The following is a 70,300-nucleotide window of genomic DNA, read 5'->3' as shown; positions in this document are numbered from 1 at the left end:
AGAAGTGGTCTTCCGGTCCAACTGCAACTCTTCTAAGGCTTTGATTTGAATTAACAGCTGCATTTTGGAGATCACATATCAAATCAGATATTTCACCAGGCATACCGCCCAAGTCGGTGCCAATTTGCTCTCCAAGTCTCTGGATTTTATGAAAGAATATTGAATTTGATCTCTCAAGCAACTCTGCTACAGCAGCTCTGTACTGAATTGGATAGCTACTGTAATGACCTGTAATGAGATTAACAAGGTCAGCACAGTTTAAATATACTACCATTAAAAGCGCTCAAATCTAGAGGTTAACTGGAACTAGGAGCAGGTAAAGAAACTCTACAAGGTAATATTTGCCAGCAAACACAGTGCATGTCAATGATAAGCAAAAATGTCAAACATGTGTAACTGCAAGACAGCATACAGCACATAAAATCTATACTTTTTATAGTAACAAGCTTGATGAAGGCAGGAAGCTAGTGCAAAACAATGGAAATAAACATATTAAGTGCTCTAGTCTGAAACTAAAAAATTACATCTCAGTAGATAGTTTAAGACCAACCAACATGAGGGGAATTTTTCCACTTCACGATTTCTACAGCACCTCCAGCATCTCGTAAACGCTGAGAGAAGTTGCATATAATGGGGTATGGAGCAAGATCATCACAGTCTGAGCATAGAACGAGAAAAGGGGCACCCAAGCTCTGTGAACAATAACCCATTAACAATGTCAAGTAAGTAAAAACCCATGAATTCACAACTTGCAGACATCAAAGTTAAACAAGAAACATACAACTGAGGAATAAAGACTCTGCCAGTAATCTGTCTGCTGGGATCCAAATTTTGTGATGAATAGAGCATCCAGTCCAGAAGTGACACCTTTTGCAACTAAGGACACAAGCTTAGCAGAACCAGGCATCTTCAGGACAGTGGGGTGTACAGAAAATCTTGCACCTAAGTCACTGGTAACATCAACAGGACCAGAGTCGTAGATTTGACCCGAGATGCAACTTCTAACCAATCTACTGTCATTCTTCAGATTATAAGCAATTACTCAGTAAGCCGAACAGACGCTGACCTTTCAAGATACACAAAATCCATGATGTACAGTATAAAGCAGATACAGATAAGAACTATACCAAATTGAGCTGGACTTCACATCCTCCATCAATAATCTGCGTTATGTTTAAATAAGTTATACAGAAGTGGCAAAAGTAGAGGAGAAAATCTTAGCACCAGGACCGCATTATACAGCAAAGTTAACCTCAGTATGTATACCTGAAAGACCTTATACAAGCAAGCTTGTGAACCACCAGAAAGAGAAGCAAGGACTATAGGACATGGCTTTGACCTTAGCTCCTACATTTGAGCAGAAATATATTCTCCCGGTGAACAAAGTATGCAGAAATGAAACAAGTTCACACTATCTTGCATTCAAAACAAACTTAAATTATCAGTTTCCATAATAGCACCATATATTGAGTTAGTAACAACAACAAGAAGAAAATAACGGGTTGAGCAAATACTTATGGAAAGCATCAAGTTTCACCTAAAAAAAAGAGTGCTCCACCAAATTCATACAAACTATTGAATTTAGATAACATGAAACCTTATTTTAAATGATTAAATAACAGCATGAATCTCATCTAATCATTCAGTACACACATGTTTCACACATTAAACAAACCACAAATAACCCAGTTGATGGCATACAATCCAAGTGGAGGAACAAAGATGAACTAAGTTAAAAGAAGGGACGAGAAGCTGACCTCAACAAGCTGACTAACAATACAAAATGCTAGCGATGTGGCCCTCTCAGGGGTGAATCTGTAAACCAGAGAGAGAAGAAAATACAATTAATAGAGATGACCCATAAAGTAATGATGATATAGTGGTAATATTGAAACTGCAGTAGTAACTTTTTCCTATAGATATATATAGTACGGTAGCAGTAACTAGTAATTCAAAACTAAATGGTAAAGTTGAAAGAGAGTTGAAAAAAAGGTTGAGCTTACGGATTAAGAAAATGGGCGAGGCAAACGAGAGAATTCCAACCCAGCGAGGAGTAGAGATCAGTGAAATCCTTCAATTGGGTTTCCTGAATTGAGCCCCACCACGCAAACACAACCACAATTCCTCTGCTCTTTTTAACACAGCCGGACTCTTGTTCACCTTTTACCCAGTAAAACCTTCCCCCTGCTCCTCCTTCTTCCCCCTGCTTGCTTAACATTTCTTTCGGAGCTTCCCAAACCCTAAGTCCCAGTCGAAATCCGAACCAGCAGAAAATCAACAAAATAAGATGATTAAGTTGATGAGAGAGAACAATAGAGTGTTGGGTGGATTTGTTGGCAGGCCAGGACGCGGCGCCTAAGGGCCTCTTCTCCTTCTCTGAGTTGGTGGTTGGTGGTGGCGGAGGATTGGATTGGCCGTGTGGGGCGGATGGCCATTTGCCAGCTCAGACCATATCCACCACGTGCTCCTTTTAAGCAAATCCTTTATCCTGCCTTCCACGCACTGGGAACCCCGGGCCCGCGGTGCCCAAAAAAGTAAAAAATAAAAAATAAATTTCAGAATTTTGACTCTCACAGCGTCGTAATCGTCATTACCGTCGCGTATTTAGTTTTATCCGATGATAAATTTCAGAATTTTGACTCTGATGGTGTCGTTTCGTCATTCCCGTCGCGTGTTTAGTCTTATCTGATGACTTGCCATCCTTGGCAGGAGGAATGCGGTCAATTGACGCTCCTTTAATCCAAGATGAAGGAAAGCAAAAAAAAAAAAAACACCAATATACGCTTGACCATTGAGTGTTTCTCAAAAAAAAAAAAAAAAAGAAAGAAAGAAAAATAGTATAAAAACTTGACTTATAATTAAGACCTATGGTGTATTCCATTCTCTTTTTTTATTAATTAGCAAGAAAATTCATGGAATGAGAAAATAAATGAATTATAATAGGCTATTTCTCCAAAAGTTCAGGCGTGTATAAGTACATGACTTATGTATGATACATTTTTTTTTTTAGTTTTTTTAAATGTAAATTGGAGGATTCCAACTCGATATCTTTCATTTACACTTTCTCTTCTGATCATCCAACCCATCCGTCTCCTATATATAATACACATCATTGTAACTAAAAGACTTGAAATACTTAAATAGTCCTATAAAAAAAAGTACTTAAATAATAAGGACTAGACGACTTTTGGCATTCTCTTTCTAACGAAAACAATAAACACTTACAATTGTGACACTCAAAGTTAAGATGCACAAAAGCACCAACAAAAAAAAAAAAAAAGAACTAGTAGGTAAGGCACACTCGATCTGTACGCATATTTTAGGAAAAAATAAAAATGCAAAAATATAAAATAACAAATTAGTTATAGCAAAGAAATTAATTATATGGTAATGGAATTTTCTATTTCTTTATTAAAATTGGTAGAGAGACTTGGAATGAATATAGTGATATGGATAAAAATAGTACTGTAACAGTAGCTGTGTAAAGGTGGGTAATGATATTTAAATATTATACCAGCAATCACGTAAACGTCGAAGTATGGAGCATGAGTAGCAAATAAGTATAAAACCACCAGCCCACCACCTAGCTTGGTGGGGTGGGAGGCAAGGGTTCAAAATGCCACATTTAAGTGGTTTGTTTCAAAAAATTCAGGCTGGTGTATTGTGCACCCGTTTGGTCCGGTGGTGGTTCAGTCCCTTTCGGATTATCCCTGGGCCTCCTTAGGTCCGCCCCCACCCCCTTAGTGTAGAATTGATTAGGTTATACAACAGTTGTCGTCTCCGAAAAAAAAAAAAAAAGAGTAGCAAATAAGTATAAAAGCAACACTTGTGTAAATATTAGAGCACGGAACATAAGATAGTTATATATTACTATTTCACTATGCAAGGATAAAATTAGAATAACAAATAATGACAAAATTTTTTTAAACACCAAATCCACTACTCGTGCATTATATATAGAAAGACGTATTACTCCATCATGCGAGGATAAAATGGAAATAGCAAATAATGATAGATTTTTTAACATCAAACCCTTTGCTTATGCTTGTGCGTTATATACAAAAGCACGTATACTCTTTTAACTTATTTACCACGTATTAACCTACAGAGAAATCATTCAGCTTGAGTAGTTTAAAAACGGGCTCAGCTAAGACATGGCTAGTGTACGGGAAGCTTTAAATGCTAGGCCTAAGCATTGGGTCTAGAGTCAGCCTTGACACTTTTTTGATACACGCGGCCCAGCAACAACTCGAATGTGTCAGACGAGCAGTGCTCAGCCTAGCTAAACCCATGATCGCAAGGACCGTGGATCAAATTGCCTGAAAGAACCATTATCTCGATTGGATAATTAAATTTAGGATGCGTTTGATATGAACTTCAAAAACTAAAATCTAAAGCCTGATATTTGAAATCTAAATTCATTTAAGTTAGTGAATTGCTAAGTACTAAATTTAATACATTTGAATGTACATCATATTAAGTGATAAGTGAATAACTTATCACTTATTTTTTTGAGTAGATTTTGTTTAGAAAATTCAGTATTACTTGTCTAAATATGTTAATATATAAATCCATTAAATTTACATATAAAATTAAATTATCAAACAGCGTCTTAGAAAACGAAAAGCCAAAAAGCTTCTCCTCAATCAAAATAAAAAATAGAAAAGCTGAAAATAGAAAAGAAAAACAAAAGGAGAAAAATAAGACCCACGGCTTCTCCTCAACCGAATAGCTATTGCTTAACTTTGAAGTAGATATTGCTGCTTAACTAATTAATTACCTTTTTAAAAAACAGCAAGAATCATTTCATTAATTTAAATAACAAGAATTATTTCATCGATTTCAAAAAAGATCTGCACTTATGTTAGCAATTACATACATTAAATTTAGTCAATGGGAGAAATCATCTCTTTTTATGCTAAAAAAATTAAGAAAAACGACATCTCCAAATTTCCCAAACTTCAATCCTCGTATAACCTTTGCAATTCCAAAACAGACTAATTCTTGCACTTTGTTTCTAATTTGAACACCATAGCATTCTTGTTTGTAGTGAATTGACCGTTTAGCTAGGTAGGGTCGGGTTAGAGAATAAAAATGCTCTCGGATCCCAAGTCTCAACCATCTATCTGTTGAGTTGAATAGAACTGCTGTGCTGGTAAAACCCAAAAACAAATAAACACAGAAGTCAATGCACAGAGCATAGCAGTACTGTAATTCTTCTTACCTTTCCATCACAATCGGTTTCGTGAAAAGAGCAAAGCAGAGGGCTTAGTGCAGCACACCAAAAAAAAAAAAAAAACTGTCAAAAGCGGACCAACATTCCTTACAACCACTGGCCAATGGCTAAGTGGCCATCAGGAGGGACTTCTTTGGACTGTAGGTAAGGGTTCGAATCTCATCTCCAGCGAAAAAAATCTAAGAATTGTGTCATAACATTTCCTTGGTCTAATTGAATTTGTATATCCACTAACCCCTTCTACAGTCTCCTTAGACTCCCCCTCCCTCTAGATTATGATAGAATAGGTTATACAAATTTATCGTTGCCAATAAAAAAAAAAATTACCAACCTTCCTTACGAGTTACGACTATAAACTGTCCGTCCCTAAATTATGATAGAATAATTTATACAAATGTATCGTTACCGATAAAAAAAAATATACCAACCTTCCTTACGAGTTAAGACTATAAACTGCCCGTACAATGAATGAATTAACTACTACCTCCATTACCAACATATTATTATTCTCTCTTCCTTTCCCCGCTTCCTTTCTCTTGTGCTTATAAAACTTTGGGCATCGGATCCAAAGCACATGGAAGTCAGGCGTATATTAGTAATAATTAGAGGGAGGGAATAAGTGCCTTCCCAAATTCCAACACGGCACGTGCACCATCTAACATGCCTCCTCCCACCTCTTGGCCTCCTGCCTCGGTCCATCCTCTAGCTTGGACCTAAATCTGTGCATTTTGAAACTAGCACTTGTAGTTGAACTGTAAAATAAATAAATAAATAATGGGAGCTTTTTATTTGGGGAGTACTAAAAAAGGAGGGACCCTGCAAGTAACCATCACATGCATTTCCATACAATGTAGTACTTAATATTGAAACTTTATATAACTTTCCCAGCATCAACCTTCATGGCCTATGCCACTCTTCGTGCTTTTGCATTGTTCATCCGCAGGTTGGCCTATCTATTATGCAGGGAGATGTTTATAGATAGTTAAAAGAAAAAGTGTGGATCTTTTCTTCAAATTGGGAATTTTGAGCGGAGACAAAGAGATTAGAGAATTGAAAATGTTGCAATATGTTTTATCTAATTGTGGACAAAGATAAAAAGTTATCAAATTAAAGGTTACTCCCTCCGTCCAATTTTGATAGTCCTAGTTTTTTTTCACACGATTTTAAAAAAAAAGTAGTTAACTTTGTTGGAAAAACAAATTTAAATTGCTATAATTCTAAAATACGCTTACATTAAATAGAGTACAACTTTATATTAATTATTCATGAAAACTTGAATTGATGGTTTTATGGGAACTTGAATTGATGATCAAGAAAGAAAGAATGGATAGTTTTTCAAAATTTCACTCAAGCTTTGTAGACAATGATGACATCGTTTGTTTCCCTACTGATATAAGCTTGAAAGAATAACAAAGTTGGCTTTTCATATATCAATATGTTTTGAAAAATCTAAATGTATTAAGTGGAGTAGGTTAAAAATCTATATTGAATAAGATAGTTTATACTAATAACAACCTACATTGAATAAGGGTAATTTAGATAAATTAAAAAATAACTACAATTTTCAATTGGAATGTGGGCTATAGTTTGGGACAGACGAAAAGGAAAATCGGACTATTAAAGTAGGACGGATGAAGTATTAAACTTCCAAAATGTAAGGAGGATTGGATTGAATGGTAAGGGAGAGAGGTTGCAACTTGTAAGCAAGAGGTTTTGGGTTCAAAACATCTCATTTATAAAAATAAAAAAAATCAAAATGCCAATTTGACCTATACATTAATGTTGAAGAGAAAGATGTCCACACAAATAATCCAAAACACACCATATTCCTTTGCCGAACTCTTCAATAAAAAGAGACAAACTACCATGGGTTTGTTTGGATAGAGTCTGAGTATTTGGATAGCACAAATATGTCAAATAATATTTCGCTTGCATCATAAACACATTTCCCAACTCACCTTTTTAGATTTCTAATTACCTTTTTATCTCACATACATCACATCACAAAAAGTGCTACAGTAATTATTCCAAATAATACAACTCAATCCAAACAAAATTAAATTGAAATATTATTTGGAATAATTACTGTAGCACTTTTTGTGATGTGATGTATATGAGATAAAAAGATAATTGGGAATATAAAAAGGTGAGTTGGGAAATGTGTTTATGAGGCAAGCGAAATATTATTTGATATATTTTGTGACCTTTCATATTTCCACATAACTTGCCTAAACTCTCAAGCTAGGAGGTATAGTTCTACTCCCACAGCAAACTCCTTGCCGCTGATTGTCCAGTTCAACTAAATCTACTTAGCTAAAACAGAAAAAAAAAAAAAAAAAAAAGAGGGGGGGGGGGGGTTTAATTGCATTTACCTTCCTTAAGGCTTGACCAAATTACATATTAAATCTCAAGGTTTGACCATATTACAGTAAGGTCCTTTATTTCGATTTCAAAAGCCTTATATTACCCGCAAGCCCAAATCGGCCTTCTTCATCTTATTCCTTCATTAGATAACATGTTCAACAATTTATGTCTTAGGCCCTGTTTGGGAAACATTAATGGTGGTTTAGTGGAAATTTTCTTTCCATTTTTCTGGCAAGACATGTTGTCTTTTGTTATTTTGGAAAATTTTCTTCAAAAATTATTGATTGGTTATTCTAGAGCCATCTTGTAGATTTAATTCTTTGGCTTGTAGTTGTTGATTTTGTTTCCTTATTTTTTTTTCTTATTCTTGTATAAGTTTTGCTAATCTCCCCTAAAATATTTGGATGATACCAATTGATTGCTTCTTTTTTGAATTTCAGTACTTAGGAATATTCCACTTGACTCTCATTTGCAATGCTAGTTTAGAATTTCATATATGGGTAGTTATGTTATTTTATTGATTCTGTTTCATACGCTTACGCAGTGTTAATGACAAGGGGGTGACTGTTATATGGTCAACCTCAAGGTTCTATTTGCATTTTGATCAAACTTTAGGGAAGATAAATGTAATGAATCCAAAAAGAAACAAGGGGTGTATTTGCTTTTATAAGCTACTTGTCACCTATTCCTAAGTATATGACGCTTAAAATTTGTGCATATTTAATATGCATGTCTTGTTTATGGTTTCCTAGACCATTTGAAGCGTACCAATGTGCTCATAAGACAGTAGTGTAAATTTATTTGTGCTAAGCGTAAGGGTTAATCATAAAAACTCCCGTTAAAGTTTAACTAGTTTTGCACTTTACTTCGTAACATTATTTTTTTTACTTTACCCCCTGAATCATCAGTCAACTCTAATATTGCATACAAAAATTGTCAAAAAAATATTGATACCCCTAAGGGTTAATTACAATAAATCCCTTTAAGGCATAGCCATTTTGTACTTTATCATCTAATATCATTTTTCCATTAATTTGTCTATTTATCCCTGAAACCATTAGTCAACTTTAATATTTTATACCACTCAATAAAAATAATGTTTAAACAAATTAATATCCCTAACATAATTATAAAAACTATTATATATATTTATGGATATAGGTCTTGTTAAATTTTATCCCCATAATTACAAGTTTTTTTAAATAAAGAAAAATATCTCGCTTATCTCACGTGCTAAGGGCAAAAATATTAGTGCAAAACTAAATTATGAAAATATTATTAAAGGTTTATAGATAGGTTTATTTGGCTTGGAGATTATTTGGAAATATTTTTAGAATAATAGCACTTTTTTCAATTTTGATATTTGTGAGATAAAAAGTAGTTGAAAAAAAATAAAAAAGATGATTGAAAAACGTGTTTAGATGCAGTAAAATTTTTTTAAAAAATTAACAATCCAAATAAATTTTAATAGCATCTAAGCATGGTATGTTAAAAGAACAACTCTAGAAACTTTGAACTCCAAATCAACCATATTTATCTTTTTTTAGTATCATCAACAAAAGAAAATGCATACTTTCATATAAAAAGAAAAATGTTATCTGCACTCCATTTTTTGTTATTTTCACTCTCACCATTTGTTTTATCATATAGTATAGTAAATGAAAACTATATGATTAAAATAATAGTGGGAGTATGAATGTATGATTAATAAAAATAGGAGTGCAAACACCATTTTTCTAGAAAAAACGTCTAGCTACTAAAAGAAAAGTTTAGCTGTAGGCACATTCACAAAGAGATACTGACAATATCTCGGTCATTTTTAGATTTTTAAAATATTTTCATGTTTTTAATTTTTTAATAACAATTTTTTAATTTTTTCCATTATTAGGTCAAATAAGCAAGATATTATTCTGTTAGGAATATTAGTTTTTTAGATATTAATTGTGCTGGATGTTATCAAATATTGAATTTCACTAATGATTTTAGTAACAAACAAATAAATTGAAAGAAAAAATGATGTTATGGGATAAAGTGTAAAATAAGCTATACTTTAAGGTGATTTACAGTAGTTAACTCTTAAGAGTATAAATGTCTTTTTGACGTCATCATCACACGATATTAGAATTGATTAACGATTTAGGGAAAAAGCTGAGAAAAAAAATTAAATAATGTAAGAGGACAAGGTGCAAAAGCGACTATGGCTTAGGAGAAAAAAAAAATGTAAGCAGAAACTTTCATCTGAGATCTGGTTATAACACCTCCATGATGAAGTTTGCGTCCACTATTATATATTGCATCCAGATGCACTTAAATAGTAGCAGGAATGCACGAGAATTTGTATTCGGCCCAAAAAGGTCTCCAAAAAGAAATAAAAAGAATAAATTGCAGTAACATTCATAAATGGGCAATATACCTGAAACCTGAGCCATTTACCAAATAGGAAAGCGCCGAACGCATGGCGCATGTTTGCTTTCACGATGACCGAGCGTATAAATATTCCGCCGGTTACACAGTAAAATCCTTAAGTTTCTCGTGGCCGTTTTCAGAATTTCCAAGAGAAAAGAACAAAATTTTCCCTTATTAAAGCTTCGAAACAGATCACATGGCCCCCACCAAATACTCATTGCCCCACAAACAGTCTCTCCCCTCCCCTCCGGGAGTGTATGACCAACATCTGCAGGGGAACTGTGGCCGGCCTTCCAAAGGCAGTACAGTACTTCCAATGCAATCATCTCATGATAATTGTTAAAAAGGAATACTGCAGAAAATGGTGGGATTCACTTTGCATGCGTGGTGACTGGTGATCAGTAAAGTTGTAAACAGCCAAAATAAGCCCCAACAATACGACTCTTTTTTTTTTTTTACTTCCACTACAAAAGATTTTTTTAAAAAACTTAGGAAACCCACCACCCATCCCTCATCCAATTTCCACTCCGATCCCTCTATGTCACACTCACACATACAAAGTAAGAAGAATAGCTATTAAATCATTATATACAAAATGATAAAAGCAACATTTAATTTGTAAACCTGTGATAGAGGTACCAGTCTCTCCCCTCCCTACCCCCCCCCCCCCAAAAAAAAAAAAAACTAGGCCATGGATGGGGATAAATTAAAGGTCATTCCTCAGATCAAATCATATGATCAGACAGAGCACGGACGGCTAAAAATTAAATGAATATCTCTAAAAAGAGAGTGGATTTATTACGGATGGTTCCTAGACAGGAGGAGGTTGGAAAAGAAGCTTCTTCAAAAGCGGCAGTAATAGTTTCAGTGGTAGCAGTCTGAGAGAGGAGGACCAGTACAATTCCAATAGGCAAAGGAAAGATCAAGGAGTCCAGCTTCTTTACATAAAGATAGAAACCTACTGTACACATATATGTCACCACTCTATGAACCCCAAATCCGGCCTACAATACAATAGCCAATTGATTAATCTACTAATTAGCTGATTAATTAAAAGACCAGTTATAAAAGTCCCAATAATAATACCAACCAAAGAACAAAAGGGAAGAAGAAAGAAGACAGACAATGGCCCTGTGCGTCCTCGTGTGATGTTAACATATATGATATATTACTCCCAGTAAGTAGTAACCCAGCGTCCTCTCGTTTTCGACCATTTCAGCTGGATCATGCAAGCTGATGATCAATTTAAGGCTTCAAACGTACCCACTCGTACCGGCCCTCCAATGGCACGTCCTTCACTATATCATAGTTGTACCTGATTCACAACAAACAACGACTCATGAGAGAGGCCGAGTACTACTAGGCTACTGTTAAAGCTGATCAATGATACATGACTGTCATTGTTCAGTGTTCATCACTGCGTAGTAAATTTAGAGTGTTGGGTTTCCTCTTTTGGGACTACACGTATTTAGCAGCAGCTCTTCTCTGGGAAAGGTTTTTATTAGAATTGGAAATTATTTCTGGCCTTGATCTCTGCTAGGATTCTAACCTATAACGTTGCCATTAATCACTACTTACTTTTCCGCGAATTGTTTCTGCTGTCGCTTTTCAGCCACGGCGAAGAACTCTTCGATCTCCGCTGCTGAAGGCATGCAAGTTTTGGTTTTCAACTCCTGACGATTTCTCCGAGAAGACTCCTCCTTCTTTGTTGTCGTTGACGATATAGACTCCATCAACTCTATCCCCGAGTCTCCTCCGCAAATCTCACTTGACGGACTCGTCTCTCTATTACCAAATTATATGCATGATCAAATCTGTGGAAAAAAGCTAGAATTTTTTTTTTTTTAAATGTGAAGCAGTGAATAGCGAAACGCTCATGCACATGGAGGATGATAACTAATAAGGTCAGATACAGATACAATTATAGCTCTACTTAAAATTTGAAATTAAAGTTACTTTTAAGCAGATGATCGCTGGTTTCAGTTTCGAAAATTTGAGATAGAAAGGAAGAGAAGAACTGTATTCAGTGCATACCTGAATTGGCGGATTATGAGCGTGGAAATTTCAGTTTCGGAATCCTGGTGCTGTAAATTCAACAATAAACACAAAAATTAACTTCATGTGGATAAGTAAATAAAAAATTCAGAACCTATAAAAAAAAAAAAAATTTATTACGTAGAGAAGTAGTAGTATTAGTAAATGCTTTCCGAGTTTGAATTTGAAGTTTAGCTTCACCTTCAGATCCGTGGATCTCATTTTCTCCTCATGGACGTTGGCCGCCGAGGACGTCGTCGTTGAATTTGCAGCAGAAGCCGAAAGTGTATAGGCTGGCAAATTTAGCTGCGGCTCAGGCGCCTCATCACAATCGTCAACTTTACGTCTCTTACTGGAGCTGGTAACCTCCTCCTCCTCCTCCTCCACGGCTCTCATTTTGATAATTTCTCCTCCGATTTCCGTAGCCGCTGCTGCTGCCATCTCTCCAATTGATCTCTCACATTTCCTCAGGTAATCTCCCATCTGTTTTTAATTAGTCTCTCTCTCCCTCTTTTTTTTTTCCCTTCCTCGAGTCTTTTACATATACATATATTTCCGTGTATATATAAATACGTATACCTCAATAAATATCTTTAAATTTGTACACCCGTCGGTATAATGATATTCCGTCCCAGCTTCCACAATCAAATTTACTTAAAAGCGACTTGAAACGCACGCACAACACGCACACACAAGCAGAGTTGCTCTCTCTCTCTCCACAGTCTCTCTCTCGCTCTCGGCCGAGGAAGGAAATGGAGCTGCTGGAACTTGGGTGGCCCGGGGGAAAGAAGGGGCGGGGGGGCGTGTTTAATTAGTTAGTAGTGGCTTGTTGGAGAGCAGGGGTATTATGGGGAAAGGGAGGGAGGAAACGTGGATTGTTATGTGATCGGACGGTGGAGATTGGATGAGACGGTTATGGAAGGCGTTGAACAGAACATGTGGTCCTGACTCCGTTACGGCGACAGGCACGTGGGGATGCCGTCAGGAGGCGATCTCTGGGCCGTTTCTTTTATAGCTTAGAAGAGGATAAATTGATCCATTTGGGCTAATGGCGGAGTGACACGTAATTCAAGGAGAGAGTGACCGGTTATAGCCCGTAAATGTAACCGGGAATCAAAATGACGTGGTTGAAGATGCCCAGGGCATCTTAATGATGATGATTTTCAAGTGGTAACTAACTCACTAACTACCAGTGGAACTAAGAGATTTTAGTAACAAAAAATAGAAAAAGAAAATAAATTTACTGCAATATTTTGAAGTTTAAATGAAGGCTCATACTATGCACTTTGACGAATTACATTGTATAGATACTACTGATTATAGATTTATAGTTCATCTTTCTCTAAATTAAGCCATTTTGTACCGTGTAGAACAGCATACATATATTGTAAATTGATCTTAGACTAATTACAATTCAAAATAAAGCAATCACCAATCGCAAAACATAATGCAGTTATTAGCTCCCAAAAAGTTGTCCGTCGCTAAAGAATTTAGTCGGTCAAATACGTTCTTCCATGAAGTATACGAAATGCGGGAGGGAGGCGGAGGACGGGAAATAATGAATTGGGTGGTACCAGGAAAGAATGCAAGTGAGAGCTCGGCTCGAGACTTGCGAATTTACTTTTTTTTTAAATATATATATAATAAAAAAGGCAATGCTGTTAATTGAAATCTACAATTGAAGTATATTGGATGATGATATGACCAATTGGACAGGGCATTTACCGTAATTTTTAATAAATGGCATTCTGACCAGACAAGACAAACATATTTTAGTTTTTTTTTTTTAAAAAAAAGAGGAACATGTACTTACTTATTTTTGTCTAACGGTGTGTTCTTTCAAAGTATGTTCCCATGTTCTATCAAATAGAGTAACAAATCCAGAGAAGGAAGAGACGTAATGCATCATTGACATAATAAAAAAAAAGTGAGACTAGCCTAAAAGTAGGGGTGAGCATTGAATTCGATTTCAATAAATCAGAACTTTGGATTCGAAATTTTCAAAAATTTGGATATTGGAAGTTTCGATCGATTTTAATTTCGAATTCATAAATTCCGATTTCAATTTTATTTCGGAATTAGGTAGTTTACCAAATTCGGTGAATTCGGCCTGTTTGACTTGTAATTCATTTGCTAAATTAGATGCTAATTTTTGTTTCTATACAGCAAACTTAATTAGACTCACTATTATTATATATAATATAATTAGTAATTAGAGCTTAGAGGTATTATTGTATCATATAAACATTTGATATTACATATATGTATTAATATATATATATATATGCATATGTATATTATATACACGAATTTGAATTCGAAATAGGTAGACGATCTACCATTTTTGAATTATGAATTCGAAATCAAAATTTTCAATTTGGGAAAACATAATCTTGAATTCAAACCTAATTCATACAATTCAAAAATGAAAACTCCGATTTCCTTTCCGCTTTTCATTTTTTCCAATTTCAAAGTTCCGATTTCAAATTGAAATAGTCGGTAAATCTATTTTTTTGGAAATTGCACACTCCTACCTAAAACCTATATAGAAGCCCAGGGCGTTAGGTTGTTCTCTATATATTCAGGCCATTGTGATTGCAGACGACCTTGTTTCGTTCTCTAAAACTGTTGAACCTGGAGAACAGCAAAGGGTCTATACAGAAGTAGAACTACTATGTTCCAGGAGGATTAATCTTGTGGACATGTAATTTTCAGTAGCAAATACATTTAGTTTTTGTTGTCTGTCTTATAGCAAAAAATCCATTCAACAGATGTATATATAAAAGTTATGTATCTGCAACTTAAAGCTGCAGTGAATCTTAAAAATTTGCAAATGGTAGAGTTCGCCGGCGTATAATATTTGACGCAATTCCAAATTCTTTTATAATCTAAATACAGTGAGGGATTTATTTCAAGTAATGGCGTTAATTATTTCAACCTACCTAGCAAGGCTTCTAATCTAAATGCCTAAAGTTATCCAGATGACCAAAATTTTCAGTCTTCATACATACATGATACATCCCTCCAGTTCAATCTTCATACGTTTCTTTCTAGTGATCTTTCTGCAGTCTGATCAATTCCCTCGAAGTTGTGCGTGTGTGTGTAAAAAAAAAATTTCTAGCAACCGTGATCCTGTTGACATCGTCTGCACAGCGTTAATTCTTATCTGCCTATTTTATATGTATGTTGAATCAAGCCGTCTTCAATGAAGAAATACAGCGTCACTGTCATCATATAACGCGACGGACATCTTCGGTTAATAAATTGAAGTCGTATTAACAATATTGAAGTCGTATCCATCACGGTAGTTGTATCCATGGTACGTACGTCCATTTTACACGCATGGATGTATATATATGTATGTATATCCGTGTTTCTGAGTAAGAGAGCTCAACAAATTAGGTTAGAGTTCTGTATTAAATTGTCATGAAGGTCCATAACAACTCAGCCACTGTCGACTGGAAACATTACCAATTTGGCATGCAGATGAATGACTTCTCAATTGTACTTTGAAGTTTGCCTCTCTCTCGAAAAAGTTTGCGTCGATAGAAATCAAGCTGGACCGCTTGTGGCAAAATTCAATGTTATGTTATGTTATGATGACTAAAGAGAGGGTAGATGAATATAACTCGGGACACTGCCTTGACGTCTTCGAATTCTGCTAGCATTGCGAATGAGATGGTTAACTCAAGCAATCTGCAGAATGATAAATGACACCATCCATGCTTCTCTTTCGTTTATAAGCTTTTAATGGGTACGAAGGTTGGGGCAAATTCCAACCTTAAAGCTTTTAATGCTATACTTAACCCCACCACCCTCAACCGGAGCAACCTGCAAAATGATAAATGACACCATGCCTTCTCTTTCGTTTTTTAAGCTTTTAATGGATACGAAGGTTGGGACAAATTCCGGGTAGACCTTAAATTCGAAATCGGACCACAGTGGTCCTGAGTTCCATTTTCATATTTTGTTTTGAATGCTCGGGGAGTCACGTGGTCCAATTTCCAACGTCTAGACAGTAATATGAAACCCAACATCAAACTCTTTTGCAATACAAGTTATATTTTTGGTTTCAATTTCATGTATACATGTGTTTAGAATCGGCAAAAGTCGGTATAGTTTTCCTCACAGAAAGAAGAGAAGGGGAGATTTTATAGCGATGAAGGGCGAGTCATACTCCGCAGAATCACTTAATTTAGGCGATGGCCAACTTCTTCTTGCACTAACCAAAAATCGGGGCTCTGTAGAAAAATTCTACCAACGCCCTTATTGGTTCTTATTCAGGCTATCCTGTATCATGGTCAATTGTTTATTATTAGGTATTCCATTTGAATGACAAAAATTTGACAGTAACCCCATATGTCTTTGCCTTGCTTTCTTTTTGAAACAGTAGCAGCCAAGCTCGTAGTTTACATGGTGGATGTTAATACTCTTTTAATGTAGTGGATGCGAAAAGCTGTTCCATTTTAATGCTTATGTTAGTGGATATTAAGACTCATTAATTTCAGCCAAATATTAGTGCTGCCATGTGCATCTCCATCCAGCAAACTGTAAAGATGTGTGTCCTTTTCCAAGGAGAGTGCCTACAGACAAAATAAAAATGAACCCATGAAAACTAGTAGTAGTAATATTTGTTGTAGAGCCACGAATTGAAAAATTAGCTCATCCTTTTTAAGCTAGAGCGCAGGGTGGTGCAAAGGAGAGTAACAGAATTTTCGTCATGTAAGACTTAACTCATCTCCATCATCAAGTTTAGAATCACAATCACCAGTTCTCGAAGATCAGGAAAGGAAGAACTCAGAACTCATCTCTACACCGATGAATAAAAAAGTACGCGAATTCTGTCCTCAGTCTCTCTCTCCCTCTCTCTCTCTCTCTCTCTCTATGAATTTTTTGTTTCAAAGCCAATTATTATAACCCTACAACGAGTTATTAGGACTTTATAGGTTTCTGCCGCATTATATGTTACAGTATTTAGTGGTCCTTTGTTTGTTCCAGTAGAAAACAAACATTGAGTTTCTTCAATATCGCACGCCCTTTCAACAAGTTAATATCAGCCAAAAGGTAAAATTCATGATACATGGAAGTTGTTTAGATCTTTATATGGTTGATAGATTTCAGATGCATCACTTCCCTCAACTGCAACAATTCGCGAAAAGGCAGGAGTAACGACTCTTACATGACAAAAAAGGTTTTTTTTTTATAAAAAAAAATTTGGTTTCCCGTTTTGGATAACTTAAAAAGTTTGAGGAGGAAAGGAAGATTACCCATTCTAAGGCGAGACAAAAAGGTTTTTTTTTTTCTTTCCGGACTTGCAAGAAAAGTGATGAAGAAACAAGAGATCGAGTATACAAATGGAGTCGTCTCTGATTTCTCAATCCCAAGGAGAATCTTCCGCACACAAACTGAGCAGAAAGGTGTAGAGGGGGGAGGGGGGGAGAAGGGTATGTATTAATGACATTGGATTCTCTCGGCAGTGTCTGGGGCTGAGAATGGAATGGCTTGGCAGCATTGGTACGTAGCGACCAAAGAGAGCATTATTTGGTGGGGTCTGGGATGGACGCAATGTACTTACAAAACTAGCAGTTACGTCTTTCAACTCCCTCAAAATGAGGGTACTGTCTATCTCCTGTTAGCACATGTCGAATCACAAGGAGCCAATTTCCCAATGTGACGACGCATCTATCTTATCCTGTTTGTAATTTGTATCACAATCTGTTGCTCGCTGTCTTCGTAGAAATACAGGAGAGAATGGATGACCAAACTACAATCTTCTACCCTACCCTTCATTATCCTCAAACCAACTCAGAAGCCAATGGCAAACCTGTGACTTTAGAATATGACCAAGACCTGAATACAGTTTAGCTATCCAGACTCTAAATCTGTGCCCAAATAACCAATGATAAAATTTCCTAACTTGTCATTTGAACCTCACAATTTTGGAAACGCGATGCTTCTTGTCTAGCTCTAAACTCCCCCTCCACCCAGCACCAGCAGGGCAAGATAGTAAGGTAATCCATTATAAAAATCATTAACCTTTTGTACAATTTGAGTTAACTTTCATGGGAGGTCAAGCCAAGCAGAAAAGTTCTCTCTGAATTGGCTGGTACGGCGTTTAGCATCTTTTCAAGCTTAATTTCTACAATGCAACCAAACTCAACAGAAGGATGGGGTTTTAAGGATGAATGACCTCTGACAATCGCGCTCCCATTTTACTTCCATAATTTTATCACCATCAAGACTAGAGTCCAAAAATGCATTCTGCCATCAAAACGTGAATTGCTCCACAAAGAGCACTGCCAATTACTACAGATCAGGGCTCTCCAACAATATTCCACCCGATATTTAACAGTTTTATACATGAGGCAAGCAAAATAAAGACAAACTTCTGTAGGCATTTTAATGTGTCGCCATCATGTATAATTGTTTCTTCATTTGTTCAGAGGTATGCATTTCAATTTTGTAATCTTTCAAATTACTGAAACCCCTAAACTAATTCCTTTTCTATGAAAAAATTGGTAAACAATATGGGAATTCTTACATTTTAGAGGGCTTTCTTGACTTCGAAGAAGGCAGGATGCTCCTTGTGTGCAGCTTCAACATCATCTGGAGATGCCACAGCAACCACCACCCCTTTATCTTTAACAGCCTCAATTACAGCAGCAAATTCTCTAAAATCACTCAACCTTTGCAAAAGGATACCATATTAGATGAATTAGCTAATGAGATGGAGCATACAGAAAAAATCTAAAGATGTAGCCCTTGGCTAAATTGCTACAGAAATCTATAGCTAGATGCTTCAAGTTCTTCTATGGTGGTGCATAAACAGACCTTCCCATTAATGTCTGTCTCAATTATGGAGACTTTACCTGGTAGATAGGATCTCTTCTCTTCTCCTTTGCCTTTCTTCTTCTGTTATTCCCAGTAGATGCCGTAGTAAACTAAAAGAAGCAAAATAGTTAACAATAATGCCAATCAATATGAGATTCAAAAGAAGGATAAGATAAAGTTAAAAGGAACAATGAGGCCTGCAGAAGAAAATTCAATTCTATTTATGAGGTCAAATATCATGTCACAACATTTCTCGCAAAGCTAGTAAACAAAGATGTGATCATAGTCCATTATGTCATTGAAAGACATGTATTTCCTGTATACTTTATTGCCTTGAGGAGAATATCTTGGACGAGATAGAAATTCTGCCCATCACTGGTGTTTTTACAACCACATAGAGAGTTGGCAAAGCACGTACCTACTATATCCTTTGGCATCAGGTAGCTGGTATGAATCTACATCTCCTATGGTCCCAATTATTGCCTTGGTCAAACTATCATCATCCATCTCTAATTGTCTTAAAAAATCACTTGTTCCATCATACACTTCAAGCGTCTTTAACAAATTAGGGTCGCGATAAGATAGAAATGAGAAGACTCCTGAATAAAGAATTTCATAGTTAAACATTAGATTTATGAAGCTAACAATAGGATGCAGCTACACATGAACGCCTATGTCTGTACCTGAGTGCGTGTCAAAATCACAAAATCCACCATAAGCTCCTCCACTAACTCGTACACGGTCCCACAACCATGTATTACTGATGTACCTAGATATCACGTATGAACTCCCTTTAAGCTGATATCCAGCATCGTACAGATTTGCTGCTTTTCCAACATAATTTACCTAGATACATAGTATCATAAAAGCTAAAAAATAAATATTCCAATAAAAGCATAAACCCAATAGCTGAATTTAACATGACTAGTACATCTAACCTGAGTAGGTATCACAATGGCTTCATTTGTTGAAGGAAGTCGTGCACTCCAAGCAAATGATTCAACTGAGGAAGAGCGAGGAAGCAAATCGAGGAAGTTGCTGATATATTTTTCTGCACTTGCAAGATTTTTTCCATCTGCAGTGAGATTTATTAGGCATCTGTCTTTTGAAAACAAGGAATTCCTGATCTCCTCAAGTGAGGAGGCAATTTCAGGCCATTCATTGTCAACCTTCTCTTCAAGACCTCGCACAAATTCAAGGTAGCTGCAATCATTACAGATAACAAACTCATTAAATCCATTTTTCATAGAGAACCACTTTTTCCCTTTACAAGTTAAAATTTAAAACCTCAACAAATCAAAAACCTACAATGCTCAATAAGATAAACAAAAGCATGTGACATTTCACCACATCCATACCAAAACAAGCTACAGGAATGAACTAATCCAGCAAAGAGTTGTTTAAAGTACTAAGTTCACAGAACTTAGAAATGCAGAACAGGAGGAGCAAAGCTTAAAAAGGGATGTAACATGCTACAAAAATTCTTAAATGAGTAATGGTACTAAATATTTACAAGGCACAAAGTTGACAATTATAGAAGTAGAAATGCAAAATAAATGAAGACATTCAATTGTATCACCTGACACCACCCATTTGTTCCGCGATCCATCCAGCAGCATTAAGCTTCGCATCCATCCTAGAAGCCGCAATACCATGACCACTTCCTCTCAACCGATTCTACAGCAAACAACTTGCAAGGTTAACAGGTAGAACAGAAATCATATATTGTGCAATGACTTTGATAGATACCTCCATTCTTGCTTTGCTTTGAGTGACAAATTGCTTAAAACGCTTTTGGTCTGTGAGTTGGACATCTTGAAGAAGGCGGTTCATCTACAAATAACCAATTCATGATCTTTGTCAGTTGATTGTCCAAAGGCCACTGGTTGCTCAAAAGTGAATTTGCTTTACAACAAGATTATGATTATTAAAAAGATTTTGGTTATGACATCTTGACCCCTTATGATTTCGAAATCACAAATAGACTCCTTTGTCTTCTCCCTCAAATTTCAAAAGCACCCGTGATGAAAAAAAGAATGTTAAATAAAAACCCCAATTAGCCATTGTCATATTTAGAAACTTAGTAGAAACAGGTCCATTGATCATTTTTTGTGAAAAGGAAGTGCCTGACAATGAAAGATGAATGAGCACTACCAAATGTTAGGCACTCTTTCATTCTCAGACAGTTTACAACAATGAACAGAAATTACTCTCCAGTTGCCAACATGAGAAAAGGATTTTACCAAGTTAAAAAGGTCCTCAGTTCGTGAGGACATGGCTTTCCCTCGAATTACCATGTGAGTACATGGATCCTCCTTGCCCTGCACTGATGATGTGAATGGGTAGATTGATATGCCTCCAGTTTTTCTTCCCATCAATTGGTTTAGTTGTACAAAGTCCATATCCTTTGTGCCCATCTCCTTTAGTGCCTGACTGTTTAACACATTACATGGAAGATTAGAGCAACCAGTACAGAGACTGAGAAATCCAGAAACCAGTTTCCAGATTACCTACCAAGTATAAATCCTAAAAAGTTGACCTTTCTGTTAAACTTAAATACCATTTTTGACCTGTAAGTTGCCTATTTCACGCTTAAAAATCTCACCAAGGTTTAGATCGCAAAGTCTAAATTGCCTCTTTCACTATGCTAGGGGATTAGTTGCCCTTAAACCCCAAAAAAAAGGGTTACCTGCAATTCACTCCAGCTATAAAAGAGACGCAAAAAACTGGCTGCTTGACACAGAAAAGTGCAGCCACAAGGGCAACCCAGTCAAGGCCAACGTGGAAAGTCTCAGAAAGCCTAGTTGTGCACAGCCTTTCTTTGACAAATAGAAGGCTTCATTCATTAACTCCATGACTTTTGTAGGTTACAATAAAGTGAAGCCTTGTTAAAATGGGAGAAAGTGTAAGTGTAGCCCAATAGACAAATCCTGTAAAGCTACATGATTTGCAAATGTATAGTTATGGACATTACTGACCCTGCATAAAGAGCATCTAATTGGTCTGCCATGCTAGTGATAAATAAGTCAAATTGAAGAGACCATACTTTAGCTTAAGGGTTTCCCTTACAACTCAACAGTGACATGTTACCAATATCATGATTATTGAAGCAGCATTAGATATTCAATATAACAAATAATGAGCAGTAAGTCCATGCACCATCTCCAGATGATTTTTCACAGCCTACATTGTTTCACTTCCTTTCTTGTACTTTCTTCTCTATCTATTTTGTTCTTCTCTTTTATTTATTTATTTATTTATTGAACTTTGTTTTTCTTCTTTCTTCTCTACTAAATTTAAATGGCCATCTCAAGACGTTCAGAAAGCCCAAAAAAATGGCAAAAACTTCGGGAAACTAGATTTTTTAACCTCAAAACCGGCGTAACCTACAATAGGATGATGGGTATCAAACGGACAAAAACAAATGGCATAGAAAAGTATCAATTAACCATCCAAACTGGCAACTAACCAGAAAAGTGGAACCAAAGGAAGCAGCTCTTGCTTCAATGAGCTCATGTTAAAGACAACTTCTGCATACAGAACATCATTTGTGAAGAGGTCATGCTGCAAAACTTTTACGCCATTAATATCCCCAACCTGCAATTTGTAAGTTTAGTAATGGGTTAAGAAAGTAATGCATATAAATATTATCAACTTCACCATCAACTGGGTTATCATCACCTCAGTGGGCACATGCGTAGGTTTTTTAGGGATATCTTCGAGGGATAGGCTTGGTACGCTTTTTAGAGCTTCTGGTGGATCAGGGGTTTCCTGCTTCAACCGCAACTCCTCTGTTGCACGTGCCAGCTCAGCAAGATCCTCCTGTGTCATGCTTGCTTTGACTTTGTTTAAGATCTGTTTCTCTGCTTCTTCATCATGAAAAGCTTTCTCAGGATCGGGCTGTCACAACCCAAATTGTTCTTTATTTCCGTAATACAAACTTTAAAAGTACATTATCCAAAGCCTATAACCTTTTTGTTAATGAGAGGTCACCTGCATTTCAACAGTTACCCGGTGTGGATTCTTCAACATAAACCTTTCTATTAGTGGAGAAAAAACAGCTTTGGAGCCTTCCTCTGCTAATCTTGCTTTCAAGTTCATTAGAGGCTTCTGATATTGTAATGGTTCAAAAGGATCCATATCATAAATCCATTTTCCCTGCAAAAAGGGGATCCCAAAACAGAAAATAAAAAATAAATTAGAGGAAAATACAATCAAGAAAAACACAGAATGGTAAAACCCAAGTTGGATTATTCAAGAAGTGCATCCTTACAATGGCACGAAGCATCAGGGCTAAGCCACGCGGGAATGAGCCAGTGTTATTTTCTCTAAGAGAGAACTCAATCGTGTTCAATGATGCTTCCACAGCATCTGAATCGAAACCATCCTCTTCTAATTGTTTTAAACACTTCATGATTAGTTCTTCTACCTTTTGAATGTTATCTTCCTGGACACCCTTCAGTCCAATACTAAACTGGGGCTGAAGGAGCTCATCTTCAATCCCACCCCCAACAAGAGCCTCCCCTAAACCACTTTCCAGCAGAATTTTTCTCAAAGGAGAAGCAGGGGTGCCAATTAGTAGATGGTCCAAAAAAGCCATGGCAAGCTCAGTTTCCAAGTCTAGTGGCTTCTCAGAGAGTAGCCAATTAAGGCAAACCATGTGCTTCTTCTTCAAATCATCGCCTTCTGCAACAGGATATTTCTCAACAATCCTAACTGGCTCTGAAAATAATTTCTGTGGTTGAATTATTGATTCATTAGGAGCTGAACTTGCATCAAACATGTCTAGGTATTCTGCATCCAGAAAATGGAACATCAGATATTTAAGTGTTACTGAAGAGAAGTGCTACTTTCAAAGAAGATTAAGCACATGATAACACCCCCTTAGCTAACTTGCAGAGAAATTTAGCATTACTATCTTGGTATATAAGGTGAATTTTCACCGTAAATTAAAATGGGATGTGCTAACAAGGAAGAATAACTTCATTGGAGGAATAAAATTTGAAGGTTGTAAGTTAAGGCATTTTAAGGAGATAAAGTCATATTCTCATGCACATCAAAACCATCAATTCAACTTGCCACCTCCCAAAAGGCCACAGTTAGACATATAATTAGCAAATTACCTGGTGTTAAATATGAAAAACAGGAAATGCATAACAAGGGCTCGCAAAAATAGGATACAGCGTCATCAAGACATCTTGGGTAATTAAATAAACAAAAATATGCACCACCATATTCATTCTGCATGAGTAAAAAAAGTATTTATATGCATATAATACCTCAAAACAGCGAGCTGAGCCCATTTTCGGATATTGGAGGGAGTTTATGTCAATTTTTTTGAGGAACATTATACATGATCCTACTGTAGATGGAGTAAATCTTTTAACAATAAAAGAAAATATCTCAAGGGCACCAACAAGTTCATTTTGTCCAATAGTTAGTCGTAGACTACCAAAGTTACGTTTATAAAATTGTAAAACTGATCCAATAAGGTGTCCAGTGCTTTTTTCCTTGAGGAAAAAATAAAAGATTACATGGTGAGAATTATAATCCCATTTGGCTCAAAAAGTGTCTGCTAAGTAATCAACAAATTTCCAAACATGTCAAAGAGTGACTTGATATTTCCTATTTGGAGCAAACACACCTCAAAATGTGGTCAGAGGCTTTTACATACAAACGGCTCAAAAGGATTGATAGCGTTAAACGAATCAAGATGTATTGTTCATCCAGGTACACCACAGCTAACTCTTTTCTCATGAATTTAAGAATTTAGATACTAAGTTTAATGAATCGAAGAAATTAGCATAACACAAATTCAAGTCCTTCTCTATAATATGTGTGCTTCCCAGGATGGGTATAAAGTACAAGGAAATTATCTTGTTATTTGACCAGCATAAACTAGGACCCATCAGATTTTCCTGTTGGTCCAAATTTGGCAAAAGCAACAAGAATATATTCTCTCAAGGTAGCTAGAAAATGAACACCACAAAAACAACATTTCACAAACCAGATCCAGAAAAACTAATGAATAAGAAGTAAAAACAGCACCACTTAAAATACGTAGGCGTTCGTTTGGGTCATCATCTCCATAGAACCATATCTTGGCATTGCTGGGATGGTAATATTTGCGATGAAACTCCTGCATAAGAAACTTATAGATCAATATGCAACAGACATGAAGTTATTGTTTTCACTACTCATCTTAACTCCATGCAGTAAATGCACAGGCATGAAAGTAACATAATAGGTATACACATGGACCAATTAGTATACATATTCACATCCAGCCAGGCATCTATGCAAAAAGGAAGTTTGAGACCTTAGACATTCCATCTACCAAAACCAACATGTTGATCACAAATGAGTCATTTATGGGGAATCTTCACCTGGCATGAGGCTGCTCATGTTTGTGTCCATGTGAATATGTACACATATATGGATAAGATACTAACTTTTTAAGCGCTAATTTTTCTGCCCTCAGTGTGAGCTTTGCAGCACTTTGCCAGCAAAAAATATGTTCTGTCTGCTAATTGATACTTTTATCCACTAAAAGTAAGCCAGAAACTAGAAACATTCTAGTTTTCTGCAAGGGTAAAGGATCATTCATGTTCAAAGGTCCCCTCTTCAAAAGCATGTGTGAAAATCATGAAATAAGCCGTTCAATTAATCATCTGATTGGTATAACTAAGCTTTTTTGAAGCTTGCAACAAATCGAAGTTAACACTTTTGGTCCAAATTAAGCCATCCAACTCAGCATTCTCCTGGAACTTAATTATCACATTCTCTTTAGAAATGTAGAAATGAAAATAATTCTCATGGCATACCAATATTCAAAAGTTCAAAATACTTTTTCAAAAGTTCAAAATACTTTTCCAAATAATGGACCGCTAGCAGCAGTTATTTAAGGTAATTATCTCAGGCACACAAGAAAAGGAGATGGTGGTTTTCATTCAACTGATTAAGAAACAGGCATCAAAATTATTATATCGTACAATCTACCAAGTACAATTGATATCGTGTAAGATACTTATGTCATAAGATAGAGCTTCAAACAGCCAAAGATTGCTGTCAATATGATAATTCATTTGCTTCTTTATGCTTTATAAACTATTACATGCTTTCATTAAGAAAAAAACAAAAATGTAGTGGCACCCAGTAAAATACATCTCATAAGCAAAAAAGTCACTTGAAAAGAAATATTTAACGCGGGAAATAGGAGCAGGACGCTGAGAAAACCTTAAACTCCTCAAATGTTAGCTTGGGAATAACTTGAGGGTCACCACCACTATCAACACCATATGTATTGTCTGGGAAAAGAGCCTGCAACCACCAAAGTGAAAGATTAACATTACAAATGCTCAAGACAATAATTATTGCATTTACAGTGCAGAATACAGTTAGCAATTCAGCAGAACTATTCAATCATAAATTCAAGCAAATAGTATCATGACAGAATACTCAAAAGTCCAAGCACAAAAGCATTCCTTCCAGAAAAGCAAGAAAATAGAATGAGGAGGAGAAGAGTGATGCAGCTCACCTGCTGGGAAGTCCTGCCTAAGATGTTATCAGGCTGGGAATAAACACCTTTCATTTCATTGAAGACAACACCTGAGTTTGACAATGCCATAAGTTTGTCGGTTGTCATTTGAAGCTGTAGCTTCATGCTTTTTTAAGTAACATTATAAGGACATGAAAAAGAATGCATTTCATATTCCAGTCTGAAAATTAACTTCTGAAAGGATCAAATAGTGTTCTATGAACCTTTAAAACAATTTGAAATGATTCAAATAGTGTTCTATGACTAAAACAATTTGATATGATTAACTAAAACAATTTGATATGATTCAAATAGTGTTCTATGAACCTTTAAATGTTATATCGTCAGAAGGGTCATTCAGCTCATAATGCCACCCCTCTTGTTGAAATATCTGGAGATTGTCCGCACATTGAGGAAAAAAGACAGCATCTAAATATACATCAACCAAATTATAAAAGTCCTGTTTTGACAGTAAAACCATTTACCATCAGTTGGGAATAAGAACAACAAAAACCAAATATAAGTTCTCAAAGAAACTTGATGAAATTTTCAGACCTTTGTATTTGTTGAAGCTACTGGATAGCAAGTCCTATCTGGGTAGGTAAATGCATTTAAAAATGTATGCAAACTCCCTTTTAATAACTCAACAAATGGTTCTTTCAAGGGATACTTTCTTGAACCACACAGGACACTGTGCTCCAAGATGTGAGGAATTCCTGTAGAATCCTTCCTGCATCAAAATTTTCAAGACATGAACAAGGGTAATTTCTTGAATCCAATAAAGAACTATTGACATTATTCATCACTCAACATATAGTGCTGCTACTTATTATAGATTAGAACTGTGATGCACTATCTGATGCTGAACAAAAGCATGGACACGTTCAAGGAGTACAGCCAAAGAAGTTGCAGCACTGTGCAGATTGACAAAACACTATCTTCTTCCATCTCCAAGTGACAAAAATGAACATGAAAACAGAATGCAATTGTACAAGGGACTGTCCAACCAACAGATATCTTGCATTAGCAGATGCAAAACGATGTGTTTCACAAACAACCTTTTACTGAAAGCTTGCTTCCACATGCTCTAGTTTGTAAAATTCCTCAACAAGGATCGCCAATTTGACCTCTCTTGACATCTTTAGCTCTAATTTCATGCAAACATTCAATCCGTGTCATGCATGCTAGTAGGAAAATATGCTCCTACTTGCTTCCTCGGCAAAACCACAAAATACAAAATATATATGCCTCAATTAATTCACCCTCATAACTCATCACTACATAAATACTACGAATCATCATAAATCATGACAGGCCCAACCAGTCCAAAGTACAGATGGAAAACTGCGTAGATAAGCCAGATAATAAAAAGCGCATTGGGTGATGCGATACATAGGTAGATGAAAAAAAATACGAGCTAAATAGCATTTAGTCATCCTTACGGAGGTGTCCGGAAGACAATGCCAAAGCATTTGTTCTCATCGTCATTTGAAATCGACATAATTTCAGCTCCCGTCTTCCTGTGCTTATACAAAATAGCTCGCGATTTACACTCCTCAATAAACTGCTCCGACACCTTATCAAAACCAAGCTTGTCAGCCACGTCATCATCCGCGCCAAGCGCCTCTACAGTAGCATCCACAGATTAAAAGGATAAAACTAAATTCCAGCAGCAAAACATACCAATTAACAAAACGGGGATTGAGTTTAAAAACAATAAAATTAAATGCCTGGAGAGGACTGTGGTGCTGATGTGGCAATAGCTCTGATGGAGTAAGGGGAGAAGTCTCTTCGGAAATGAAGTGAAGGATGTGAGACAGCGGTGAGCAAGGGAAGGTGATGACGGCACGGGAGAATCGATCGTTGCTGAGTTTTTGCAAGTGGACGGTGTCGTTTAGGAGAGAAGCGTGGTAATCGGTGTAAAGAACGGCAGAATATTCTGGAGCCAGCGAGCTGAGAAGTAGAAGAAAGAGAGCGTAAAAGAGCCGCTCTCTCCATGAGAAGGAAAGAAGATAACACTGTGACGAGATAGAGGAGTTGGAAGACAGAGTTAGGGAAGAGCGGAGGAGAATGAAAATCAGTTTAGGGGTTTTTGTGAAAGGGAGGGAAAATAAATAAAATATCAAGGAAACAAACGAGGCGAACCGGAGAGAGAATAGATGTGTGGTGAGTGGTGACTTGGGCAATAAGAAGAAAAACAAGGGGCACAAGTACTATTGGGTTGCAATCAAGTGGAAATAGTAGTATGTTATTTGGGATAATTTTTTGAAAAAAAATACTATAACAGTTTTTTAATAATGTGATATATGTGAGATAAAAAAAAGTAGTTAAAAAAATTCTGGATTTTTTTTTGGTGTATTTGTGTGTGTATGGGGGGGGGGGTAAGATGTCTAATGTGATCACCACTTCATCAATACTTCATTATGAATTTTCCCTTCAATTCTACACACATGGCTTGAATTTGAAGTGAATTGCTTCTGTATCCACTTGCATTTTGATGCTATACGACGACGCATTGATCCCCCATTCATTCTGGCCCGCTAGATGACACATTGGTGTTTGTTGAGGCATGTAACTGCGGAAACCGTGCGGAGTGCTTTCTTGTTCGCTTTATTATAGATTGATAGAAGAAAAGAGGCCACTAGAAACCACAGAGATAGATAGATGGTGGAGAAAAAAAGATGAAATGGAATCGACCCAGTGCCTGCCCGTAAGAGCTGTAGCATGCACTACACGTTTCCTTGGTTTGTCGTCCAACAACAAGAAGAGCAAATAAATGTACTCTGTTTGTAAGAGCATTTTGTTTGTAAGTTAACACCAATCTTCGCCCCCTTCTCCATCTTCGGGGCTTTCTACTTGTACAACGTTCTTTTTTTTTTTGTGCTCCTTGTGTATGCGTCTCGCTCTTCCCAAATCAACCAGACAACTACAACTCAAGCACAAAAAAAATGAGTGAAATAGAGTTTGAATTTCTTCCATATTTCCGATCGTACAAAAACGGACGAGTGGAAAGATTCTTCGGCACTGATGTAGTCCCTGCCTCCCTTGGTTCCGAGACTGGCGTTTCCTCTGAAGATGTTACAATTGTGCCAGAAAATACTACTGCTGCTGCTGTATCCGCCCGTCTATTTATACCAAGCAGCATCACAATCACACCAGACCGAACGCCAAAGCCAAAGCGAAAGCTCCCTCTCTTAATTTACTTCCACGGAGGGGCCTATATGTTTGGCTCACCATTCTGCGCCACTTACCACCACTATCTCACTTCCGTTGTGGCAAGTGCCAACGTTGTAGCAATATCAATTGACTATAGATTGGCACCTGAACATCCTCTGCCTGCAGCTTTTGAAGATTCATGGGACGCACTCAAGTGGGCTGCTTCACATTCTGCTGGCCATGGTCCTGAAGCGTGGCTGAACGAATATGCAGATTTCCAGAGAGCTTTTGTCGCGGGAGATAGTGCCGGATCTACCATTGCGCATGCCATGGCCGTCCGGGCAGGAGAAGAGGAAGGTCTGGGAGGGGTTAAGCTAGTAGGCCTTGGCGTGATCCATCCAGATTTTGCTAGTAAAAAAGGGGGTTTGAGTCCCACCGCTGCCTGGAATTTTGCTTGTCCTGCTACAGCCGATGGGATGATCCCAGGATAAACCCCGCCGCGGATTCGAGGTTGTCGAGGCTAGGCTGCGAAAGGGTTCTCATTTGTGTTGCTGAATTTGATGAAATGAAGGAGAGGGGTTGGCTTTACTATGATGTCCTGAAGGAGAGTGGATGGAAAGGCAAGGTGGAGATCCTGGAGACCCCGGGAGAGGGGCATGCGTTCCATCTATTCAATCCAACCTGTACAAACGCCGTCACTCTGCTGAAGAAATTGGCTTCCTTCCTCCATCAGGAGGAATAGGCAATAATAGCTCGAAAATCAATTTCTGGTCTCTAGTAAGCAGTATAATCAATAATGCTGGTTGCAGGCAATTTTTTTCATGTTGAGAAGAAAATATTTAAAAATTAAAGTAAAAAGAAGGCTGTGAAAAATCTGTCCTGAGCAAATTATGGAAAAAAAAGATTTATTAATATATAAATTTGATCATATCCATTTATTATACTACCATTTATCAAATGCACGGGTTGTCATTATAAATTTGTGCACCCCGACATGAAAAATTTTTGTAGCTCCGACAATGTGGAAAAAGCAAATTATATTTGAGTATTTCCCAGCAGCACTATTTTACAATTTTATTTGATGAATGAGACGAGATCTCGTGGTCGCAGAAAAAGGAAATTGAACTTGATAAACTTCAATGGAAGCACTCTCCTGTCATCCTGTCCTCCGAGTTACAGTTGGGCCTCTGAGTTACAGTCTCCTTTCCCTACTATAGGATACAATAAATTATATGATAATTATCATCTCAAAAAAAAAAAAACTCAAAATTGCAATCACCCAAATGCCACCAAAAAAACCTACTCTACTCTTGAATCCAACATTAATGATTCAGATATGCCTAATCGATCTTGTCCTCCACACTTGCTTCATAATAGACGAACCGCCCACTTAATAATTTATGTTATGAAGAAGACGAGGCCAGAGTGGACGCAGCTGGTGCCGGTGCTGGTGGGGTAGAAATAGAGAATTTAATCAATAATCTATCTTGTTCATTCGTCACTGCTTAGCTCATTCATATTGGCAAAGCCAGTAGCAGTTAATGCAGAAACATTCACACCTGCAACGGGTAAGCCACTAAGGTCTAAAAGAAAAGCAAGCAGAAGTCAAGTCTCAACTCTCAAATAATGGCTTGAGAAGCTAAAGCAAGATTGGTCAATAAAAACAGGGACTGATAATGGTTAACACGAGTGAGTGAATGTGAATGCATTTCCTATACCGAATCACATCCGTAAACCACATCATTTATCTCTCACCATTACAGGTGATTATTCCACAAATATCTTAAGTGTATTTTGAAACAAACACTTGCATATGAACTTCAAATAAGTACATGAAAGATTCGGAGAATGACAATAATAATCAAAGTGATTATCCACTTAAGAGATGCATCTACACATCATTCTTATTGATGAAAGCAGCCAACTTCTTCAGCAGCGACAAAGCATTCTCTCCCTTGGGAAAGAACAAATTGAAGACGTGATTTTCCCCTGCAACTTCCACAACCTCCACATCTCCGCCCCACTCACTCTTCTCCAAAGCTTCTTTATAAAGCCACCCCCTTTCTTTCAGAATATCCTTTTCCGCAACATAAACCAGCACCCTTTTGCAGCCTAGCCTCGAAAGGTTGGGTTCCATCACAGGATTCATCAATGGATCATCAACCCCTGCAGATTTTGGGTGAACATAATGCCAGAGGACCTCAACATAGGCCTTCATCTCTAAGTTCTTTAGCTCAATACCGATTGCCTCTTTTCCCCAAAAATAAGGGCAGTTGAGAAAAATCCCATCAAGATTGATGCCGTCCAGTTTCTCCAGTCCAACCCTTAAAGCCATGTTATGTGCTAAGTTGCCTCCAGCGCTATCCCCACCAAAAAACACGCTATCAAAGTCAACATAATCCCTGAGCCATACCTCAGGACCCTGGCCATTAGAATGAGAAGCAACCCATTTGACTGCAATCCAAGAATCTTCATAAGCAGTAGGTAGAGGGTGCTCGGGGGCGAGCCTATAGTTAATTGAAATTGCTACAACACCAGCTTCTGCAGCTACTGCGTTGAGGTGCGTGTGATATGGAGGAGAGAAGGCAGATTCGACCACAAAGCCTCCACCGTGGAAGTAGACTAGAAGAGGAAGTTTTTTATCCTGTTGGGCTTTTTTGGGCAGGTAAAGCCTAGCAGATATGTTTAGTTCTGGTGATATTTGGACATCTTTTGATTCAGTTCCGGTTTCTGGATCCACCGATGCAGCTACAATATCTTTGCCTAATAATCTTTCGACTCGGCCGTCCTTGTATACGCGGATCATGGGAGAGAAGTCATGGAGTATCTCAGGTGAGTTTGCAGCCATTGTTGAACAATGGAGAGAGCAATACGGAGGAGTGAGGAAGCAGAATAAAGACAAGCAAATATTTGCTGGTAAAAAACTTGCAATCGTATCATAGAGAGACTGAAAGATCAAGGTGGTGTGGTGGGGTCGACATTAATTATTTGACTTTTCTGGATTATACCGGATTTGCATTTCGATGCTAAACAAGAGTTGTACACAGTTCCGACAAGCATATATTTTAGAATGGAAAATGGGATAATTTCAGAAACCTCTCAGATTTCTCTCTCGTAATATCACTCAATTTCTCCGAGATTTTAAAATATCATTTACCTCTCTTACCAACTTAACAAAATCAAATATCCCAATCAAATGTAACAAATTGATAACAATACCCTTGCACTCTTTATAACTATTTAACCAAAAAATCAAAACAAAAAAGAAATTTTTTAAACCAAAAAATGTAGGTACAAATTAATCAAATTGCTATCCAATATTAATCTATGTTTCTTTATATCAAGCAGGTGGTAACATAGGCAAAATAAATTTAGTCAAAGTCAAGCATTTAAATAAATTTTGCTAAGTAATTAATTCCTCGATACTTTTCGTGGGATAGTTATAAAGAAGTCAACAAATTTTTATAGGAAATATATTGTAATACATGATGTAATTTAAATTATATTGAAATTACAATAATCTCTTCATATGTGTCATTTGCGACATAAATTCTACATATAAAGAATTTTATAAATAAGTTAGGAATAAAAAAATTCATCAAAATATGATCTAATGATGACATACATATCTAGGAGAATACCTTTTTTTGGTTAAAATATCATGCATTATACTAGGTAATAGTTATTGTATATCTCCACAATGACCCGTCATTGCATCTATAACTACACATATTTTTATTTTTTCCTTTTTAACCTTATTTTATTTTTTTCATTGTTGTTGTAAGCTTCATAAGTAGAATAACATAAGGGTATTATTGGAACAAAAATTTTATCCTGCTTGCATTTCCTCCAAAAAGGCCAAAATGTTACAAAGAAAATGTCAATCTAAGAATGGTAAATGAAAATTTCAAAATCGAAGGAGTTTTAAGTGATATTAAGAGAAATGTTAGGGAAGATTTCAGAAATTATCCCTTGAAAAATTGCAAAGGTTATGTATTTCAATACAAGTAAAGTTTTTTTATCACCCTAATTTAAGTGTTTTTTTTTTTTTTGTAGACATTCACGCAATTTCTTATGTTTAGATTGTAGCAATTTAGTTTTTATTTAAAAAAAAAAAGATTATAACAATTTTAGGGCCTGTTCATGTGCTACTAGTCAAGTTCAGTTCAAAGCACCTTAATAATGACAAAAGTCAATAATGGCAGCTGGAAACAAAAGCATGATTTTATATGTTAAATTGCAATTTTTTTCTGTAAACTACAGAAACGGTTACATTTTGCCTCCCCTAATTAATTTTTAGGTAGTTTATCCCTTCTTTCGTTTTTTGAAACAATATATATTGCCCTTTCTTTTAGTTACATTTGAATTTCCTTCTTTTCCCTCCTCTTTTAACACTACTGGTTATTTACGTATGATTATGAAGCGTGTAATCCATCCAAACCAAAAGCAATGACAAAGTTTTTCTAATTAAGCGCTCTACCTCATATTTTGCTCATCTCCTTGGTGGGAACTGCATTGATTGATTTATTGTAATGACAAGGTAAAAAGGCAAGTTCGAGGTTAACTATTAAGACTTGCTTTACTCAATTCCCTCAAGTGTGGTAAAGAAGAAGAAGGATTCTTATTCGTTACCCCAAGTGCAACTTCCAAACCATAGGCTGCGTTTGGATTGAGTGTTTTTGCACCTGTTTTTGAAAAACTGTTTTTCACATTCCAAATGCTACAGGCTCCGTTTGGATTAGCTGTTTTTGGGTTTGTTTTTCAAAAACACCACTGTAGCATTTTGAATCTGAAAAACAAGTCCGTTTGGATTAGTTGTTTTTGGGGTTGTTTTTCAAAAACTATATGAAAAACTTTTACTGTAGATTTTTTTGGATTATTTTTAGAGGTATTTTTGAAACATATTTTTGAGTATTTTTAGAATATTATAATTTTTATATTTTTATATAAATATACATTTATGCATTTATAATCCATTTATATTTACAAATGTATAGATGTATATTATTATAAATGAATATTATATAAATATATAAATTATAAATTATAAATTTTATATTTTTATATAAACATGCATTTATGCATTTATAATACATTTATAGATATTTATAAATAAATATATTTATATATTCATATAAAAATATATAAATGTATTATATTATATATAATATATAATATAAATATATTTATAAATGTATAAGTGTATATTATTATAAATGTATAAATTATAAATGAATATTATAAATATATTATAAATTATAAGTGTATATTATTATAAATGTATAAATTATAAATGAATATTATAAATGTATAAATTAATATATTATAAATATATATTAATATTATGTAGAAATGTATTTATATAATTAATATAAATGTATATATGTATTGATATTATGTATAAATGTAAAATTAATATTATGTATATTAATATAAATGTATAAATGTATTAATATATATAATACATAATATAAATGTATATTTAAATGTATAAGTGTATATTATTAAAAATGTATAAATTATAAATGAATATTATATAAATGTATAAATTAATAAATTATAAATATATATTAATATTATGTAGAAATGTATTAATATAATTAATATAAATGTATACATGTATTAATATTATGTATAAATGTAAAATTAATATTATGTATATTAATATAAATGTATAAATGTATTATATTATATATTATACATAATATAAATGTATATTATAAATAGACATAAATATTTATTATATTATGTATAAATGTACATTTATTTAAATGTATAATATATTATACATTATATTATATATAATTTATATAACATTTAATATTTATGTAAATATATTATAAATATATAAAAATATATTATAAATAAAATAAAATATTTATAATATGTATGTATAAATATATAATATTAGAAATGTATAATATATATAATATACATTATTATTAATATAATTTATGTATAATATACATAATTGAAATATATATATTAATATATATTATAAAACAAAATTGAATAAATATATTTATAAATTTATATATAAATAAATGTATTTATATAAATATATAATATTTATTTCAATTGATATAATATATATAATATTATACATAATTGAAATAAATATATTTATATTAATATAATATATATATATAATATACATGATTGAAATATACATATTAAAATACATAATTGAAATATACAAATTGAAATATACTTATTAAAATATACAAATTAAATATACATAATTGAAATATATTTGGAGTTGTTTTTGATATATTGTTTGGATATGGTATTTTTGAAGTTGTTTTTGAAATACACATTACTGTAGCATTTGGAATGTGAAAAACAGTTTTTCAAAAACAGGTGCAAAAACACTCAATCCAAACGCAGCCACAGTAATGTGTATTTCAAAAACAACTTCAAAAACACCATATCCAAACAATATATCAAAAACAACTCCAAATATATTTCAATTATGTATATTTAATTTGTATATTTTAATATGTATATTTCAATTTGTATATTTTAATATGTATATTTCAATTATATTTTAATATATTTTAATATGTATATTTCAATTATGTATTTTAATATGTATATTTCAATTATGTATATTATATATATATTATATTAATATAAATATATTTATTTCAATTATGTATAATATTATATATATTATATCAATTGAAATAAATATTATATATTTATATAAATACATTTATTTATATATAAATTTATAAATATATTTATTCAATTTTGTTTTATAATATATATTAATATATATTAATATGTATATTTTAATTATGTATATTATACATAAATTATATTAATAATAATGTATATTATATATATTATACATTTCTAATATTATATATTTATACATACATATTATAAATATTTTATTTTATTTATAATATATTTTTATATATTTATAATATAGGGTCCGTTTGGATTAGCTGTTTTTGGGATTGTTTTTCAAAAACAGCACTGTAGCATTTCGTTTTTCAAATACAAGTCCGTTTGGATTAGTTGTTTTTGGGGTTGTTTTTCAAAAATTATATAAAAAACTTTTACTGAAGATGTTTTATGGATTATTTTTAGATGTATTTTTAAAACATATTTTCGAGTATTTTTATAATGTATAATTTTTATATTTTTATAACAATATACAATTATACAATTATAAATATTTATATAAAAATATATAAATGTATTATATTATATATAATACATAATATAAATATATTTATAAATGTATAAATGTATAAATTATAAATGAATATTATATAAATGTATAAATGTATAAATTATAATTTTTATATTTTTATATTTTTATATTTATATACATTAATGCATTTATAATACATTTATAAATAAATATATTTATACTTTTATAAATAAATATATTCATATATTTATATATAAATGTATTATATTATATATAATACATAATATAAATATATTTATAAATGTTTAAATGTATATTACTATGTAAAATATGCATATAAATATAAATGAATATTATATATTTATTTTATAATTTATAATTTTTATGTTTTTATATTTATATACATTTATGCATTTATAATACAATTATAAATATTTATAAATAAATATATTTATATATTATGTATAAATAAATAAGTGTATTATATTTATAAATAAATTTATATATTATATATAAATAAATAAGTGTATTATATTTATTTATTATATATTATATTTATAAATAAATATATAAATGTATTATAAGTGTATTATATTATATATAATACATAATATAAATATATTTATAAATGTATAAATGTATATTATTATAAATGTGTATAAATTATAAATGAATATTATATAAATGTATATTATAATTTATAATTTTTATGTTTTTATATTTATATACATTTATGCATTTATAATACAATTATAAATATTTATAAATAAATATATTTATATATTATGTATAAATAAATAAGTGTATTATATTTATAAATAAATTTATATATTATATATAAATAAATAAGTTTATTATATTTATTTATTATATATTATATATATAAATAAATATATAAATGTATTAGAAGTGTATTATATTATATATAATACATAATATAAATATATTTATAAATGTGTATAAATTATAAATGAATATTATATAAATGTATAAATTAATATATTATAAATACATATTAATATTATGTATAAAAGTATTAATGTAATAAATATAAATGTATAAATTTATTAATATTATGTATAAATATATAATTAATATTATGTATATTAATATAAATGTATTATATTATATATAATACATAATATAAATGTATATTATAATTTATAACTTTTATGTTTTTATATTTATATACATTTATGCATTTATAATGCAATTATAAATATTTATAAATAAATATATTTATATATTATGTATAAATAAATAAGTGTATTATATTTATAAATAAATTTATATATTATATATAAATAAATAAGTGTATTATATTTATTTATTTATTATATATTATATTTATAAATAAATATATAAATGTATTATAAGTGTATTATATTATATATAATACATAATACAAATATATTTATAAATGTATATTATTATAAATGTGTATAAATTATAAATGAATATTATATAAATGTATAAATTAATATATACTAAATATATATTAATATTATGTATTAATGTAATAATGTAATAACTATAAATGTATAAATGTATTATATTCTATATAATACATAATATAAATGTATATTATAAATATACATAAATATATATATTATGTTTAAATGTACATTTGTTCAATATATATAATATATATTATGTATATATTAAATATATATAATATATAACATTTATATAAATGTATAATAACATATTTATAACATATATAATTTATATAATATATAATATTTATATAAATATATAAAAATATATTTTATATATAATAAAATATTTATAATATGTATAAATAAATATATTTAAATTAATATAATATATATATATCCTATACATAATTGAAATATACAAATTGAAATAAACATATTAAATATGTATTTGGAGTTGTTTTTGATATATTGTTTGGATATGGTGTTTTTGGAGTTATTTTTGAAATACAAATTTACTGTAGCATTTGGATTGTGAAAAACAGTTTTTCAAAAACAGGTCCAAAAACAAGAATCCAAACGGACCCATATTTACATAAATATTATATGTTATATAAATTATATATAATATAATATATAATATATTATACATTTATATAAATGTACATTTATACATAATATATAAATATTTATGTATATTTATAATATACATTTATATTATGTATAATATATAATATAATACATTTATATATTTATATATTTATATTAATATACATAATATTAATTTTACATTTATACATAATATTAATACATGTATATATTTATATTAATTATATTAATACATTTCTACATAATATTAATATATATTTATTAATTTATACATTTATATAATATTAATTTATACATTTTTAATAATATACACTTATACATTTAAATATACATTTATATTATGTATTATATATAATATAATACATTTATACATTTATATTAATATACATAATATTAATTTTACATTTATACATAATATCAATACATATATACATTTATATTAATTATATAAATACATTTCTACATAATATTAATATATATTTATAATGTATTAATTTATACATTTATAATAATATACACTTATACATTTATAAATATATTTATATTATGTATTATATATAATATAATACATTTATATATTTTTATATGAATATATAAATATATTTATTTATAAATATCTATAAATGTATTATAAATGCATAAATGTATATTTATATAAAAATATAAAAATTATAATATTCTAAAAATACTCAAAAATATGTTTCAAAAATACCTCTAAAAATAATCCAAAAAAATCTACAGTAAAAGTTTTTCATATAGTTTTTGAAAAACAACCCAAAAAACAACTAATCCAAACGGACTTGTTTTTCAGATTCAAAATGCTACAGTGGTGTTTTTGAAAAACAAACCCAAAAATAGCTAATCCAAACAGAGCCATAGATAGAAACAAAAACTTTAATATCTTTCAGAAGATTAGAGTTTTTTTTTTTTTTCCCCCTTTTAAGAGACATTTCCACTTGCTTCTTCCTAGAACTCTTCCTGCTTGAAAGATAATAGTCTTGCTAGGATGTTGCTTCAGATTGGTATCCTTTACACTCAATTGCGGTTGAGGAAACGAGCCAAATCTTTTATCATCGACAGAGAGTTCGCTCCCCTGGGGGAAGACAAATTGAAGACATGTCCTTCCCCTTCAACCTCTACAACCGTTACTTCTCCAGCCCACCCACTCTTCTCCAATGCTTCTTTATAGTACCAGCCTCTGTCCTTCAGCACATCTTTGCCGCCAACATAAACCAGCACCCTTTTGCAGCCTAGCCTGGAAATCATAGGATTCGCCGCGGGATTTAGCCGGGGATCATCCAGCCCTGTCGTACTGGGACATATGCAAAACCAGAGGTTGTCAAGAAAGTTCTTCTCACCTTTCCTCCCTGCTTCATTAGCTATAGGATCATTTCCCCAGAAGTAAGGACAATTTAGAAAAATCCCATTAAGATTGACGCCATGCAATTCCTCTGTGCCAAACCTGAAGGCCATGTTGTGCGCGATGTTACCACCAGCACTGTCCCCACCGAAGTACACGCGATCAAAATCAGCATAATTCTTGAGCCACTCCTCAGGGCCATCGCCTGATTTTGAATGAGAAGCGATCCATTTGAGGGCCAGCCATGAATCTTCATATGCAATAGGGAGAGGGTGTTCTGGGGCTAGTCGATAATTGACGGATACAACAATAACATTAGCTTCCGCTACTAGTGAATTAAGATGTTCTTGATAAACAGGAGAGAAGGCAGATCCCACGACAAATCCACCGCCATGAAAATAGACTAGAAGTGGAATTCTGTGACCCGGTTTGGCGTTTTGGGGTAGGTAAAGCCTGGCAGAGACATTATTGAATTCTGGTGCCATCGCGATATCTTGACTTTCAACTCGGGTTTCTGGATCGATTGATGCAGCGACAGTGTCTTCCCCCTCCAATCTTTCGACTCGACCATCTTTATAGATGCGGATTAAGGGAGAAAAATCATGAAGAATCTCATTTGAGTTAGTAGCCATAGTGAACCAACTACAAAGAGCAGAGTCTGGGAGAAGGGGAAAAATCGAAATTATTGCACGGGAGATTTCATAATTCATAGAATCATCGTACGCGGTATTTATTCAAAAGATTCCTTGATAATAATAATAAAAAAAACAAATAAGGTGGTTTGGCAAGGCATTATTGGCCAGCATGTAGCAAGAAGGAGAGTCGTGATTAATGATTATACTAAGGCATTATTGCTGTATTTCCTTGTCGTCTTCCCTATTCTATTTTTGCCATGGTGAAGTGTGAAGTTATGCTCGTCGCGTCATTTTCGATTGATTTACGGACTTATGTTCATTTGCCTTGAGACGTGGATCTACGTGTCATTTTCAATTTAATCTGGCTAATTCCTCAAAAAATTGTCAAAAAATAAATAAAAAATTTCAACAAATGTGACTTTGAAAGAATTGATGTTAAAAACTATGTCTCAGCACAACAGGCAATAAGGTTTTATTTTTAAAAAATAATTTCCTAGATTGCCGTGTTAAGTCAGCATGACAATCCCAACAATTATTAAAAAAAATGATAGGCTATCGTGCTGACTTAGCATGCCAGCCCTTTTTTGAATTAAAAAAAAAAAAAAACCAATGCCGTGCTCAGGAATTTTTTTATTTTTTTTGGCAATATTTGATCCATGGCCGTATATTCGTTTCTATTGAGACACTGACAGGAAGCATGTATAGCGGTCAGAAACGATGATCAAGGCAATATGTGACTCGAGCAACATATGTCCAATGTACACCGAATAACTTAACGTCTTAAAAGTTAAAACAAAGAAGAAAAAAAAAACAATAATGTGACCATGACAAATTATCTGCCTCGAATCCAATATTGTTTAAGAGAGGTAGGTATCTCATGTGGACTTTTGCAATCGTTCCTGTCAATTATATTATTATACAGTATAAGCATCATCACAACAAATATAGGTATTCAAAAAAAAAAAGAAAGAAAAATTGACGCAACAAATACAATAATTTTTATATAGAAAAAGGATGTAGATTCGCAGCAACCTTTGGCACACGTAGAGGGAAAAAAATAATTGTGCTAATTTTGATGGCACCTTTTATAAAGGTGCATATATATAAAGGTGATTGAAAAGATAAAGAAAAATTAAAAAACATGTGTGAGAAATAAATTAAAAAAGTTGATAATTCAAATAATTACACATCCTATTATCTATCTGCAGCTTTGCAATTGGCCTTCAACAGGAACATATATTTTCTCCTGGGATTTCCAGTCTGCCCTTTCCATTCCCTTCAGTACGTCATAAAATGCAAGGCTAGTCTTCCACGCGTAAATTAATCTCAACAACAAACACCAGCACTCAGCTGCAGCACAGGCTTAGCTTAATTGAAAATCGAAAATCGAAATATATCTAGAGGGCATTGATGAAGTGGCAGGAGTAGGATACGATACGAATAGGCGCTGAACGTCGGGTAATTTCTTGACATTTTATACTTAATATGTTTTCACCAACGGGATATCTCCCAAAAGTAACGATGAATGACCATGAGAAAGACGCCACCTACTATTTGGAGCCAGCTTGGAATTGCAATATTGGTTTTGTTTGGATAGAGTATTATTTGAAATATATTTAAAATAATTATTATAATTTTTTTTATGATGTAATGTATGTGAGATAAAAAGATAGTTAAAAATATAAAAAAATTAATTAAAAATTTTATTTATGATGCAAGCGAAACAATTCCAGTCTGCTACTTTCTCGTCTCAATTTATTTGTTATGTCTCTCAAAAATCAAAATTTTCAGAAATAATGATTTGATTGTGATGTATCGGAACTAAGGATATTTATAGTCCCAAATAATTATACGAAATTCAAAATATGAGGGTGATGTTACATCTACAGGGGAGCCATGGGCCGACTCCTAGGCGTTTAGCATTTGTCACGTGTCAGAGGTTTGAAGCCAAATCCGTGCGTTAGTCACCGTATCAGCAAGCGATGGCTTGACAAGGCCGAGATCTAGCTAGGCTTCAACAGCTTCTTTTTTTTTTTGCCTATTCTTAAAAAAGAATATCCAAGCATTTTAAAGGTAAATCCTTATTTCTTGAGGTTTAAGTGACCTCTAATTGAAGTTTCAAAAAAAAAAAAAAAGTGACCTCTAGTTGAATGGAGAAACGTAGTTAAATCATCACTTCCTATTTTCAAGATTTTTTTAAATTTTATTTTTGCAAATTATTAACTTCAAAGCTTAAAACTTAATTGGGCTTTAGTGGAACGCAGGTTCGAGTTCCTCGTCAGTAAAAGGGGAAGCACCCAAAGCATTTTGGAAGAATGTAGCGACCTTAGTTAGAGGCCTAATTTCTAAACAGGGGTTTGACTCTTCGGAGGTGGATCGACTTTTAATGGGCTCGGATTAATAACGTTTATCATTCGACAAGAAATAGTATACTAATCCACAAAATATATTCTTGGTTTTTTTTTTTCAATCGTTATTTTATCTATATAATCCAATTCTATCATAACTTCAGGGGAGGCCCAGTTAAATTTACAGGAAGCCGATGGTGCCTGAACTATTATCGCATCAAACGGGTGTACTACACACCCATTTGGATTTGTCTAGAGAAGCCACATATTGTGGCAACTGGTAGGAGGTCAAGGGTTCACTACCTCATCAAGCTTTAAGGATTTGATGGTGGACTTAAGGATTTGGTGGTGGCCTAGTTTAGTCTAGTGGTTATATATTCTTGGTGGCTGGTGGTTATATATTCTTGGTTAACTACCTCCTTTAGTGTTTGACATTCAGGCAGGGTGATGAGTTTGGTATGCCAACATTCATCTTCTTGCTAGCATTTGACGACACATCTATACACTAATCCACACTCCACATAATATATAGTCCTGGTTAAACACCAATTGTTTGTTTAGTGGTTGATATTTAGGGCGATGAATTTGGTGTCTTGATATTTTCCCAAAATGAGTTCAATTTCAGTTTCAGAAAAATTTTCAAGACAGCTAACAAAAAATCAAGGATGGAACACCTAGAATATTCTGGAGACTAAATAATTTAGCCCTCCAATATTTGAAAACTTTGACATATCATGTCACCAAATGCTTCCCAAAAGGTAGGTGCTGCTAATTTCCAGCTTGTGGAAGTTTCTAACTCCTTTCGTGGAATCATCATTAGGCCCCGTTTCGGATTTTGGTAAAAAAGTACTTTTAAGTGTTAAAAGTATTTTTAAAATGTTTACTGAAAATCATTTCATAAAATTAGCAATAGAACTTTTGGTGTTAAAAGTACTTTTAACAAACTCAAATTTTATGCTTTTTAGAGTAATTTTTATGATTTAAAAAATAAAATATCAAATTTAATCATCTCATCCTATATTATGAACCAAATATTGTGATATACGTTTTTAAAAATTTTAAAATTACACGTTATTAAATATAATAAGTACTTATTGAATTATATTTTTAAATAATATATTCAAAAGCATTTAAGCAGTTGATAACTATTTTTATTAAAAATTCTATTAGAAAGTGCTTTTTAATAAGTTATCGCAACCAAATGGCGCTTAATAGTACTAGGCATGCTGGACTGAGGCAGACCGGATGCGAGAAACACGCAGCAATGGGTTTGTATCCGTGACTAGTAGTACAAGGCTTTAGAAACAAAGGCGGTACTTGCTACATTGAAACTTTGAAGTAACATACGGACGACGGCAGGCAGAAAACTGAAAATCAACAGCATCATCAGGGCCTAATTTTCCAAGAATGAAACCAGGCGTTTCATCAAGATTCCAGCATTGTCGCCACTTGGATTCAGTATATGAAAAACATGGCCCTCCTTTTCAACATCCACAACCTCCAATTCACCCCTCCATCCGCTCTTCTTCAGCGCCTCACTGTAATGCAAACTCCGATCTCGAATGAAATCTGTCTCCGATGTACACAACAGAATCTTCTCGCACAAAAGGCCCGACAACAATCCAGAACTCGCCATGGGATTAAGCCTTGGATCATCCCACCCTTTGAAATCTGAAGTGATGTACTCCCATAATTCTTCACGCCCTCCCTTGCCAAAATATGGATGCGCTAAAATCAACCCCACAAGCTTCACACCATCCCCCAACCCTTCTCGGCTGGCTTTGACCGCCATGTAATGTGCAATATTGCCTCCGGCGCTGTCACCTGCCAAAAACACCCTTGAAAAGTCGGCGTGATTGTTGAACCAGGGTTCGGGGCCTTGTCTATTGGCATGGGAGGCGACCCATTTTGTTACTGCCCAGGAATCATCGAAGCATGCGGGGATAGGGTGCTCTGGAGCCAACCTGTACTCGATGGACACGGCGACGACGTTGGCCTCAGCTGCTACGGAGGTAAGATAGTTATGGTATACGATGCTGAAAGCTGATCCGATGACAAAGGCCCCCCCGTGGATGTAGATCAGGACAGGAAGTTTCTCGTCGGGTTTGACCGTGGCCGGAAGATACAAGCGTGCACCTACTTGGGTTTCCGGTGAAATGATGACGTCTTTTGATCGGACACCACCAGTGCTCTGGGGATCGTCCGAGTCTGATGGAGGGACGAAGGGAGCTTGGAGGAATTTTTCGACGCGGCCATCCTTGTAAACTCGAAAGAATGGAACGAAATCCTGAGCTATTAGCGCAGGATCTGCATGTGGAATTGGGGGGAGCGAGTCCATGAATGATACGGTTTGACGTAATCCCAAGGAAGTTATTAAGGATTTTTGTGTCAAAAGTACTCAAACGAAGTGAAGAATGCTAAAGCAGAGGACTCCAGTGTGGGAACTTAAAGAAGGAATTTGATCACGGCGAGACAACACTTTTCTATTGTACTTGAAGTCGTTGATATAGGTCAATGTATAGGTGAGAGTGGCCGGCAGACTTCTTTTGGTCTATTTGCCGGTCTCGTTGCGGCTTTCAAAGTCTTTATACACCTAATTCAATACTCTTGGCCTTTACTAATCGAAGTTAGAGTTACGACTTTTCTAATTCAATACTCAGTAGTCACCATTTATTAGTTTTAGAATTTTGGTGGGCTCCAATTCCATAATTCTATTACTACCCGGCCCTTTCAACGCGCGGAGTTGAACGAGAGTAGTGTTCTATTCGAGCTTGAACTCATGAAAATTATTTGAAGTCGAGCTCTACGAACATCAAATTTTGTTGCTTTGATTGATTTGAGAAAAATGTGAGCAACTCAAGCTTACTTTAGAAATCAACTCAAGTTATTTTTCTCTTACCAATTTTTTATTGGCTTTTTTAAAATTTCTACTTATTTTATTTGAGTTTAACGTAATTAGACAAACATACTCACTTAGTAAAACATGCAACTGTCCATACTTAAATTATATATATATATATTAGTAATCTTAGATAAAATATATAAAATTAGTATACATTCAAATAATTTTGAGCATACTCGCATTGAGCATAATACTCGAATTCGAACTCAATTAGCGAGTATTTGACCTAATTGTTTGCAAGTAACTTATTAGTCGACAATACTTTGCCTAACTTATTTCTACTCCTACTCTAGCTTGCACCAGAGGAGAGAAGAGGCCCAACAGAACCTAAAGAAATCGACGGAGACTAAATTACCATTAGACCAGGTATATTACGTACCCGTATGAATTTAGAATAAATTACATATAATGACACATTGATGGGATTTAAATCCTTAACCCCCATCCAATTGAAATTTTAAAGTTTTTTATAGTGACCAACAGATTAAAGGGCTTTTATAATGAAAGTCCTTTTATTTTTATTAGTTAACAATACCTTGCCTAACTTATTTCTACTCCTACTCTAGCTTGCACCAGGGAAGATAAGAGGTCCAACGGAACCTAAAGAAATCGACGGGGACTGAATTACCATTAGATCAGATACATTATGTATCCGTATGAATTTAGAATAAATTACATATAATGACACATTGATGGGATTTAAATCCTTGACCCCATCCTATTGAAATTTTAAAATTTTTTATAGTGACTAACAGACTAAAGGGCCGTGTTGGTTTCATCGAAAGTCCTTTAACACCAACTAAACTTCCTTCTTTTTGTCCCCCCCCCCCCCCCCCCCCCCCCCTTTTTTTGGGTTTTGGTTGGCGGGGAAAAGGATAAGGTGCATTTACTTATTAGACTGGCGTAATAAATTTGCCCCGTATCAGCCTCTTAAAGAGTGAGCCTTGGCAGTTGTTGCAGCAAAGCCAGCGGGACCTAAGTTAAGAGCAGCTTCTTTTGCTATCATCTGAACACTGAATTGCAAGACAAATAGGCAAAAATAGCCGGATGAGCCTAACTAGACATTTGATCTGTTTCTACCCACAAAAATAAAAGGATAATGACAATAACAATTATACCTGGCAATTGGGCGGGTTGGACGGGTTTTAGGCGGATTAATATCGGATTTTCATTTAAATAGGTTACACCCAATCCGCCCAACTTTAGATTGAGTTAATTTGGGTTGGGTCATATTGGATCATCTCAAACCCATGATTCAAATATGACCCAATATATTAATTAATAGATTTGATACATAAACTCTTTCAAATATATTTTCACATACAAAAAAAAAAATTCACACACACAAACATATTTTCATAAATAGATATATTTTCACACACTAAAACATTCACAGATACAAACGCACACTCACTTTTTAAGCTCTTTTGAAATACTGGATTAGTGGAAGAAGATGGGAGGAGATAAGGGGTTTTGGCGTGGGTTAGTGGTGTCATAAATGGATTTCGCCTAATGTGTATTTTGCAGTAAAATGAAGAAGGAATCGTGTTATGAAAGCAAGGGTAATTGCCTTGATCAATTAAAGATCTCTTTAATGTCTAACTCTGCGCTGATCTACTAGAATTGAGATTGGGAATGGCATACTAGTACAACAAGAAGTGGAAAAGGCACACATATGATCTGGTGTCTGCAAACTTTCTCGGATTGTTATTTTTTCCCAAAAATTTTTTTATGTTTTATTGAATGCATTTTTTAATTATTTTATTATTATATATATATTAAATTGTTACAGTATATTTTTTTATAAAATTTTCAAAAAATAACAATCCAAATGGGCTTATATTTGATTGCATGACAAAAGAAGAAGTGGCAAAAAATATTATGGAAGTAAAAGGAGTGGAATGCTCTGAATATAGGAAAATAATAAAACGTCGACGCATGCAAGTAAGTATTATAGCTAAGTAGCTCATATAATTTTGTTTAGTATCCATACATAGAGGCCCTGCTTGGGCTCATGTCTCATGCTGTTTCATGAACAATATGAAATGTTTATGTATCCCATATCCCATCCGCTGTAATTTGTTTATTTGTTTTTTTAATTTAAATTGAGTAATGGGTGCCCAACACAAATATCCAAACTGCCCAAAATGTATGTGAATTTTTATTACCCAACTCAAAATTGACCCAATACCCAACCCACCCAATCCCACCCCCTCAAACTAGTGGGTGGATTGGGTGGGTTGTTGGATTTTGGGCATAATTGCGAAGTTTAATAAGTAATAACAATCGATGTGTTGCTTGTGCTTACTACCAATCTAGTTCAACAATTCCATAACCCATTCCATCTGGTCATCTAAATTTAATCAAAGTCACTAGAGAATAAAAATAGTCTTCTAGATGCAACATTATATGCTACCAACAGGACGTACAAGTGATTGATTATACTAGTAAAACGATTCCGGTTGAAACCATATACGTTTGTCCAGTTGTATGATGTCATTTTAGCACCGCTGCTGACAACAACTCCAAATTGCACGTACATGAATTATAACCTAAACTCATTCACTATGTCAGATTATATATTTTCTACTAATTTTACAACAATAGTTTTTCCTTTTTCTTTTTGGGGATTCTGATGAAACAAATCCTGTCTTTTTATACCCGGAAGGAAAATTTAATCAAAGAATCATATATTATCAGCAACAAATAGAGGTGGCCCAAACTTTCAGTTGCGTTGGGTAAATTTTGGTTCACTCAAACGCATAAACCCAAAATAACCCAAGTCATTTTTTATTTCAATTTTAGATGAATTACATTTTAGTTCCTCATACCTGATCTGTTTGTTAAATTCAACTGCAAAAACGGATGAGTTCATAATTTCACAATTATTAGCTGTTTTTTTTAACCTTTCCATCTATTTTCTCCGGTCAACTGTAATTTTGCAAGAATTTAAAGAGTCAAAGTGCAATTTTAAAAATTAATGTTAACCTGCTTCTTCTTCACCTCTTCACCGTCGACTCCTCCCTAAACCACCTCACCCCCATCGTCGCCCAATCCATTCCTTCTCCTCTCTCGTCACCAACTCAAGCCACATCTCTTCTCTCTCTTCAGCTTTATAACAAAAGAAGAAGCAGTAACATCACAACTCTAAAGCTCGATGGTTGTTAGAGCATCCAAAATAATTTCTCGTCCGCCGCTGTCATCCACCACCACCGCCGGAACCCGTGTCAGTAAATCTCTGGATAGATGCGGACTTTTTGGCTTCGGTACTACCATTAATAACCGTTGCTTCGCTGGCTAACGTAAAATATCGACAATTTTGGTAAAAGAATTTGTCTTTACTCAAGTAATTCGTAAATGCGATCCTGAAAACCAACTAAAAATGCCTATTTTGGAAGTTGGATTTAGAAATAACAGTTTCATTGAGATGTGCCTTTAAACAACATGATAACGGTTATTAATAAAAGATACAAATTACATACACAAGTAATCATCACTTTAATATCAACTACGATTACGAACTCAATACCATATATCATGGAGTTTAATCCACTGATGGATTATCCACTCAAGTTTAGCTCCCTGCAATCTCTTCTATTGGTGTCTGAAATCTGAATGTTGATGCATTAGATTCCAATATTCGATCACCGCAAAAGTTCATTATTCTCGAAAATCCGTCTTATTCAACAAATTACTAGTACTAGAAAGAGAGAGAGAGAGAGAGCTTAGGCTTACCCGCTGCCTATCCTCTTAGAAATGAAACCACCCGTCTCATCAAGACTCCGGCGCGGTGACAATCTGGGTTCAAGAGGTGGAAAACATGACCCTCCTCTTCAATGTCCACCAAATCCAACTCACCTTTCCATCCGTTTTTCTTCAAGGCCTCATAGTAAAGCTGACCACTCTCTCTGATGATATCTTTCTCGGATATGCAAATCAGAATCTTGCCACAAACAAGGCTCGATAACGAACCCGGATGAGCCATCGGATTCAGCCTTGGATCCTCCCATCCCTTAAAGTCTGAACAGATAAGCTCCCAAAGTTTATTAGGCTTCCCATCACCGAAAAAGGGATGCATCAAAATCACTCCCTCGAGCTTTACGCCGTCGCCCAGCCCATCTTGACCTGCTCTCACTGCCATGTTATGGGCAATGTTACCTCCAGCGCTGTCGCCGGAGAAGAAGACCTTGGTGAAGTCGGCGTGATTATTAATCCATAAATCGGGGCCTTGTCTATCTTTGGCATGAGCTGTGACCCAATTAATCACTGCCCAGGAATCGTCGTAGCACGCGGGCACGGGGTGCTCCGGAGCCAACCTGTATTCGACGGACACGGCGATGATATTCGCCTCGGCTACGAGGGAGCTAACGTAGTTATGGTATTGAATGGAGAAGGCCGATTCGATGGCGAAGGCACCACCGTGGATGTAGATGAGGAGGGGACGTTTCTCATCGGGTTTGATTGTTTTGGGAAGGAATAGCCGTGCTCCTACCTTGTTTTCCGGTGAGATGACGATGTCTTTTGATCGGACACCACCGGTGACGGCGTTCGGATCTTCCGAATCAGACGGAGGGGTGAAGGGAGTTTGACTGAACCTTTCGACACGGCCATCTTTGAATACGCGAAAGAGAGGAAGGAAACTGTGAAGTACATCAGGAGCGTCAGGTATTTGGATTGAGAGATCCATTGATGCCAGGAACACAAGAAATTGCAATTAAACCGATTCAATTATGTCTTTGTATCCAACTGCAATTGATTTTTCTCAATCTTCAAGGAAAAAAATTCAAGATTCTAAAGCTCAAATAAAGAACAGGCTTCAAAGTCTGCGTAATAAACCAACAATCAATCAGTACAAGACACTTGTTTTCCTGTTCTGGTAGATGCTATGAAGTGCAATACACGCTCGTTGTCCATACGGTTTAAGAGTGCCGCTGCACTTCTGCTGGTTTGTACTATGATCGCGACTTGAAAGTGTGGAAGCATGCTTCAATGGTTCTATAATTACTATTATTTTTTGAATTAATCTTTCTTACATTGATTGCGACAGTGTATACAAATTTTGCACACATATTATAAATCAAACAGTAATAATATATATATTATCAGTGTACTCTGATTTTTTCTGTAGTAATAGGAGTATGTCAAAATTAAGAAAGTTAAGAGTTCCTGTTTGACAAAGAAATTTTTTGGAAGCTTGTCTAAAAATTTACTGCAACTTACTATAGAAGTTGTAGAAAAAATTATTGAAATATGTAAATTTCTGGATATTTTGAAGTGTATAATTTAAAATTTTTGAAAAGTTTTTTGAGATTATGGTAGTTAAAGTTGTTAAAAAATTTGTAGCAAATAAACTTGGTCACAAACTTACTTGCCAAACAAGGCCCTAATTTTTACAACCCAAGGGAACATCACGGGGTAGGTAAACAAACACCGCGCATGTATTGTCTCCTCAAAAGCACAAGCCAGTTGCATGCGGACAGGCGTCAAAAGATAACAAAAAAGTTTCTGTCCAGCTGCTTCCCGTCTTTGCTAGCGTATCAACACATCTGTTGGCTTTGCAATAGACATTTCGTTTAGCTTGCTTCCCATCAGAATTGAGTTTGTACCATGGTGGCAGTCCCATCGAGCTATTTTTTCTAATCATGCAACGCTTTCATTTGGGTGTTCACAAAGATTAAATAAAAAAAAAAAGAGTTAGTCGAGAAAATTGAATTGGTCCAAATAAAAAAAAAAAAAGTAATCAATCCCTAATCTTTAACATGGTTAGTTTGTCTGAACCTATATGAAAAACTATGTTAAGATGTGATTTTCAATTTTCAAAATTTGTGGTCACCTGAACCTATGTGTGTACGTATATGTGTAAGATTGGTTAAGATGACCAGTGTCCAAATGTAAACCATAATTATTTAATCATTTGCTAATAATTTAAGTTAAGAGACTCATGCCATATTATATATATATATTATTTTTCAAAACTTGTAAATTTATATATATTTAATCATATCTTCCACTTACTTTTTCGTTTCTTGCATTTGCTGCCACTAATTTCAATTATTCCACTACTCTATCTTTTTTATCTTTCTTCAAAATTTCTTTTCTTTTTCTCATAAATTCTATCCACTTCACACTCTATCCATTTATTTTTAAATTTTTAGAGCTTAAATGTTTGGTTGTGAAGCAGTTCGTCATCCTTAATAGAAAATGAATTAATAGTTTTCAAGAAATAGAGAAAATTAAAACAAATGTTTGAATATTTTATGTTTTGATTATCGATTAATCTTTGTTTTTCTATTTTGTTGGTATTTTTTTTAGAGTTTTAGGATTAAATACTCTTATTAATTTAGACAACTGTTGCATTGTTTTTTTTTAATCTAATTTATTTTTCTTGTTCTTCTACAAGTGCAAGAGGGTTAGGTTATCCTGTATGCCAATCGCATCTTATAGGTTAACAAGTCAGTGGTTAAATATAATAAGGGTATCCAATGCAATTTTGCTGAATTGCAACTTGCGGCAAGGGTCATAATGAAATTGTAAATGAACTGATCGCGGATCCATGAACGTTAGCTTCCACCGCTCTACATATTCACACTTCTTCCATCTAATTTTAACCTTAAAATGAGCCCATCTCTTCGCATCTCTTCTTTTCTTTTGGGTTGGGGGGCTCTTGTCTCACATAAAGCCCAAAAGTATCGGACAGTAGTAAGGTTCCCTGGACCAATAATTTGCTCGGAGACCCAAGTTACACGATAATTAATACTCCCTCCGTCCCACTTTGATAGTCCTGTTTCTTTTTTCACACAGTTTAAGAAAAAGTAGTTAACTTTGTTGGAAAAATAAATTTAGATTGCTATTTTCCTAAAATACCCTCACATTAAATATGGTACAACTTTATGGGAACTTGAATTGATGGTAAAAAAAGAATCAATTCTCATTAAATGGGGTAGGTGTATAGTAACAACTACTTACATTGAATAAGGGTATTTTAGGAAAATTAAAATACAACTACATTCTTCAATTGGAAAGTGGACTACAATTTGGGACAGATGAAAAAGAAATACATGACTATCAAAGTGGGACGGAGGGAGTACTAAGAGAGGTAAAAATAAAACGAGGCCAGCGAAATAGTAAAAAAATCTCAGAGAAGGTTTGTGAAATTATCCCATTTAGCAGCCTATTTCCCTCTCTGTCGGTTTTTAGCAGCCTAGTTTTCAGAGAGAACGAGACCCGGTTTACCTTTAACGCGCCTCTTGTTGTCAGTTGAAATCTAAAGGTCGTATAGTATGATCAGATCGTACATGGTTATAATAGTACTGACATTTATATGAAGTATTCCATTTCTAAGGCATTTATAAACGACATTTTTCAGCCAATAATAGTACTACTGTTAATTAAGACGCAAATCAAGCCGCTATTCTATAATAATATTTTATGTTCGGGGGTGCTTCTTCATCGATCCTTGATGAATGACTTTGGATTTTAATACGTACTGCTAGCAGGCAAGCTGAGCCCATAATTAATGGGCATCCGTCCCATGATAATCGAGTGCTATTTGGTTATTTTGTCGAGAACCCGAGAAAGTGAAATCATTACATTACAGCAACAAAGTAAAAGACCACGTGGAATTATTTATGCTTCAAATTTACTCCTTTGTTTATTCCTGCCACTTTAAGCAACCGAGTGCTCCTTGAGCTCAATGATCAATAATATTAATGATTATTGCTCCTCCTACTTTATGCCCGCTTTTTTCAATTCAATAATGCCCTTTTAGCTAACAAAATCAACCGCACCACTCTACTACCTGTCACCGAAACATCCATCCAAGAAATTTCTTCTACTTTCAGCTTCTTCATTTTCATTACTTTTTTATGAAGCTCGCAATTCAGTCCCTCTTGGATTATGGCTATTTTTAGGATTTTTTTTTTTGTAAAAAAATGTATTATAATATTTAATGTATATAAAATAAAAAATATATATTCACGAAAAACAAAATTTCGTTTTTTATAGAAAACTACTACAATACAAACAAAGTCTGAATCAGAAGTCAGCTCAATGTTTTATTTGTAATTTGTAATCTTTTTCTACCTATATTCCCGCGCACTAGGACGAATTAACAAATGATGAATTCCACAAAAGGTAGAGTTGGATTGAATTGAATGTTGAAAGTGATTGTAATTAGAAGGTCTGCGTTGAATGTCTCCTATTTATTAAAAAAGAAAAAGAAAAAATGCATGAGTAAAAACCGGTCCTCAAAAGATTCCATATGAATAAAATATGTGACTACTTTTTAAAATTTGGCAATTAATGTGCCCTTAATTAATACTAGTAGTAAATCTCTAAAACCTAGGCGAAAAGTAATGAATGAAGCACGGGTCAAGCGGGCAGGTGGTGAGTAGTACGTGAGACCCCGTAACACCAGCTGGTATCCATTGCCGTTCTTATCTGATTTTTTTTCTTCTCCCTTTTGAAATGCTACTACTAATAATTTGAAATCCAGCATCCAGGTGAATGGATTAACAACGTTCCACATTTTGACAAAATCAATGCTCGTAGGAAACGCTGTCGTCTTTGTCCCTTCCGGTTTCTTAACTCAAGTAGTACCATAGTTGATTGAATTCCAACAAGTTCTTGTTTCTGATTTGGATACGGATTAGTGATCATAATATTCTTCCAGTGATAGCGTTTCACTGTGGCGGACTCCGTTTTTGCGAGGGAAAAACAACACAGACAGCGAGAGAAATCAGAAATATGTAGAAATCTGAGGGAATATCTTTGAAAAAAAAAAACAACAAAAGGAACAGTAAAAGAAAAAGAAAAAAGGGGGGTGCGTGAACAACGGTCGAAGCAGGGCATCTTTTCCCCCCGATCATCATCAATTTGTTCTTCACGAGAAAAAGCAAAAGCTCAAAACTAACTTTGGCTTCCAAATACTACTGATTAATAATCTCTTTATATTTACCATTAGTATTATTTTGGGCTGATGCATTGCATGGGCACACGGGAAAGAGATATACTGGTAATCGGAGAATGAACAAAGCTAGAAAGAAAAGGGTAAAGATGTCTTGTTGAATCTCTGCACCTCTACACCAAAAATCCCTTTACTTTTTTCTTCCTTTTAGCAGCAGCCTAACACCGGCCCTGCCCCCCTAAACATGGCGGACGATCTCTGTTTCTTCAACAAGGTGCGTTCTTTTCTGGGTCTCATGTATCTTTGTCTGCAAATATTGTTCTGGGCTACAAACTTGTCATTTTGGCAGAAATTGGCGTTTTTTCCCCCGTTTCGTTGAGGTTTCTTGAATATATTGTTTGTCCTTCATCTGGGTTATGGGATATTTGGATACGTGTTGCCTCCATCGGCATCCATCTCAGGCTTTGGGCTTTCTGCTCCTAGCATTCTACAGGAGCAAACCCTTTCCCTAGTTTGAATATTTCTTTTCAATTTTGTTTAATTTGTGTAGGAATAATCATTTAAACATGCATTAAGAAGTTCATGGGAAATAAAGATACTGTTGCCTACTTCACTGAAATTCCAACGATCAATTTATTTCTGTTCTTGTAGCTCATTTTTTGTGAAAAATCCGGCCATCCTTGGAATTTTCCCTTTCTCTTGCTTAATTATGTATATTTCGGATTATATTGGTGGGAGGGGCAGGGGAGGATGAAAATCTGGAGCTTGGATTGTGCTCCTTCATCAGCCATTCGGGCCAGAAGATGACATTTCTAATGACATTTAGTTTATCCGTCGTTTCAGGATAGCTTGATCCTTAAGCCTCCGAAGAAGTCTACATTGTTGTTGAGAATGGTGGTCTTGATATTTTCAATGGTTTGCGGAGTATATATATGTTCTATATGTCTTAGGCAAATTAGTTCCCGGTCCACTGCGCGGTTGTTAAGTGTGGAAATGGTGAGGCCCTGCGAGCCACCTGACGTCGAGCCTTCAGAAAAACCTTTTGTGCACTTCCCCAAACCTAAAACTTTTCGCAGGTGAGACATTGACTTGCACATTTTCTGCTAGGGTCTTTTAATTGCTGATGAACTAAAATGCCTTGTTTTGGATAATTAGGGCCGAATGTGCATGCCATCCTGTTCGAAATTTTGCAATTTTGTCCACACAAAGATCAGGAAGTGGATGGTTTGAGACATTATTAAACAGTCATATCAACATAAGTTCAAATGGGGAGATTTTTTCTGTTAAACCCCGGAGGGCTAATGTTTCAACAATAGTTGAAACTTTAGATAAACTCTACAATCTAGATTTTTTCACTAGTGCTTCCAAGAATGAGTGCACTGCTGCTGTTGGATTGAAGTGGATGCTTAATCAGGTGAGTTACTGGAATATTTCAAGTTCTCTCTGTTGCTTGTGTTGTCTAAAATTTCTTTTTGATACGAGAACACCATTTTGATTTTGTTGGAGTTCCTCTGGTCTTTTAATTTTCTGTTGCTATAGGGTAGTGAAATCTTAATTACCAGTACCACATTAGACAGAAGCCGTCCTCCCCCCCCCTCCCCCCCAACCACAAAAACCCACCAAAAAAAAAGGTTATTCAGAAGTTCACTTTAAACCATTCCTGTGACAAGCGAACCACTCTTGTCAAAGGATCACGAAACTTTAAGCCTTGCAGCAGGGTTAAGCAAGAGCTGCCAGTTCTCTTTCTATCTCCATTAGTAATAGATTTAACTGGTCCACACATGATTTGAAACTGCATGTATTGTATTTGGGCTATGGACATGCCAAGGTGTAAACATCTTGAGTTGTAGATGGGTGGGATCAACTTACAGCGTGTCAGATGTTTTGTGTGTTGGTGTACTTTTCTTCTGACTTTACTTTTGACTCTTTAAGCTTCATATATGATGTGCATCTCATTTGTGGAATTTATTACTGCTTCAAAACCTCAAGTTAATCAGGCTGTAATATGTATTTAATTTAGCTAGTGTCTAATGGTTAGATCATAAGATATCCCATGACTAGATTAAGCTAGGCAGGATCTGTGGCGACTGGTTGTGAAAGGAACTGACAATTTTGGTTTGTAGGCTTTATTCAAACATCTCCTGGAATCCAAAAGCCAAAGAGTGGTTGTTTTTTTTTTTGGGGGGGGGGGGGGGGGGCATGAGGGTGTGTGTTGTGATGTTTATGACATAACTCCAGAAAAGAAAATAGTACCGCTAATTTGGTACAAGTGACTCATGCCCGTTATGAATTCCTAACCATATTGCTGCTTGTCGTGCCAAGCATTTATATGAGCATAACAATACTAGGTTATGCATACAATTTGCTCCTCCTACTGGTGTGTGTGAAGTTATTATGTGTTGCCAAGAGTTAACAGCTGCATAAATACTTGCTTTCTCTTCCATGTGTTTGCTAAAGAACATCAAACGTGGCTTCTGAAATTTATTGTTCAAAACTGCATGCCTTAGTTTTTTGCATATTTCAGCGAATTCATGCAGTCATATATTAAGTTACGAGTCTAAATGCAACATAGCTTTGGCTACCAAAATATCCACCTGAAGAAAGGAAGTAAACTCTGATGAAAAAGAAATATCAGTACATCGTATGTCTGCTTATAAATAATGCTGTGACTTTACACCTAAAGAAAGGCAAGTAGAGGAATTGACTTTCTTTAGGTTAAGAAAAATGAGAAATTCACTTTTCATTCATAATAGGTGGGAAGTGCACTGATCTTTTTTGGGTCTATTGCAGGGTCTAATGCAGAATCATGAAGAAATAGTACAATACATCAACGATAAAGGAGTTTCCATAATTTTTCTCTTCAGAAGAAATCTTTTGCGCAGGATGATCTCTATACTTGCAAATTCTTATGATCAAAATGCCAAGCTACTGAATGGAACACACAAATCACATGTGCATTCTCACCAGGAGGTCTCTCTCTCTCTCTCTCTCTGTGAGACAATAAAACAAACATAGAGAGACATGCAAATGAACATAAAATGTTATTGACCAATAATAGTTGTTCCTGAAACCTGAACAACTGTTGCAGGCTGAGATACTTGCAAGATACAAGCCCACAATCAATGCAACATTGCTGATACCGAACCTGAGGCAAGTAGAAGAGATGGTTACTAAAGCTTTAGAATACTTCAAGAGCACTAGACATATCGTCCTCTATTATGAGGACATAATAAAAAACCGAACTGTAAGACATCATCCCATGTATCACTATCTTTTCATTCACTTTCACTGAGAAAACAAAAAACTTTGGCGTTTCATTTTGTTCTCTTGTAAACTGAAGCTACTTCTTGTACTTCTTTTCCAGAAACTGATGGACGTTCAAGACTTTCTGAGGGTTCCAAAAATGGAGCTCAACAGTCGTCAGATAAAAATACACAGAGGATCCTTGTCTTCCCAGGTTGAGAATTGGGTAGACGTTGAAAAGGCACTGAAGGGAACTCCGTACGAGAGCTTCCTACAAGCTGATTATAGGGTGTAGATTTTCATGCTGTGTGTAAATATAGCACGGCCCTTTTTTTTTTCTTTATTACCTTTAATCATTTCATTCATTATTTTTGGTTAGCAGGAGCTAACAGGGCAGCACCCTGTTAAAATTTTGGCCACAGCACCTAGCTTCCCCTTCCGCCAAAACCAAAGGACAGAAATGCATAATAGTAGTGATTGTAGTTCAATTTTTATATTTGTCAGTTCTCCTGGCAACGTGTATTCGTGGATCCATATATGTCAAAGAGTGCCAATGCATATCGAACAGTCTGCAGTTATACAACAGTGTAGCTGATCAGGATGTAACCCTCATCTAATTGCTGCATAGTAGATTGAATTTCCATACTTAGCAGCATAGCAAAATTTATGTTATTGCTCAGAAGAATGAGATTCAGAAGAGTCTTGAATTTGGTGCGGTAGCTTCAGGCAAGTGTTATATTTGCGAGCACATAGGTTATGCCATGAAGCATTATCAATTTGTACGAAATGCCTGAATTTTTCATGTTTTATTTCTCTTTTACAGATGCCTGAGTTTTTCATGTTTTATTTCTCTTTCACAGTATATATATATATATTTTTGGTGGCATCTTGAAATCTAGTTTAGTCGTTAATTACGTTTTGAAAGCATTGCTTCGAAGAAGAGACACCTGTGCTGTAGCGTTTCATCAATCGGATTTTGTCAATTGTACATAACCCATTTCAGGTACATCAATGCTACTTTCAAGTATGTTACTGCTACGATTGGGAATTTGTCAATTATAGATTACAGAATCCAGATACAGTAATAAATACCTAAAAGCTTTGCTACCCAATTGTTAATGCCTTGGCTTCTAACCGCAAAATACGAGGAAGCTTTGGTGGTCCTGAGTTCTTTTTAATGCGTGATGGCAGCTGTGAAGATCAGAACCAACTCAAATAAGGGTCAGGGTCCTCTTTGGACTATACGTTAGGGGTTTGAACCCTATCTACAGCGAAAAAAAATTTAAAAGAGTTGTCCTCTTTGGACTATACGTTAGGGGTTTGAACCCTATCTACAGCGAAAAAAAATTTAAAAGAGTTGTCGGAGCACTATGTTATCGTTATCGTAAAAAAAGGGTTCGTGCTTCAAACTGTTGTCTTTTCAATCGAACCTAAATCCCAATACCTGATATTGTAGAACTCATTTTAAGTAGAGATCAAATATTTTGAGTATATCTTTTTAATACCAAATGGTTCATGCTGCATTGTGATGATACTCATATCTCAATGTAAACAACATATACTAGTACTAATAATTAGCCGAAGTAGATATGTCCCTAAAATCTTCCAAGTTAAAGAATAATCAGTTGATATTTCCGTCATACTAGTATATCTTACGGACCAGCAATTTGTGACACCAGTTCTCTTTCTCAATTTGTGGTTTGTGGTTGGAGAAAATTACAAAATAGGACCATCCTCCTAAACATGTACTGTAAAAGAATATCATAAGACGAGTTGAAAACGACCGGGCAATTGGAACTTTTATGACTGGTACCAGCACCAAGAATAATGCCAGACATAAGTTAACAAGGAAGAATTCTCAAAAAAAATATTTTTTTTTTGGGTCAAAAACAAGAAGAATTCTCAATTAACGTGGTGGAAGTCGGGACAATAACCTTGCACGCAGGCCGAATTGACGTAAGCGAAAAGCCAAAAAGGGAGAGAAAAAAAAAGGGAGGGAATGTAGTCAATAAAAAGAACGAATGATTTGAATCAGACAATGACGCTGATGCACCAACTACCCATCATTAGCCACGTGGTGTTCACACCGAATCCCGCTGTAAACATTTGACCAGTAAGGAAGCCACGAGGAGAACTTATTGATGAGTTTTTTTTTTTTTTTTTTGTCGACACAGGGGTGTCCGAGTCAATTCTTACGAGGCCCGACTAATCCCCTGCAGTTCGGATCCGACGCCCCAACCCGGCCCGAACACGTCAAGTGCGCGGAGGAATCCAGCGTAGCGGAGACTCGAACTTGTGACCTCAAGGGTCACTTGTGAGAGGCGCTGCCGCTGGATTATTCACGCGTGGCTTATTGACGAGTCTTTGATCTCTGTCAAAGTCATCTTTGCCAAGGAGCGGCAGCAGCAGGAGGCGTCTCCCCTTGCCCTAGAATCGAATTTAGTCACGAGCTGAGATTAACCTTTCTACATCTGATAAAAAGGTGGATTAATAATATGTTTTCTAACACTTGTTTGCGTTGCCATTTTTTTTATTTTTCATAAATTTATTTTTAAATTATTTTTTGTCTCACATAGTTAAATCATTGCAATATATTTTTCTTATAAAAATCTAAAAAGTCACAATTCAAATGGCTTTCGCTTGCATATACATACAGGCATCTAGAATTATTGGAGGTGTCATCATTAATTTTTTTCCCCGAGCCTTAAATGGTTTTGGCTCCAGAAAACCTTGACCCAAGAATACGATGCGGAAAAAGAATGTACGATGCATATGACTATGGCCTCGTTTGACAAGTGAATTTTTTGAGTGTTTGTCTAAAATTTTACTGTAACTTACTGTAGAAGTTTTTTAATAAATTTTTTAAGTGTGTAAATATTTGAATATTTTGAAATATATAGTTTAAAAATTTTGAGAAATTTTTTGAGATTACTGTAACTAAAGTTTTTTAAAAACTTGTAGCAGACAAATTTGACAAAAAACTCATGTGCCAAACAGGGCCTATGTAAGGAATGTAAGCAGTGAAAGGTATAAACTCGTACATTTTTCCCCAGAGCAAGGATACAAAATATAACCGTTGTTTGAATCATGTATATTCGGTCCTTAAGGTTGATGTGTTTTTTCAACTGTTTGTCTAAAATTTTACTTTAATTTACTGTAGTTGTTTGAAAAAAAAGTTAGCATTTTAAAATTCCTCTGTTTTTTTTTTCAAAACACCCATTCTTCCAAACTTTTTAAATTTTTTAATCTATGTTAACCTCTATAGTATCAACAACCATCCTTACCCATCTCTAGCATTGATACCTTATTTAATTTTGAGAGAGCTACTACTGAGAGGGGTTCGTCGATGCTTAACTTTAGATTAGTCGAGTTCAATGTCACTGGACTCTATAATTTTTTTTTTTTAAAGAGTAGAGAATTTGACATCTGATCCAAACAACTTTCATCTTATGAAACTGGAAAACAATATACCTTTTTTTTCATACTTCTTTAATAGGTTTTTTTAATTTGTGCTTGGATTGATTGGTAAGCGGCGGAAACAGTTTAGCATGTTATGAGATGTATGCTTAAGTTCTAAAGCATATTTCAAATGTCATAATACGAAAACATTTTCACAAAAAGTTTTTTTTTTTTGTGAGCGACCAAAACTATATGGACTCTTGTTTTGCCCAGACATTTGTTTTCAATACGATTATCATATTATTACAAGGAGAGAAGAGGGATAGCACTAGTAGTACTGTCTAATTAAAAAACAGAAGAATAATTTGACCCTAAACATGATCAAATAAAACAATTAACACTACTTGACACGAATGCTACTACCGTTACCATGTTGGCAACGTGGTAGTCGACCAAGTCCGCAGCCAGCTGCCTAGCGTAGCAGCTAACACAACTGCGAGGCAGCTACTGCCTACCAGAGGAGTACCCCCACCACCACCGCCGCCGCCCGCATTTACATGGATTGGGATCATTCAGTGGCTATCCCGTTAGACAGAGGATTTCTCCAATCTCCGTCTCGTCCACGCAATGAGTACTAAATTACTAATCTCGTTCGTCAAACCCCACTTGCGAGGGCGAGCGGGGCCCACATCCAAAATAAAATTGACTTCAAAGTTAAGATCACATGGTGGTGACCTAGTTGGGTTTGGAATTGGGACCCACCTCCCCCAGCGCGTATCTGCTGTCCCCACTTGTTCGTCATCTCTTCCCCACTCCTAGTCCTAATCCGACGGCCCAAAATTCACATCGTTGCTAACAATAATATGTAAACCAAATGTTTTGAAATTCCGTTGATTGAATCGATGGATGGAGTGTTTGATCGAGGTGAAATCGATCCGATCGGTTCAATTTTGGTTCAATAAATTTTGTAAAAAATAATATATATAAATATATATACACAAAAATATGACATGCATTGGACTAATTTAAAATTTTATATGATAAAATATTTAATATTTTCAAACAACTTGAATTTTTACAAATAAAATTTTAAAATTATAAATTAAAACAAATAAATTTTATCTTAATCTTAATTGAATTTATCAAAAAATAATCTTATATCAAACCAAAAAATACCACAATATTTTACAATTATATAAAATTCACGTGTATGGAAATTAAACATTGTGAGTTTAAATTTTAATTCACATTTTTTATATTTAAATAGTGCAACTTAAAAAAAAAAAAGAAGATTGCAGTTGGAGGAAATCAGGAAAATAGAAAATAGAAATACAAATTTGATAAGAGAACAAAATGAGAAGAAAGTGAGTGGATGTGATATTTAATAATTAGTCTTTAATGTTAAGGAAAAACTATTTTTTTAAATTTTTCTAATTTAATAGATAAAAACAAAAAAATCATTGGTTCAACAGTTCAATCCGATTTATAAGATTCAATTCAATTTTTAAGTCTAATTAATTCAAGGGATAATTTCAGAAACCTCCCCTGAGGTTACTAATCCTTTACAAATTCAGTCCAAATAATTAAAATATTATTTTAGAGAGTAAAATTAGAATTTTGTACCTGATTTGTGCTTTGTGTTACATGTCCAATGAATGATAAAGTGTTACAAATTAATTAACAATTAATAAACTTTAAGAAGCGTAGTTTATATGCAAATACGTATTACATATTTAAAGTATCAACTCTTTACGGGTATTTTACTTTCAAATATTTACTTTATTACAAATATTTATTCTCAAATACAGATTTGTATTTACTCTCAAATATTTAATTTTTGTTAAACACAAAACCTACCAGTTTTTCTTCCGTATAAATATTAATATAACACTTTTTCAATTTTAGTTATAAATATTTATGTATTTAACATAAATTAAATGATTCAGGATAAAATATCCATAAAGAGCCAATACTTTACTCATGTAATGGATGAAAGTCATAAAAAATTAATATTTTATGAGGCCATTTACTTTTTAAAAAATATTTAATTTATATTAAATAGATAACCCACTGATTTTTTTTGCAAGAATATTACTGTAACACTTTTTAATTTTTAATTACAAATGTTAATATATTTATCATAAATTAAATATTTGAAAATAAAATATCTGTAAAGAGCCGATACTTTAAATAGGATATGCGTATTTGCCTATAAACTACACTATTTAAAGTAAGGAGTACAGTTTATTGATTTAAGTTAAGGAGTGTAGTTTATTGATTTAAGTAAGGAGTGTAGTTTATAGGCAAATACGCATAACTTATTTAAAGTACCGTCTCTTTACAGGTATTTTATTTTTAAATATTTAATTTATAATAAATATATAAAAATTTGTAATTAAAAATTAAAAGGTGTTACAATAATATTCTTGCAAAAAGAAAATCGATAGGTTATCTATTTAATATAAATTAAAATTTAAAAAAAAAAGAAATGGCCTATAAAATGTTAATTTTTTATGGCTTTCATCCATTACATGAGTAAAGTATTAGCTCTTTATGAGTATTTTATTCTGAATCATTTAATTTATGTTAAATACATAAATATTTGTAACTAAAATTGAAAAAATGTTATATTAATATTTCTACGGAAGAAAAACTGGTAGGTTTTGTATTTAACAAAAATTAAATATTTGAGAGTAAATACAAATCTGTATTTGAGAATAAATATTTGTGATAAAGTAAATGTTTGAAAGTAAAATACATGTAAAGAGCTGGTACTTTAAATAGGCAATACGTATTTGTCTATAAACTACGCTCGTTAAAGTTTATTAATTGTTAATTAATTTGTAATACTTTGCCATTCATTGGACATGTGGTACAAAGGACAAATCAGGTACAAAATTCTAATTTCACTCTCTAAAATAATATTTTAATCATTTGGACTGAATTTGTAAAGGATTAGTAACCTCAGGGGAGGTCAGTGTAATTGTTCAAACCACAGGGGAGGTAAGTGTAAATGTCAGAAACCTCAGGGGAGGTTTCTGAAATTATCCCTTAATTCAATGTATGAACTGGACCAGAGTTACAACTGGTTCCGGTCCACCTGTCTAACATCCGGTCCGGTCCGGTTTCCAAAAAACATTGATGTAAACCACAGTAGTACACCCTAGATCCGTCGTAACCCCTCCTCTTTTTAGTCATCCCAAGCCGACTCCTCCATTCTCTCTTTCGCTCTCTCTTTGTTCACCTGGTTCTTTTTTCTCCTCTCAGACCAGGTTGGTTACCCTCCCTTCGACTCTCTCTCTCTCTCTCTCTCTCTCCCAAAACAATACAAATACAAGCGCTAAACAGTGTAAAATTCTCCACTTGAGAGGAGGAGTTGGGAGGGGTAAATTCCGGAAAGGAGAAAAATGAACGGTGGAGATTTGACGAGTCAACAACAGCAGCATCCGCATCAGCATCAGCAGCAGCAACAGCAGCAGCAGCATCATCAGCAGTGGATGGCGATGCAGCAGCAATGGATGTCCATGCACATGCAGTATCCGGCTGCTGCTATGGTGATGCAGCAGCAAATGATGTATGACCGGCAATACGTGCCGGCGGCGGCTTACTATCATCACCAACTCTATCAACAGCAGCACCAACTCTATCAACAACAGCCGCAGCACAAGCAGCAGAGTCAGATTCAAAATTCCAGCGAAGAGAACCGCACGATCTGGATTGGCGATCTCCAGCAGTGGATGGATGAAGCTTATCTTCAGTCTTGCTTCTCTCAGGCCTCGGAGGTTGGGTTTATTGCATCCTTCTATTCGTTAAATGCTGTAATTCGCGTTAAAACATCTGTTGTTGTCGATTTATATACTACTTAAAATATCTTATTTCTAGAAGTTCCGTAGAGTATTAGTGACGGTTCATTAATCGAATGTGGATAGTTTAGTGTTTCATACTTTATCTACAGTTTACTGACCAATTAGCTATTTAAGTGGATATCGACTGCTTATCTTTCTCTATTGGAGTATTAACGTCTTCATAGTCATTCTAAATGTATTATAGATTCAGATCTGGTATTTTGAAGGATCCAGCTGTTTGTTGGTCGTAATTGTGCTGTTGTTTTGTACTGTTTGTCTTTCATGACAAATGGAAGAAAAGCTAGGAAACTAACGCCTATACGCACACAATTATTGGATGAGAAACTGTCTGAGTTGATTATTTCGTAGGCAACAATATTGTGCCCTAGCACTTCTCGTTTTGTTTCACCGCTCGTACTTTAGCAACATTTCTGAAGTGTTATGTGTGTTATTTTTGTTTAAATGCCAAATTATTTGGAGTAAGAAGAATCTATATGTTACTACACTTTGTAGTTGTTATTTATCTATCCTAAACAAGTATGTTTTCCAGCAAGTTGGCATCTTCTTATGCATGGGACATGTAGTTGGATGTTGTCTCTTCCAGGAAACTCTATTACATGTTTTCGAAACCCAACCCAAAAGTGGTAATTCCAAATTATGTGTCCTCAAAGGAGGGACAGAGACACCAGTCAAACATTTACCAAAAGCTAAGCGTGGAGTTGGAGCAAAAGATGATAATTAGTAGTTTTCTGAAAATATTGAAAACAAAAAACTTGTTTTGAGAAGTAAAGATAGTAGTGTAGTAAAGGGACAACTGTAATTAGATGTTCTTGCTGCATGGTACTTACTGCATGACTCATGTTTCGCATAAGGAATGTATGATTTCAAGATCAAAATATCAAAGGTGCTGAAATTTATTTTGTTAAGCAGGTGGATGCATGAAACATTTCTTCTTAAGACGTCTACAATGTATTGCTATGTCCTTTGACTGTCTGACGTCTCTCTGGCTCTATTGCATTCTATTTCCAATTTTTACGTACTTTATGTTTGTTCATGAACTAGGCTTTGGAAATGGTTTTCTAGTTGTATTCAACTTGGGTTTGGCTACTGGGCAATTCTGTATTTGCCCCTGAGATATCATATCACATACTGCCAATCACCTGTTCCGGGCACTTTGAGAAAAACGTTTCTTTCTCTTTCCTCCACTACTCCTAATCTCTTCCCTCCTTAATAATCAAATGAAGTATAGTTACTGTTAATTGTTTCATTCGTTTGTGCTTGACACGTTATTTGACAGATTCATGCAACAGATTATTTGTAGTGGCATTGGCTACTCCATAAAGATGCTGCATTTTGCATTAGCTGGTTTGTTTTTTTATTATATTTGTTTAATTATTTATTTTTTGGTTGCTACTTTCATTTGCCTACATATACCCTGGCATTGCTGATGACTACAAACTTGCATGTCTGGAGGTACAGAAAGTATGTACCCTGGCATTGCTGATGACTACAAACTTGCATGTCTGGAGGTACAGAAAGTACGTGGCTGGCCAGAAGTACTGATAGATATTTATAGCATACTCTTGATTGTTGTTCCATGCATGGTAACATCTGGATAAGAGAATACGGTTCTGTAGCATGTTATGGTATCCAGTCTCTTGCATGATTTCTTTGGCTTGGATAATATTTGCTTATTTGTTGTGCCAAAAAAAGAAAAGAAAAGAAAAATGATATGGCCCTTTTGTGGAGTAGAATATGTGCTTATTTGTGTAAAAGAAACTTGCCGATAACATCTGTATGTTTAATGTAACTTAGTTGGCCTACTTTACTAGGATTCTGTGGTAGTCAAAGGAGCACGGTTTGATAATGGAATGATTGGCATATGTTGTTATTGGGCATGAGTTTGGCTTCTTGCATAGTACAGTTAAGGTTTGGACTTGTAAGAAATTCTTAAGGTGGACAATTTAACAAAGTTACAGTTTGTTATCTTTTGCAAAAGAAAAAATTTAATTGCTAGATCTTAGCTCAAGTGCCTATGGCAAATGAGTTTTAGTCTTTTTTTGATTTACTACGAGGTGCTCTGTTTTGTTTTCGGATTCCTAATGGTATAGTACAGTGATAATTTGTTGCACTTGTATCAGTTGAATCTCATTTTACTAGTTTGTACTATGCAAGTACAAAGAAAATTGACGGAATTTCATAGTTATTCAGTCATGTTCTTAAGTTATATGGTCTTGTTGAACTTACTCTCAACATTTAAAATCACACAGCTTATTTCTGTCAAAGTCATTCGTAATAAGCAGACTGGTCAGTCAGAGCGATATGGATTTGTGGAATTTAGTTCTCATGCAGCAGCTGACAAAGTCCTTCAGAGCTACAATGGCTCACCAATGCCAAATACAGAACAAGTCTTCCACCTTAACTGGGCAGCCTTTAGCATGGGTAATAGGCGCCAAGAAGCTGGTGCTGTTGATCTGTCAATATTTGTTGGAGATTTGGCTGCTGATGTTACTGATTCGTTATTGCATGAAACTTTTGCCAGTAGATTTCCATCTGTAAAAGGTGCAAAAGTAGTAGTTGATCCGAACACTGGCCGCTCAAAGGGTTATGGCTTTGTTCGGTTTGCAGATGAGAAAGAAAGAACTCAGGCAATGACTGAAATGAATGGTGCATATTGTTCTAGTAGGCCAATGAGGATTGGTGTTGCTACCCCCAAGAAGGCGTCACCGCAGCAACAGTATTCTTCCCAAGGTTATCTTTTGGATCCTTTTTTTAAACTTGAATCGTGTTCTTCTAAATTTTCCTGTTTCTATGTTTATGTTCTTTTCCCTATTTTATCCTTGTTGAATAAGGACAGACGTATTTCATTGTGTAAGCATTTGGAAGTAAAAATTTGTTTTGTAATGTTCTTTATTCTTTCTGTAAACATGAAAGTAAAAACAAACTTCATTGTTTATAACTAATGTTAGCAATATTTCGCAGATGTGTTAATGTTATATAACCCTGTGCTTGTGATAAAGAGGCCATTGTTTTGTCCTCCTGTTTTGTCATGTAATATTTCCGTGTCCTGTGAGGATATGGATAGATGTGGCTCTTTATTTATGTAGCTTCATATGATTATTTTGGTTCTGCTTTTCGTTTGGTTCATTTCTACCTTTCGCTGTCTGGTGGATGCACAGAAGAGGTGGTTTTTTCTGGAAATGAACCATACAGCTTGAGTTCAATGACGATTGTTATCACACATGAAATATTTTGTTGCACGCTATCTATTTGCTCTATAGTGTCCTCCGTTTTCTGTGTTTTGAACCATCAAACTCTCAAGACTAATGTTTTCTTATAGCGGTAGTATTGGCTGGAGGATATCCATCAAATGGTGTTGTGCCACAAGGTTCGCAGTCTGACAGTGATTCGTCAAATACAACAGTGAGTTAAAATTCCTTTGAAGTTGGATGCTAGAATGGTCTATTCTTTTACTAATGTAAAGTTGTCTTAGATTTTTGTGGGAGGACTTGATTCTGATGTAACTGATGAAGAATTGAGAGAGTCCTTCAGTCAGTTTGGTGAAGTAGTTTCAGTGAAAATACCTTCAGGAAAAGGATGCGGTTTTGTACAATTCTCTAATAGGTAATTTCCTCCCAACGCTTTTGCAGTGCATGGTAAATTCTTTAGTGCAAATCTCGCTAAACTAAGACAGATTTGTCATGCTTCATTTTTTTATTGCTCGTGGTATGAAGCTTAGAAAAGACTAATAGTATAGGAAATCATGGGAAATGAACAGTCAAATATGACATGTTTGAATTAGCATAAACTAGAAAGATTCTTATGATTTTAAATTATTTGTATCTACAGAAGCAATGCTGAAGATGCAATGCAGAGACTGAATGGAGCTGCTATTGGCAAACAGATGGTGCGTCTATCTTGGGGTCGGAATCCTGTAAACAAGCAGGTAAATCTGCAACATTAGTGAATTGATTTTCTACTTGAATGTCATATGCTGAAAGACCATTTAAACATCTGCTGGCTAGTTTCTGTCTGCTGAAAGCAAGTTACATACATCTCAGAGAGAGTAATGGATGGACCCTCCCCCCCCCCCTTCTCCTCTCTTTTTCTTCCTTATCCCTAGTAGCGTAGTAAAACTCATGTCGATGTCAGGATTTAGTGGGGGAAATTATTTTACCTGTATATCATTTTGCTTGAGTGATAAAATTGCTGGGAAGATGAACTTACATTTCTAGTTTGTTTTTCTACTCTTTGAACTGCTCTTCCCTTTCATCCTCCGTGTTGTTCTCTATTATTGTTCCTGATCTTTCTTTATCTGTGTCATACAATGTGAAGTTTCATAGACATCTCTACATGTTTAATATGAGAAGCAGAACTTGTAACATGTATTCTAGGCTTGCAAGTCATAGCCAACTTTTCATCAACCACACTATCAAATGGAATCTGGATGTAGTTCCAGATACCACCAAAGTAGATTTTCAATTTCTTCTTGTCCTTGCATCTCATTTGGTCCTTGAGTCTTAATTTCCTCGTAACTGCAGTTGAGAATGGATTCTAGCTACCAATTGAACGGCAGTAATTATGGAAGGCAAGGTCAAAATGGTTACGGGTATCCCATGCCGCAGTATGCAGCTGCTGCAAATGGTGCGGCTTCAAATGGTCATGGGGGCTACCAGCAGCCTGTCAACTGAACTTCGCTGTGTGCCATGCCAATAGTCATAAAGACTTACAATTTAGGGGGAATTTGCTATCTTAAAGATTACATCTGTAATACGTTGAATTTTGTAGCTGATTTGATTTTACTTTTTATAGACATCCCAGATTTTGTCTAAGAAAATCTGATCAAGGAGGCTTAGGAGGCCGGCACGATGGTTGCGTTGGCCAAAACC

At 34.5% G+C, this 70,300-nt stretch overlaps 9 protein-coding genes and 1 pseudogene across 15 annotated transcripts in view; 3 read left to right on the top strand and 7 right to left on the bottom strand.

Moving 5' to 3' along the window:
- The window catches only part of LOC113762585, a 3,262-nt gene extending 802 nt beyond the window's left edge, over positions 1 to 2,460 (bottom strand). For both annotated transcript variants that reach the window (XM_027306096.1, XM_027306097.1), the window contains exons 1-7: positions 2,004 to 2,460; positions 1,758 to 1,815; positions 1,267 to 1,347; positions 1,128 to 1,163; positions 782 to 1,021; positions 551 to 692; positions 1 to 228 (exon numbers count right to left, since the gene is read on the bottom strand). The exon at positions 1 to 228 is cut by the window's left edge. In XM_027306096.1, the coding sequence (XP_027161897.1) occupies positions 1 to 228; positions 551 to 692; positions 782 to 1,021; positions 1,128 to 1,163; positions 1,267 to 1,347; positions 1,758 to 1,815; positions 2,004 to 2,218 (1,000 nt within the window). In that variant the 5' untranslated portion in view covers positions 2,219 to 2,460. The remainder of the gene's footprint in view (positions 229 to 550; positions 693 to 781; positions 1,022 to 1,127; positions 1,164 to 1,266; positions 1,348 to 1,757; positions 1,816 to 2,003) is intronic.
- Positions 2,461 to 10,770: 8,310 nt separating this feature from the next.
- LOC113762106 (cyclin-dependent kinase inhibitor 7) lies at positions 10,771 to 12,840 on the bottom strand. 2 transcript variants are annotated; one of them, XR_003467173.1, is made up of 5 exons: positions 12,242 to 12,840; positions 12,041 to 12,090; positions 11,585 to 11,791; positions 11,097 to 11,321; positions 10,771 to 11,010 (listed from the first exon to the last, which is right to left on the bottom strand). XR_003467173.1 is itself a non-coding variant. In XM_027305383.1 (4 exons), the coding sequence occupies exons 1-4, from the start codon at positions 12,521 to 12,523 to the stop codon at positions 11,252 to 11,254; spliced, it is 609 nt and encodes a 202-aa protein (XP_027161184.1). In that variant the 5' UTR covers positions 12,524 to 12,840; the 3' UTR covers positions 10,771 to 11,251. The 2 variants fall into 2 exon arrangements, 1 of the variants encoding a protein (XP_027161184.1); XM_027305383.1 differs by having other exon boundaries at positions 10,771 to 11,321.
- A 3,518-nt stretch (positions 12,841 to 16,358) lies between these two features.
- Positions 16,359 to 28,508, bottom strand: LOC113762368 (presequence protease 2, chloroplastic/mitochondrial-like). 3 transcript variants are annotated; one of them, XM_027305790.1, is made up of 20 exons: positions 28,139 to 28,508; positions 27,851 to 28,034; positions 26,964 to 27,138; positions 26,736 to 26,868; positions 26,409 to 26,479; positions 26,108 to 26,191; positions 24,920 to 25,010; positions 23,145 to 23,665; positions 22,865 to 23,029; positions 22,553 to 22,771; positions 22,341 to 22,468; positions 21,115 to 21,304; positions 20,621 to 20,704; positions 20,451 to 20,548; positions 19,810 to 20,074; positions 19,555 to 19,717; positions 19,290 to 19,470; positions 18,910 to 18,981; positions 18,582 to 18,726; positions 16,359 to 16,623 (listed from the first exon to the last, which is right to left on the bottom strand). In XM_027305790.1, the coding sequence occupies exons 1-19, from the start codon at positions 28,404 to 28,406 to the stop codon at positions 18,585 to 18,587; spliced, it is 3,234 nt and encodes a 1,077-aa protein (XP_027161591.1). In that variant the 5' UTR covers positions 28,407 to 28,508; the 3' UTR covers positions 16,359 to 16,623; positions 18,582 to 18,584. The 3 variants fall into 3 exon arrangements, with proteins under 3 accessions (XP_027161591.1, XP_027161592.1, XP_027161590.1); XM_027305791.1 differs by lacking the exon at positions 16,359 to 16,623 and adding an exon at positions 18,231 to 18,336; XM_027305789.1 differs by lacking the exon at positions 16,359 to 16,623 and having other exon boundaries at positions 18,371 to 18,726; positions 28,139 to 28,507.
- Positions 28,509 to 29,159: 651 nt separating this feature from the next.
- LOC113763216 lies at positions 29,160 to 30,527 on the top strand (annotated as a pseudogene).
- A 727-nt stretch (positions 30,528 to 31,254) lies between these two features.
- Positions 31,255 to 32,498, bottom strand: LOC113760547 (probable carboxylesterase 7). The gene has a single exon (XM_027303176.1). The coding sequence runs from the start codon at positions 32,410 to 32,412 to the stop codon at positions 31,456 to 31,458; it is 957 nt and encodes a 318-aa protein (XP_027158977.1). The 5' UTR covers positions 32,413 to 32,498; the 3' UTR covers positions 31,255 to 31,455.
- Positions 32,499 to 39,644: 7,146 nt separating this feature from the next.
- On the bottom strand, positions 39,645 to 40,814 carry LOC113763258 (probable carboxylesterase 7). Its single transcript, XM_027307014.1, has one exon. The coding sequence runs from the start codon at positions 40,764 to 40,766 to the stop codon at positions 39,810 to 39,812; it is 957 nt and encodes a 318-aa protein (XP_027162815.1). The 5' UTR covers positions 40,767 to 40,814; the 3' UTR covers positions 39,645 to 39,809.
- A 3,451-nt stretch (positions 40,815 to 44,265) lies between these two features.
- LOC113762402 (probable carboxylesterase 7) lies at positions 44,266 to 45,567 on the bottom strand. The gene has a single exon (XM_027305847.1). It carries the CDS (start codon positions 45,453 to 45,455, stop codon positions 44,511 to 44,513), a length of 945 nt encoding a protein of 314 aa, XP_027161648.1. The 5' UTR covers positions 45,456 to 45,567; the 3' UTR covers positions 44,266 to 44,510.
- A 3,855-nt stretch (positions 45,568 to 49,422) lies between these two features.
- Positions 49,423 to 50,981, bottom strand: LOC113761279 (2-hydroxyisoflavanone dehydratase-like). 2 transcript variants are annotated; one of them, XM_027304189.1, is made up of 2 exons: positions 49,755 to 50,981; positions 49,423 to 49,666 (listed from the first exon to the last, which is right to left on the bottom strand). In XM_027304189.1, exon 1 carries the CDS (start codon positions 50,704 to 50,706, stop codon positions 49,762 to 49,764), a length of 945 nt encoding a protein of 314 aa, XP_027159990.1. In that variant the 5' UTR covers positions 50,707 to 50,981; the 3' UTR covers positions 49,423 to 49,666; positions 49,755 to 49,761. The 2 variants fall into 2 exon arrangements, with proteins under 2 accessions (XP_027159990.1, XP_027159991.1); XM_027304190.1 differs by having other exon boundaries at positions 49,423 to 49,630.
- Positions 50,982 to 54,859: 3,878 nt separating this feature from the next.
- On the top strand, positions 54,860 to 58,991 carry LOC113762797. The gene is made up of 6 exons (XM_027306394.1): positions 54,860 to 55,198; positions 55,768 to 56,000; positions 56,080 to 56,338; positions 57,715 to 57,894; positions 58,013 to 58,168; positions 58,289 to 58,991. The coding sequence occupies exons 1-6, from the start codon at positions 55,169 to 55,171 to the stop codon at positions 58,460 to 58,462; spliced, it is 1,032 nt and encodes a 343-aa protein (XP_027162195.1). The 5' UTR covers positions 54,860 to 55,168; the 3' UTR covers positions 58,463 to 58,991.
- Positions 58,992 to 64,770: 5,779 nt separating this feature from the next.
- LOC113753827 (polyadenylate-binding protein RBP47-like) overlaps positions 64,771 to 70,300 on the top strand; it is a 5,647-nt gene continuing 117 nt past the window's right edge. Inside the window, exons 1-6 of one of the 2 annotated variants that reach the window (XM_027298094.1) lie at positions 64,771 to 65,348; positions 67,682 to 68,162; positions 68,758 to 68,834; positions 68,905 to 69,035; positions 69,261 to 69,357; positions 69,953 to 70,300. The exon at positions 69,953 to 70,300 is cut by the window's right edge and continues 117 nt beyond it. In XM_027298094.1, the coding sequence (XP_027153895.1) occupies positions 64,974 to 65,348; positions 67,682 to 68,162; positions 68,758 to 68,834; positions 68,905 to 69,035; positions 69,261 to 69,357; positions 69,953 to 70,102 (1,311 nt within the window). In that variant the 5' untranslated portion in view covers positions 64,771 to 64,973 and the 3' untranslated portion in view covers positions 70,103 to 70,300. Of the gene's footprint in view, positions 65,349 to 67,681; positions 68,163 to 68,751; positions 68,835 to 68,904; positions 69,036 to 69,260; positions 69,358 to 69,952 lie in introns of both variants that reach the window. The other variant, XM_027298087.1, reaches the window with a different exon arrangement.

The sequence above is a fragment of the Coffea eugenioides genome, chromosome 2 (genome assembly GCF_003713205.1).
Source record: "Coffea eugenioides isolate CCC68of chromosome 2, Ceug_1.0, whole genome shotgun sequence".
Taxonomy (NCBI): Eukaryota; Viridiplantae; Streptophyta; class Magnoliopsida; order Gentianales; family Rubiaceae; genus Coffea; species Coffea eugenioides.
The sequence above is the reverse complement of the archived record's forward strand: the minus strand, read 5'-3'. Positions and strand labels throughout refer to the sequence as shown.

Excerpts from the sequence above, each read along its gene's own strand:
- LOC113762106 (XM_027305383.1), bottom strand. The coding sequence starts at position 12,523 with ATGGGAGATTACCTGAGGAAATGTGAGAGATCAATTGGAGAGATGGCA. Across the intron at positions 11,792-12,040 it reads CTCATAATCCGCCAATTCAG|AGAGACGAGTCCGTCAAGTG; the intron begins GTATGCACTGAA and ends ATTTGGTAATAG. Across the intron at positions 11,322-11,584 it reads CAGAAACAATTCGCGGAAAA|GTACAACTATGATATAGTGA; the intron begins GTAAGTAGTGAT and ends GTTGTGAATCAG.
- LOC113762368 (XM_027305790.1), bottom strand. The coding sequence starts at position 28,406 with ATGGAGAGAGCGGCTCTTTTACGCTCTCTTTCTTCTACTTCTCAGCTC. Across the intron at positions 22,772-22,864 it reads GGGTAACTGTTGAAATGCAG|CCCGATCCTGAGAAAGCTTT; the intron begins GTGACCTCTCAT and ends GGGTTGTGACAG. Across the intron at positions 20,705-21,114 it reads CTGAGGACCTTTTTAACTTG|ATGAACCGCCTTCTTCAAGA; the intron begins GTAAAATCCTTT and ends GGTTATTTGTAG.
- LOC113760547 (XM_027303176.1), bottom strand. The coding sequence starts at position 32,412 with ATGGCTGCAAACTCACCTGAGATACTCCATGACTTCTCTCCCATGATC.
- LOC113763258 (XM_027307014.1), bottom strand. The coding sequence starts at position 40,766 with ATGGCTACTAACTCAAATGAGATTCTTCATGATTTTTCTCCCTTAATC.
- LOC113762402 (XM_027305847.1), bottom strand. The coding sequence starts at position 45,455 with ATGGACTCGCTCCCCCCAATTCCACATGCAGATCCTGCGCTAATAGCT.
- LOC113761279 (XM_027304189.1), bottom strand. The coding sequence starts at position 50,706 with ATGGATCTCTCAATCCAAATACCTGACGCTCCTGATGTACTTCACAGT.
- LOC113762797 (XM_027306394.1), top strand. The coding sequence starts at position 55,169 with ATGGCGGACGATCTCTGTTTCTTCAACAAG. Across the intron at positions 56,001-56,079 it reads AAACCTAAAACTTTTCGCAG|GGCCGAATGTGCATGCCATC; the intron begins GTGAGACATTGA and ends TTGGATAATTAG. Across the intron at positions 58,169-58,288 it reads ACATAATAAAAAACCGAACT|AAACTGATGGACGTTCAAGA; the intron begins GTAAGACATCAT and ends CTTCTTTTCCAG.